The sequence below is a fragment of the Polypterus senegalus genome, chromosome 12 (assembly GCF_016835505.1).
Source record: "Polypterus senegalus isolate Bchr_013 chromosome 12, ASM1683550v1, whole genome shotgun sequence".
NCBI lineage: Eukaryota > Metazoa > Chordata > Cladistia > Polypteriformes > Polypteridae > Polypterus > Polypterus senegalus.
Genome location: NC_053165.1, coordinates 32,759,877 through 32,831,965, shown reverse-complemented (window position 1 = coordinate 32,831,965; position 72,089 = coordinate 32,759,877). Strand labels below are relative to the sequence as shown.

The 72,089-nt window shown below is 39.8% G+C and overlaps 1 protein-coding gene across 1 annotated transcript; it reads right to left on the bottom strand.

The window, feature by feature from the left end:
* Positions 1–17,649: 17,649 nt before the first annotated feature.
* zgc:101731 (SNARE_SNAP25N and SNARE_SNAP23C domain-containing protein) lies at positions 17,650–63,086 on the bottom strand. Its single transcript, XM_039772876.1, has 8 exons — positions 62,900–63,086; positions 42,509–42,623; positions 39,285–39,326; positions 37,683–37,731; positions 34,116–34,233; positions 25,182–25,310; positions 24,749–24,893; positions 17,650–18,524 (listed from the first exon to the last, which is right to left on the bottom strand). The coding sequence occupies exons 2-8, from the start codon at positions 42,578–42,580 to the stop codon at positions 18,459–18,461; spliced, it is 621 nt and encodes a 206-aa protein (XP_039628810.1). The 5' UTR covers positions 42,581–42,623; positions 62,900–63,086; the 3' UTR covers positions 17,650–18,458.
* Between the last annotated feature and the right edge of the window lie 9,003 nt (positions 63,087–72,089).

Here is a 72,089-nt window from a genome sequence, read left to right as displayed (position 1 = left end):
AGTGCTTTTTCTTCCTTAATTTTAAATGTTAATGCTGGATCTGTGAGTAGTCAGCATTGCAGTGTTTTACCATAAACACCATACATTAATCTAATAGAACATTAGAATACTTGTGAAGAGAGCAGGCCATTCAACCCAACAAACTCATCCATCCTATTCACCTAGATTGACTAAAATGACATCAAGATGACATCTGAAGGTTCCTACAGGCCTACTGCCCAACACACTACTTGCTAATTATTCCATGTGTCTAGTGTTCTTTGCGTGGAGAAAAACTTTATAACATTTGTAATCTAAATAATGTAATCTAATGTTTGCGTGACGGCTGCCCTTAAAAAGTTTCCAAATGTGTCCTCATAATCTTGATGAAGAATTTATTTTAAAGTAAAAGCTGGGATCAGTTGTACTCATTCCTTTCATAATTTTAAGCACTTCATTCCTGTTACCTCTTAATCTCTGTTTGCTTATACTGAAAAAGATCAACTCCTTCAGTCTCCATTCATAGCACATACCTACCAATCTCAGAAACAGCATATTTGCTCTTCTCAAGACTTTCTCTAGTGCAAAACTGCATGCTGTACTCCAGGAGAAACCTCACTAGTGTGTTAAATGATCTAAGCCTAACCTGCCTTGACTTGTAAAGCCTAATGTTCAATTAGCCTTTTTGACTGCTTTTGAACCTCTCCTTGATGTAGATAGTAATGAGTTCACTTTGCCTCCTAGATGCTTGTCATGAGATGTACTTCCAACGCTAAGACCTCCCTTTGTGTATTCCAGTTCAGTCCTGCAGCATATCTTCTAGGTGATCTGATAATCTCCTTGATTCAGCAGTCTAGTTTGTAATTGACGTCATAATGGTTCTGCAAACATTCAATTAATTCTGCATTTTCCATCTGACAGGACTTCCATGATGCTACTTGACATCTGAGCATGGATTATTCAGCACATGCTCAAAAGATCAGTGTAACCCCCTCTGCTAAAGTCTCAGGGTCTTTAGCCATAAAAAGCATCTAAGTCTAAATATTTTAGCTGTGAGCTTCCTTTATTTTCTACAAGTATTCACCTAAAAGTCGCCTTTATATTACAAAATTATCTCTGTTAATCTAAGACTTTAATTACTGAAGAATCCTTCACTACAAAGGTATTGTTTAAGTCATGTCAGTCAGTCATTGTCCAACGCGCTATATCCTAACACAGGGTCACAGGGGTCTGCTGGAGCCCATCCCAGCCAGCACAGGGCACAAGGCAGGAACAAACTGCAGGCAGGGCGCCAGTCCACCGCAGGGCGCACACACACACACACACACCAAGCACATTTTATTCTCCAAATTCCCCAGTTTCCCATTTATTTTGCCTCTTCACTGGTATTATATATTAAGAAACAAATATCATAAGGAAACTGGTGTGTTTTGTTTTACTGATGACAAAACCTGAAACAGGTTACAGGCCCACCTTTTCCTCATTCCCTTGTGTTGAAGTCTGGTCTGATCTGGTAAGGAGTGGAGAAACCCCCACATACTGACACTGTATACTTACATTAGGCTGGTTCTGTAAATGTATAGATAACAAAATACAGAAACACTAATGGTATTGTTTTGCTCTTTTATTTCCGAGGGGTATGTGAAGACAATAAGGTATTAAAAGTTCAGTATTATTCTAGTCAAAGTTATTTTTTCACAGTCTTGGCATATATTAATAGCCACATAAAATGTATTCTAAAGTATTTTAAAAATATTTTGTCTGTTCTTGCAGCTTACAAAGAGGCTCCCTGGAATCCCATGTTCATACATAATGGAAAAAGCCTTACTAAATTTTTCAATATTTGTCAATATTAAAAATGATCAAATGTGTCACTATTTCAAGTCAAAAACGTTACTGAGTATTGATCTGTGGTATTGAGATTATACACATATTGGAAAACAGTGTAACTATGTCGTTTTAAAGATAAAAGCAAAAAGCAAACCACTTTTGTAAAATCAGCTTTTGTTAAAAAGAGACTGAGTCTCGTGGCTCAGTCTTAGTTTGTTTAGGAGAAAGCTGATGCAGTGTATCGGTGTGTGATGTCTTACTTCAAGCCCTGTATACATGCATCCTTCCATTTTCCTAACCCTCTCATCCAGGGCAGGGGTAGGTAGCTGGAGCCTATGCCAGCAAGCATTGGATGCAAGGAAGGAACATAGGGTGCCAATCCATCGTAGAGCAAACACACACACACGGGCCAATCTACCTTAAGCATAATCAGGCTGAAGTTTGCGAAGTTCAGTACAGTTGTAGTACATCTCACTTTACGGCCTATAAAATAACCACACAGATTGTAATGTGGGGCCAGATTTGTTTTGTGTTGAAATAATTTCATGGCCGCTACAAGCACTCAAACGAGTAAGAAACATATGTGATGATGTCATTATTTCTAGTTTTCTTTCATTTTTCAGAATGATTCTTTAAACGCGGAAGGCGTGTTTTTTTAATTGGAAACATTTGCTGCTTCAAATTGGATGTATTTGTTAAGATTTAAGGCTTTTTCTATTGCCTGTGGGTGTGTCGTTACATAGCACCCATCTGTAGGCTGCAAGAATAGAACATTTTTTTTTTAATTTATTAGAAACACTTCACTTTAGAAGTCAATTTTATGTGGCATATATATGATATGCTACCGTGGCTGTTGGTTTGTCTGTCCAGGATTTTAAATCGCCTGTAGCTCACAAACCGTTTGTACTATTGACCTGAAATTTGGTACACATATACTACTCTACTACCCGCTTTTGGGGTGATGATTGACCTATAAGGTTATTCCTCATTTTATTTTATTGTAGAATCAACTCTTGGCAGCGGCCATGCGGCATATGTGTAAGGGTGCTGTTCTCATCCCTACCACCTTCACCATCACCTCCCCTACCTCTTCAAATCGTAAATCATTCTTGAAGCAGATTGAAGACTTAAGTGCCAGCTTAAGTGAAAAATTAAAAAAAAAAAAAAAACATAGTAAGTAATTGCAACACAAAAACTGACTTAATCACATACAAGAAAAGATCCCGACGAAAGATGAGAAGAAGCGGGCCGCTAGGGTGGAGAAAAGAAGAGCTGCTCAGGAAGCAGCAAGCACATCAACCTCTGAGCAAACGAATGTTAAACTACAGAGAAAGAGCATGAAAACTAGGAATGCTCAAGTCAAGTGTATTTGCTGCATGTTATCATGCAGTGCGCCATTACTGGTATACCGTAATTGTGAAGCAATATGTTGGCTTGAAAAATAAAGAACTTAATTCTTTAAGTACTTTTCAGAATTAACCCATATCTAAACATTTTATAAAAATTAAATGAAACTGAAGCCTTCTGTCCCTATAAACATTCTCAGTCTTCCAGGGAGGTACAAGATGAAGAGTTAAGTTACTCTGGTCACCAGGACATCTGTTTCTCTTTTAAAAAAACATTTCTCTGCTTATCTTATTTCACTACCAGTATTCACATTTGCTCTCTGCAGCCCTTTTTAGAAAAAAAAGCAAAATGATTTGAGAAAACGCTTGGATGTCTTTTTGTAGGAAAGCAGAAGGCGTACAGATCAGGAGTCAGGTTATTCTGGTGACTTAGACAACAACTTCTGTTTTGAAAAATGTTTGGCCACTTATCTAAGTGGCTTCCATAGTGGAAATGGCTTCTCCCCAAGTATTTACACTGCTAATGATGAATCAAGTCCAAGATCAGTATCACATAATGGATGAAACTTATTCATGGTGAAATTCCTGGGGAAGCCCAGAGATAATGGTATTGTAAACTGGGGACAGATGGTTCTTAATCTGCTTCTTTTGTTTAATGATGGCTGTTCTTTCTTCACTTAAATTACCTCTTTCACACATCTCACGATTCAAAAGCTGTATTCTTATCTTCAAAGGAGTGGTCTGCTGCCCTTACGTGAGTGAAGACTGCCAAGTCCTGTCCTGATGTGTTCACTAGGCTGTGTTGCGCCATGCATTTAGTCAGTGGCTTCTTTGTTTCCCCAGTGTACACTTCACTTTAATTCTATCAATATTATACTGTGTTATTTGCCTGTCACATAGTACTGGGCCCTTGGGGTGAACAAGGTTTTGCTTTATTACGTTGTAAGTCTTAAAGACAACTGGCATGTGGTGATGTGAAAAAATCTCCTTAACTTTTTCTGACACACAACTCACATAAGCCACTGTGATGTTCCCTCCAATTCAAAAGTTCCCTTTCCCCATGCTTTTGAGTGTCTCAGTAACTGCCTTGCTTCTTTTTTTGCTGTTTTTTATAAAAAAATATTTTTTGGATAGGCACAATTTAAGTGAAGAAAGAACAGCCATCACTAAATAAAGGAGGTGGATTAAGACAGCATATGTTCCCAGTTTACAAAAGCACCATCTCTGGGCTGTTCCAGGTATTCCATTACAAATATGTTTCATCCATTATGTGATTAATCAATTACGAGCCTGATCATGGACTTGACTGATCATTAACACCTTAAATAGTCAAGAAGAAGACATTTCCAACAAGAACCGAGTAAACCCCTTAGATTAGCAGCAAAACGTTTTTTGAATGAGAAGTTGTTGTCCAGGTGACCAGAATAAATTTACTCTTGATCTGAAAGCCTTCTGCTTTTCCTACATACATACTTCCATTCGTTTTCTCACATCAGCTTTTTTCTTTTCCTGAAACAGGGCAGCAGAGAGCAGAAGTGAATGCCAGCAGCATTGTGATCTTCACATGAAGGAACACTAGAATCAGAAAAACAGTAAGGACTAACATAACAGGAGTTGAGACACTTACAGTTAAAAAAAAAAAATGTGGAGGAAACGCTGGAACAGTATTTGTGTTATTAATAGGATATATGATAACCAGGTGAGCTTGATGGCTTAAATTGGCTGCTCTGATATGAACAAAGTTTATGTTCTTATTTCTGAAGGCTTTTTATAGTAAAGCATTAAGACAGAGGATAAACAGCATCTGCTACCTGACGTTTAGGTGCCTTGTGCTTCTTTGTCAAGATTTTTATGAGGGGGTAATTATAATTGTGTAGCGTCAGATCATAGCTAGTGCATGTTTTATTATATAGAGTTACAGGAGCATGAACTCGCCTGGCAAAGTACTGTTCATGTATTAGTGCCACATTTATAATTAACTGAATGTTAATTTTTATAAAGCCTATTTGCTAATATTGATGTGATATATGTTTTGTGTGTGGGTGTCCCGTGAAGTAAAACAGCAAAAATATGAACTCTAGGTAGGTAAGTAGGAAAGGTGGGTAGGTACAGTAAGAAACGTTGAGGCTGGACTGAATAGATTGTGTGACAAACTCAATCACCCTCATCTCTGTAACAAGACATACTATCACATTTGAGCAGAAGCAAAAAGAATGTAATAGGGACTTAAAACACGCAGCTGAATCCTCAAGGACAGCTTAGGGTGCTGACTTGTCATAAATATTTGGGGAGGTGCTCCAAAAATCATAGGCTACATAATAATTCTGATTCTGATTAATTGTTAAACTGGCATTGTTATGCAGTTGCTTAACTTCATGTGCATATTATGTTTTAGTTAAATTCACTTGATTATTTTCCATGTGATTGCTGTTGGTTTTGTTTCTTATTCTGAAATTGTGTAATGTCACTTTAAATGTAAGTGTTTTCCTTGTATTCTGTGGGTGGTAACCAAAGAGTTGGGGCTACCCTGACATCACCACTCCACATCCAGGAAGTAGTACATTAAAGTTGTTTAGAGTTTGTAAGTATTTTTCATTTGAAAATTGAGTTTTTTTGATTATTTTGGCGCTGGTCTTTGGATTATTCTATTGGATTGTGAATTGTGACTTGGTTACCTTTTAGGCAACTCCCTTTTTGCGCTTTTATGAGCCCTTTTAATGATTTTTCTAATTTTGTCAATAAATATATTCATTTATAAAGATTTATCATTTTGGTTTGTCCTTACAGGTCAGGTCAGGTTGGGGAGCATGCACTAGTGCAGTGTTTTATACCGCAACCACCACACAACAAAACAGTAGTTCAGTATTCCCATTGGTCAGTACCCAGAGATAAAAAAGAATAAGTCAAGAATAAGCCAGCAGAGAGTAGTTGTGGGACTAGTTGGATTGGGGCAAACCTCTTCTGGCCTGGCCTGCTTTATGGCTATTTCTGAAAGCCTTAACACACTTTTACTATGCTTGTGACTCCAAAACATGTCATGTGTAGACACAAATGTGTCAAAATAAAATTAAAGGATTAACAGGCCAACAGGACTGCAACTCTATGCCTTAAATGCATCACTAAAGGCTGATTTAATTTAAATTATAAGCATCTCTCAAATAGACTTACATTAAAACTCTACAAGTATCATCTGTTGTTCACCATTACCTGTGATTTGACTGATCTCACTTTTCAAATTCTTATCTGTCATACTGGCCTCTCCCTGCATGGTGATTTAGGGGTGATATTGCGTTTTTTACATAGTTAGACTAGGATACAGTAAAGTGAAGTTATCATTAAATGTTTGAAAATAGCAATTACACTTCAATTTCATTGAATTTTTTGATTATGTTAGGCTAGTAATTTTATTTGAAAAGCCAAAATTTAAATTATATATTTATGGGGGCAAATTGTAAGATTATGATGATATTGTCGTAAACACTAAAATCTACCTGTTAGGCTGGCAGGTTAAATAGAAAGCTTCCCTTTGAAACACTTGTTTACAATGCTGTTAAATAGTAATTTCTTTTTCACTGTGGCAAAGAAGCAGTCTTAATCTTTTGAGAAGAAATGTTAAATGCACAAATGAAAGAAAGCTTTCCAATACAGCCCAAATGATACATGTGTTCTCAAATGTATGATTTATTTTGAGATGGCCTTGCCAGCTGGCTGTCTTGTTGTGTTCACACATTTCTACATTAAGATCGGCTGTGATGAATCCACTCCATTGTGAGCTGGCAAATCTGCATGTCCTGCACTGTAAATCTGACTGGTATTTATTTGTGTTATTCTTGGATGAGTGGAACTCATCTGCTTCATGTTTCAGTTGGCCTTCTCTCTGATCCTAAACTTCACACACACACTCACTATGAACACAAGCACTGATTATGAGTGATGCTTGCACAGCTTATCACCCTTCAGAACTTTACATAAAGACTGGCTACTGTGTGAACAACACATCTGTGTCATTGTATATAACCTAGACTTAAGGCTACCTTGGTCTCGAGAATAACCTAGACACACAGAGGCTAACGCATCTTCACTATGTTCCCGAATATAACCTAACCCTAAGACTGTCACAGCTCGATCTCCAAGAATAACCTAGACACATAAATGTCTTTAGTAGCCTTATTTGTAGGGTATATGTAATGTCCTTCAGTATAACCTAGACTGGCGGTTCTCAACCTGTGGGATGTGCCTCCCTAGGGGAAGTAACAAAAAAAGGTGTGTGAAGATGTGAAAAAAAGGAAATAAGAATCGAAAGTATGAAAATACATCTATTGAAACCAAAACAAATCAACTTAAACTACATTCTGATACTAGAAAAATAAATATAGAATTAGATAAATGTCGATAAAAGTCAAGTAGGTATAATCAAAAGTGCAGCAGTGTATCGGCAGAAAAAAAAAATAGGAATACATTTTATTAGGGTTTCAAAAAAACATTAGGGGGGTGTGATTAAAAATGTTATGAAAACTCTGCAAATACTTAAAGGTTGAGAAACGCTGACCTAGACACAAAAGGACTGACACACTTTCATAAGTGTCCATGGATATAACCTAGATTGAAAGCTGACGCACCCTGACCCCTGAGAATAATCTAGACACACTTTGTTAAAACCACTTACCAATGAATAACAGTAAGATTCACTCTTCTTGGGGTGTTTCCTTTAGTCTGCTAAGCCCTGTGCGAGAAAAAATGTCAAGTCCTTCACACTAGGTGTCCTGTATTTATTTACTTTACTACTTCAAGCACTGTAGATAGAAAGACAAAGTGTTGAAACTTAAAGGAGAGTATAGAACAGTAGCACTAGAAGAAAATATATCAAAATCTGTGTGTGTGTATCCATTGATAATTAGCAGAAATGTCAAAAGAGTGGTGGCTTTGTTTATATTGTTTATATCAAAAATACACATAACATTCTGGACCATGTGATTTTACACACATACAGTAGGGTTAGCTATCCTGAAGTAGGTTGACTCTGCCCAGAAGCTTTGATCCTCTTATTTATCTTTACAATTTCTTCCTGTCTCCAGTTCTTTAACTATTAAGTTATAAATTGCCTGACTATTTTAAACTAAGATTACCATCAATTACTTAGATAACAAGACATATGCGTTATAGTTATAAACTATTGGTAAACTATTGGTCCCAAGAGACACAATGTACAATTCTTGATCAAAAGAAAGAAAGAATGCAGATGTAGTTAATTAAATTTCCTTCAAGTGCCCTGTAAATTTCTTTGTAATGTAGTAAGGTCCTTTATAGTTCGTCATAGTTAGAGAAAAATTAATAGACTTATATAAGAGAGGCAGCCTACAGTTTTAAAATGGCAATTTCACCCTCCAGGACACATTGTAATTTATTATATCACCTCTATCTGATTAAATGATTTTTATTATTTATGTCAATTCAGGATACATATTGGTACACAATCATATTGGATTTGAATTGCATGCAATATTATTTTGAACAGCCAAACCAAAAGCTGGGTATGAGCCAAAATTTTTTGTTTTGTTCTTTATTTCACCTTATACAATTTCTTGTATTAGGAATTTGTTAGTTTTCGCATACCACTTAGGGTCAGAGCGCAGGGTCAGCCATTGTACAGCGCCACTGGAGCAATTGAAGGTTAAGGGCCTTGCACAAGGGCCCAGCAAAGTAGGATCTCTTTTGGCAGTGATGGGGATTCGAACCGGCAACCTTCGGGATACCAGTGCAGATCCTTAGCCTTAGAATTAAGTCATTTTTTCTTGCAGTCTGAATTCAGCTTTAGTAGCCTGCAGCAATGTATGGACTTAAACTAAGCTGGTGTGGACTTTTTGTTTCATTTTCACAATCATGACTTTTTTGTAGCTTTGCTCCAAGATGATGAGAAGCTTGTCCTATTGCTTTAGTATTCTTAATAGATTTTAATCTTAACTCAGAACTTCTTCAGGTGCAACAAAAATGCAATGTAATAATGAACAAATAATACATTTGCCAGATTCAGATTTTTGAGATGAATTCAGTGCCTTGATTTTTTCACAGTTTCTACTAAATTAGTGTTTGAATCTACCTGCGAGACACAAATCATTCTTTTTGGTGACAGAATGGACTCAGGTTCACATTCAGCCTGCTTGTTTTCTTTATGATGAAATCAAGTATCTGACTTAGTGTTTTTATTGCCAGAGTAAAAAGAAATTACAAAACATAATCTGATCATAAATAAGACCCATCTTGCCTGTCATAAATTAAAACACTTAGCTATTTAAAGGGTAATATTTTTATGGTCAATGCCAAAAGTGAATAGTACATGAGTGCCCTCTAGGGAACATCTCTTTTTCTAAAGCTAATTTAATTCCTGATAATTCATTATTCACTACATAATTCTTTTGAGTCAGAGTTAACTTCTGAGAATTAAAAGTGCAAGAATGCATTTCTTGAGGCCGGAAAATGCTGGAAAAGAACTAATCCTTATTCCAACTTTTGACACTTTGTGTGTAAATTCTAGGGAACAGGCAGGATGTTACAAAACAGCAGCAGATCTGAAAGGATTTTGCAGTTGAATAAATGCTCATTGAGTTTTAGGTGACTAAACAAAAGGTTTATTAGTCTGCTTAATCTCTGAATGTCATATTGAGGCGATGGGTGTGACAGAGCAAGATGCAGAGGACAGACAGATATGGAAGAAGATGATCCACGGTGGCAACCCCTAATGGGAGCAGCCGAAATAATAAGAAGAATTTGACTTTCAACATTCATATCAATGAACCAGTTTTTAACACTGCAAATGGTAGACATCATTGGGCTCTTAGTCTACTTCTTTATCATAAGATGACACACAGATTATCCAATGCATCTTTTTGGTTCTGAACAATTTCTTCCAAGACTAGATAAGGATCTACTGTACATTTTGGTTTTCTAATAAAATTCTTCATCCAATATACCGAAGTTGCACTACCACATATTTTATTATTTACTTATTTGTCACTCTTCATTATTCTTAGTATTCTGTGCTTTCTAAAGTGTGAAATCTGATAATCCAATTAAAAAGGAATGCACCAGCAAGCATCAACTAAATATAAATGTCTTTTAAAAAATGTGTGAAATTCTCTTAGAAAATGAGTAGAGCAAGAGATCTAAAAAGTCTAAAAAGGCAAAGTTTATAACACCTCAAAATTAAAACTGAGCCAGTCAGCAGACCCCAAAAACATTTAGCCAAAAAAAAAGTCAACGTACAAACCACAAAGATTAAGAATTTTACTAGGTATCTTTTAGTAAATAAATCACACAAAACAGACTCTTTAGAGAAATTATCCATAACTTTGAGCAAATTGAATGGCACACTAAAATGTCTAATCGGACAGAAAGAATTGACATAAAATATAATTTATTTCCTTATCACATGACCAGCAGTGGGTACAGCAATCATAAAAAAAACATGACACAAGAGTAACAATAAACAAAATAGGACTGCTATGATGTCAAAATGTAAAGCTAAAAACTTATAATAATCAGAAATAACTAAGCAATGAAACTGAGCAAAATAATTTAGAATGAATTAAAATATAGGAAACATAAAATTCACAACAATGTGAGAGCTCTGTAATTGTGGGCATGTTAGGATTAGTTCCTTTTCCTGATTTTTTTTTTTGTTTTTGTTTTTCTGGCTTGATTCTGTTATCTTAAAGGTTAAGAAGTTCTTGGACAATTTCATCTGCCATTTTGGAGTTCCCATCATTAGGGTTAATGTTTTCATTGTTCCAGGCATACCGTCTGAGGTTGTGACATGACGTGATGAAATAAAAGGCCCTCCAGATAATCACTTCCTCATCTGAATTATGGATTCAAAACCCTTTCTCAAATCACTTCTTTCAGACTCTTTTTGCTAAATGATCTTTGGTAGTGACTTCTTTGCGTTTCCTTTTTACTATAATTTTTGTCTCTCATGTTGGCCTTGACACTTATTCTTTTTTATCTCTGGGTACTGACCATTTTTACGAGGGCTGATAACTTTAGATTCGTCAAAAATTTTTATCTCCTTTTTTTGATGGATCTCAATGAGTCCCCTGTTACCAAAAATACAGATATGTCGATGATGGGTGTGTGCCTGTCTGTCTGTCTGTGTGTCACAGTTGCCTGAGGGTGGTCTAGAACTAAAATGGCTGGATGGAAAAATATCAAACTCAAAACTTAAGCCTGTTATGAGATGATGATATGCTGATTAGGTTTTGAGCCAAATTGTGCAAGAGAAAGAGGCCTACTAGGGGAACCCTCAGATACCGTAATTCTGCAATTAATTATGAATTCTTCTTGTCAATTACTATCATAATGACCTATTTTATATCAGAAAGATCAGCATCAGAGCAATAAATAATTACTGAAATATTTTCTCCTAACTAACTCTCAAAGTCAGCCTGCTTGCAGATATTATAGTGGAAGTCATAATAACAGTGGTTAGTTTGAACCAGAAAGAGAAGGAGAGAAGATTGAGGGTTTGTCATGACCATTAATCAAAGCAACCTTATTTCTTAAGAAGGAGATTTTAAATGTAACAAGGCTTGCATTATTCTCAGGAGATTTGTGTCATTACCTTGTAGGGCCTTGTCTCCAGAGTTACAGTTTCGAATACAAGCAAATACATTAATCTAACTAATGGAGCAGAGATGTCACCCTTTTTGAGATAATATGTGTACTCATCCATATTCTGTTTTTTTGTTTTTTTTTGTCAGCTTGTTCAATTTACAACCAAGTTAATGACTGGTTTCTTATTATGGAATTTCAATAGGACAGTGTGGGAAGATGGTTTTTATTATAGTCAAGGTGAGAGCTGCATCATCCAAATGAATAGAAAATGGGCAGATGTAGGACCAGAAAATTGAAAATAAACCTTACGGGGATTTTAGGCAAAGTTCAGCCCTAGTAAGACATTTAGAAAAGCTAGCAACTAAATGAAAAAATCAATAAAAATGTACCAAAATAGTCCAAATCATTACTAAAAGGCATTTTCCTAACTTAATCAAGATTTTGCAAATTCTTTGGCTTTTTCTAGTACAGGGTGGGCAAAGTCAGTCCTGGAAGGCTGCAGATTTTTGCTCCAACCCAGTTGCTTAATTAGAAAGCAATTCTTGCCTATAATTTAATTTCATGGCTTGTTAGTGCTTTAACTCTGCCAGATCAGGCCATTCTCATATCCTAGATGTTCTTCCCCTTTGTAAGGATATCATCCAAATGATTTGAAGGATAAAATAAATGAGTGATTGTCAGTCCTTCACTTTTTTCTCTTCACTTTTCTTCCAAGTATTTAATTAAACCCAATAGTGCAGATAAACACAAGCAGGTGTAAATGGTAACAAGCTAAATGGAGAAAAGCTGCTTTCTTTTGTCATTTGAATCTTACTGCTAATAAAAAGCCATTAAACCAAGAGAACAGCTGTTTAAGACTAAAATAAGCAATAGGGGTTCAGAATCGTAATGAGCAAGACAACTAAAGAGAAGCACAAGTTTTACTTGAGCAATAAGTGCTTCTTATTAAGCAACTGACTTGGAACAAAAACCTGCAGCCACTGCGGCCCTCCAGGAATGACTTTGCCCACCCCTGTTCCAGTAGGACATCAAAAGTGTGTCTTATATAGGTTAGATAGATAGATAGATACTTTATTAATCCCAAGGGAAATTCACATAATCCAGCAGCAGTATACTGATACAAAGAAACAATATTAAATTAAATAGTAATAAAAATGAAAAAATTAAAATAAAATTAATGTTAGCATTTACTCCCGGGTGGAATTGAAGAGTCGCATAGTGTGGGGAGGAACGATCTCCTCAGTCTGTCAGTGGAGCAGGACAGTGACAAAAGTCTGTCACTGAAGCTACTCCTCTGCCTGGAGATGACACTGTTAAGTGGATGCAGTGGATTCTTCATGATTGACAGGAGTTTGCTTAGTGCCCGTCGCTCTGCCACAGATGTTAAACTGTCCAACTTTAATCCTACAATGGAGCCTGCCTTCTTAACAAGTTTGTCCAGGCGTGAGGCGTCTTTCATCTTTATGCTGCCACCCCAGCACACCACGCGTAGAAGAGGGCACTCGCCACAACCGTCTGGTAGAACATCTGCAGCATCTTACTGCAGATGTTGAAGGATGCCAACCTTCTCAGAAAGTATAGTCTGCTCTGACCTTTCTTACATAGAGCATCAGTATTGGCAGTCCAGTCCAATTTGTCATCCAGCTGCACTCCCAGATATTTATAGGTCTGCACCCTCTGCACACAGTCACCTCTGATGATCACAGGGTCCATGAGGGGCCTGGGCCTCCTAAAATCCACCACCAGCTCCTTGGTCTTGCTGGTGTTAAGGTGTAAGTGGTTTGAGTCGCACCATTTAACAAAGTCTTTGATTAACTTTCTGTACTCCTCCTCCTGCCCACTCCTGATGCAGCCCACAATAGCAGTGTCATCAGCGAACTTTTGCACGTGGCAGGACTCGAGTCATATTGGAAGTCTGATGTATATAGATTGAACAGGACCGGAGAAAGTACAGTCCCCTGCGGCGCCCCTGTATTGCTGCACACAATGTCAGACCTGCAGTTCCCAAGACGCACATATTGAGGTCTGTCTGTAAGATAGTCCACAATCCATGCCACCAGGTGTGAATCTACTCCCATCTCAGTCAGCTTGTCTCTAAGGAGCAGAGGTTGGATGGTGTTGAAGGCGCTAGAGAAGTCCAAAACATAATTCTTACAGCACCACTGCCTCTGTCCAGGTGGGAGAGGGATCGATGAAGCATATAGATGATGGCATCCTCCGCTCCCACCTTCTCCTGGTATGCGAACTGCAGAGGGTCGAGGGCGTGGCGGACCTGTGGCCTCAGGTGGTGAAGCAGCAGCCGCTCCATGGTCTTCATCAGATGTGACGTCAGAGCAACAGGCCGGAAGTCATTCAGCTCACTAGGACGTGATACCTTTGGGACAGGAGTGATACAAGATGTTTTCCAAAGCCTTGGGACTCTCCCTGTTCCAGGCTCAGGTTGAAGATGCGCTGTAGAGGACTCCCCAGTTCCAACGCACAGGCCTTCAGCAGTCGTGGCGATACACCATCTGGACCCGCTGCTTTGCTGGCACAAAGTCTTTTCAGCTCTCTGCTCACCTGGGCTGCTGTAATTGTGGGTGGGGATGTCTCACCTATGCTGGTATCAGCAGAAGGATGGTTGGAGGATGCAGTACTCGAGGTGAGAGTGGGTTACTGTGATCAAACCTATTAAAGAAGTTGTTCATTTGGTTTGCTCTCTCCACGTCTGTCTCGATGGCGGCACCCGCTTGAGCTGCAGCCAGTGATAATCTTCATCCCATCCCACACTTCCTTCATGCTGTTGTTCTGCAACTTCTGCTCCAGCTTTCTCCTGTACTGCTCTTTCGCGCCCTGAGCTGGACTCGAGTTCCTTCTGCACGCACTTCAGCTCATGCTTATCACCACCTTTAAAAGCCCTTTTCTTCTGGTTCAAAAGGCCCTTGATGTCACTTGTAATCCATGGCTTGTTGTTAGCATAGCAGCATACTGTTCTTACTGGAACTACAATGTCCATACAGAAGTTGATGTAATCAGTTGTGCATTCAACAGCCTCTTCAATGTTCTCACTATGTGACCCAGCAATATATCCCAGTCTGTAGTTCCAAAGCAGTCTCTCAGAGCCTGCTCTGCCTCAGGGACCACTTCCTGAATGAGCGTGTGGTTGTAGGTAGCGCCCTCACTCTTGGTTTGTATTGAGGCTGAAGCAGAACCAGGTTATGATCTGCTTTCCCAAGCGCAGGCAGTGGGGTGGCGCTGTATGCGTCTTTAACGTTTGCATATAGTAGGTCAATAGTCCTGTTTCCCCGAGTGTTACAATCCACATACTGGGAGAAGGCAGGTAATGTTTTGTCCAGCGTTACATGGTTAAAGTCTCCAGCGATTAGCACAAGTGCCTCAGGGTGCTGCGTTTGTAACTTAGCAACTGCGGAATGGATGATGTCACTCGCCATCTCGCGTTCGCTTGAGGGGATGTAAACAATAACAGCAATCACGTGTCCAAACTCTCTGGGCAAGTAATAGGGCGCAGACTTACGGCCAACAGTTCGATGTCCCTGCAGCAAGTGGAGATTTTAACGTTTACATGTCCTGAGTTGCACCACTTTGTATTGACATAGAGAGCGAGTCCTCCTCCTTTCTTCTTTCCACAGGTACTTGCGTCTCTGTCCGCTCTAACTGTGCTAAACCGGGTAGCTCCACGTTAGCATCTGGGATGATAGGCGTTAGCCACGTTTCACTAAAACACAGCAAGCTGCATTCTCTGTAGGTTCTGACATTTTCACCAGCACAGCCAGTTCGTCGATCTTATTTGGTAGTGAGTTTACATTTCCCAGGATCACAGAAGGCACCGACGGTTTATAACGCCATTTTCTCTCAAGTTGTCTCGATTTAATCTTATTTTTATCTTTGCGCGCTCGGCTGCCCGATATCGTCTTCTTACCTCGTCAGGTAAATAAGGAACCACACCGGCATAAGCATTTCTTCTCAGTGCTTTAAGCTGACTACTTGAATAGGCGATTCTCGGAGTGTAAAATCCATGTCAAATAGTAAAATAGTAAAAGTGTAAAAGTGGGAGCAATTCCACATAAAAGAAAGTGGTAGAAGTGATCAGTGAAATAGAGAAATAGAGATAAATAAAGATAAAAAGGTAAAAAGATAAAGTCATATACGGAGCTGCTGGAAAGGCTGCCACTCGGATGTGTGTACACTTGTTTTTTTAAATTTTAAGATGGAAGTTGTTACCTTTAGATTTAATGCCATCCTAAATGGTAGCCTAACATGACACAGGGAGGATTAAAGTGCTCATTTTTCTAAACACTAAACTTTAGTTCCTCCCAGCTATAAAGATGCTGACAAAAAATGTGAAATGTGCAAATTTGCACTCTAACTCAATAATTGTTTAAAAATTTAAAAGAAAAAGCAAAGTTCACACAGTAACCATGCCAGGAGCTGTGTGGCAGCAACATTAAACATCATGTCACCTATTGCATTACATCCTGTCTTAATATGTATCTTAATTCGCACTCATTTTTGTTTAAATATTTTAAAAATACCATAAGATATGTGGTATATCATCATCCAGCTGATGATGCAGTATAATCTACTCTTCATCTGGTCCTGTCCCTTCTGTATAAAATATATACTTATGTTAGAATGCTGTTCAGGGACTTAACTTCACCATTCAATTCATCATCCCTGAGAAGCTCATAAGAAAGCTGATTCTGCTAGGCTGTAACATTTCCCTATGCAATTGGATCCTGGACAGTCTGCTTTGGAAACACCATCACCAGCTCCAAAACTGTGAGCACTTGAGCCCCCCTGGAATGTGTACACTTCTGTTTACTTTGCTAGCCCATAATTGTATGGCTGCGTATCTCTTAACACCATCAATAAGTTTACTGATGACACAATGGTGGGAGGGCCTCTTCAGCAGTTGGAACGAGTCATTTTAAAGAATTGAGTTCTGAAGACTGGTGGAAGCACAAAAATCTGTGTTAATGTGGGCAACATTAACAAGATGATTATTGATTTCTGAAAGGCCAATGCTGTTCACACCCCACTGCACATCGAGAGTTCTGTGGTGTGATTAGTCAGGAGCACCAAATTCCTTTGTGTGTACTTGGCAGTTGACCTTATCTGGTCAATTAACACCACCTCCATAGCCAAATAGGCGCAGCAGTATCTCTATATGTACTGTAGATCTCCCCATTCTCACCACATTCTTCAGGTTCTGACTATCAGCATCACCATCTTGTTTGCGAATTACAGTGTCTCTGGCCTCAAGGTCCTGCAACTTTATTGTACACACTGCAGAAAAGATCATTAGGACCTCTCTACACCCACCTCCCCAAAAGAAGACATCGTTATTAAGTGATGCATCTGCAAGGCATGAAATTTTGTGGAGGTTCACTTCAACCTTCCCACGATCTTTTTGTTCCATTCCTATCTGGCATAAGGTACCACAGCCTCTGAACCATTTCAGCTTCTACGCCTCTTGGATGTTCAGACTTTAAACTTTGTGCTGCCCCCTTTCCACTCAGACTTCCTTCTAGTAGTTTATTTATATGCAGTACATTTGTTACAACTGTTGTTTTATGATTAGTTGGTATTATTTATTTATTGCTATCAATTTCAATTTATTACTATCCATTTATCTTATTTATTTATTTATTCATTCATAGTATAGAATAGTACAGTTCTCTGCTTGTCCTGTTTTTATGTATATGTTGCATTCCTGAGGAGTGTTATATCATAGCACTGCATGCTGAAATACTGTTTATGGATGGTATGACAATAAACCACTTCACTTTAATTATATGCTGTAGGATCACTAAAGTTCCTTATGTCATGACAAAAAAGGTTATTATGAATTAAATGAATCTCCACTGTAGTATTTCATATTGCCACATCTTTATTAAATATTAAATTTACAAGGCATACCAGACAGCAATGTGATGTGCTGACTATTACAGACACTGGAAATAAGGCCTGGGTTGAAGAAGGAATCTAACAGTACTTTTAAATCCTGAATCACTAAGTGGTAAGACACCCACATGTAAACAGAGGAAACTTACAGAACTGAAAAACAAATGTAAGACCAGGAAAGCAGGGTTTCATATACAGTATCTTCACACTCACTGTTTTTTGTGGGAAGAGAAGGTTCTTGAGGCTGTGTAGTTGGTGGTGGTGATGGCCATAGATATGTGTGGGATTCTGAGTATATGTGAAGGGCATGTCTTCTTCAGTGGGTGCTTATGGGTGCACATGAGTGAAAGGACAAATATTTCCACTTGTCATCCTAGTCATTCTCCACTTCTTGTTCTTGTGAGTTTTACTCATTCCATCAGATCTTCATGTCAATAAGATGACAATTTTAAATTACAGCTCTGCCCACTTTGAACTTGCCAGTTAAGCAGCCTGCTCACACAGCATGGTGCGCTCAGTAGTCCAGGGCTATGGTGGTAAATCTTGTTAGGGCAGACATATTGGCCATCCACATGAGTGCTGATCATTTCTTGAGTAGAACTGATGCTGTACCAACCAGGTCATTCACGTGACTGCCTTCACCTATTGTGGTAGGGAGGAATCCCATATATAGAAGGGCACTTAAATTGGTCATAAGGGCACTTTCACCAAAATATTCAAACAGCAGAGAACTCTGAGCTGTAGACCCTGCAGGCCCTAAGGCAGGTGTCCAGTCTGGGAAGTCTTGCAGCTCTACCTGGATATCAGCTTATTGGCCCTCTGATTTGCCTCACTGATGCGGCTGTTGTTGACAGCTGCCTGAAACAAAAAATGAATAAATATTAACTAAGGACATTACTGCTTGCTTTAACCTCAGTAAGATTTTCACTCATTGTCACATTCACTTCATCTTTAGGTGGTGTGGAATGATTTTCCTTTGATTTTTTTGTATTGTGTTTTGCCATTTTGTTCACCTCTTTTATTTGCTTTATTTTATTGGGCTGCTCTACCTTGGCAGTGGGTACACATGTATACACGTGAAATGTATCCATTTGGATCTGTCCATAAAATTTATTTTTCTAATACTGTGAATGTAGAATTAGGATATTTAAGAGTGTTAAACACGCATGGTCTACAGTGTCCTGAAATGAAGCTTGCTTTTTAATAAAATAACTGTCATAACATGACATGTCAATATGTGGACACACACACCCCTAGAAATTGTTCTAACAAAGGGATAGAAAATGGCTGGCCACAAGAGCAGAATAATGACAAGTCAGGAGATACTGCAAAAATGAAAAGTAGCCAAAACAAGAAAATGAATCCTAACAGAATAACCCAAAATGTAATTAAAGTTGGAGTTAGATAGATAGATACTTTATTGATCCAATTTAAGCACCAGTAACCAAGAATTATACCAAGTTGGATACAAACATTAAGTGCACATTATACCGATAACATTAAGTAAGTACGGGCTGTCAAATGCAATCTCAGTACACTTGGGTTGGAATCTTCCAGTCCAATCAGGTAATATAGATAGATGGTGCATACAATAACACCAGTGCAAATAATACTAACCAGATGGCACATAATATTAAAGTGAAAGATGCTAAAGTGACATAATCCATCAATTTTCCAACCTGCTGAATCCGAACACAGGGTCACGGGGGTCTGCTGGAGCCAATCCCAGCCAACACAGGGCACAAGGCAGGAACCAATCCTGGGCAGGGTGCCAACCCACCACAGGACACACACAAACACACCAAGGCCAATTTAGAATCACCAATCCACCTAACCGGCATGTCTTTGGACTGTGGGAGGAAACCGGAGCGCCCGGAGGAAACCCACACAGACACGGGGAGAACATGCAAACTCCACGCAGGGAGGACCCGGAAGCGAACCCGGGTCTCCTAACTGCGAGGCAGCAGCGCTACCACTGCGCCTTGCGCCGCCCCAAGTGACATAATATTAAAATAAAATAAAGTGACATGGCTTGTACAAATAGGGTAACATGTCTAAAATGACACATTATGAAAAAGGTTATACCGAGATGACTAAGTAATGAGATAATCAGATGTAGTGCACAGCTAATATAGCTTATAAATAATCCTACAAGAGCAGAGAAGGAGCGTCAGGACCAGAACTCGGCCACCCTGGCCCTGTTGGGAACAGTTAAAGAGTCTAATGGTTCTCGCTCTTTTGCATCTCTCTGTATGGCAGTTCTGTGATAGCAGCCTACCCCTAAACAGACTTCTCTGCTTCATCACGGTTGTGTATTGTGGGTGATGTTCCTTGTCCATAAAACTCAGTCTTAAGTTTGTTGCCTTGAATCTGTAACCTGAAGCTCTTTAAATCATCAATAAGAATTTGTGAGACCTGAGATATGAATGTACTGCATCACTAGCTTATAAGCAATATTGTCAATGACATCACTCTTGTGACTTCCAGGAGCCGTCATCTAACAAGCCAAGGCAGCATTTGTGGAGAAAATGGCTACCCTGTAACTAAAACAAATGCATAGCAATACATTTTTAAAAAAGCAATAACCAACTTTTCTTGTGCTTCATAACAAAAATGTAATATTTTAAATCTTTTTGTTCTAAAATGTGGAAAATAGTACAAACAAAACCTGTGGTGCCAGAAAATTTGTTTTTATCAAGAATGGAATTCACAACAGAAATGATGTCACATCACTAGAAGCAAAAAAGCTGGCATGAGAAAATTACATTAATCATTTCCAGCACCTGATTCCATGCCGTTGTAATTTATGTTTACATTTACTTTTTATTGAGCATTCCTGAATTTTTAAAAATTACTTACACATTATTTTTGGGATTTTCTGACCCAGAGCACATATCTGGTTTTCATTTGGAAAAGTTTATAGTTTTTTAATGTTATTCTCAATGCCTCCAACAAATGCCACCATTTTGAGGATTTTGTGCTGCTCATAATCCCACAATGCACTAGGACGGTGTGATGATGTCATCACCGGTGTGACTATATAAAAGTCACATCTCACAGCACTAGTGTATTTATTAATGCTATGAGTGGCCCATCCACCATAACCTATCGCCTATGGGGGGAAGAGTGAAAACTTTAGATTCGTCAAAAATGTAGATCTCCGGTTTTTGACGAATCTCATGTGTGTGTGTGCGTCTGTGTGTCACAGTTTCTTGATGACAGTCTAGAGCTAAAATGGTTACACAGAAAAATACAAACCTTGAAACTTAAGCCTGTTATGAGATGATGATGTGCTGATTAATTTTTGAGTCAAATTGTGCAAGAAAAGGAACCCTCAAAGACCATAATTTTACAATTAATTATGAATTCTTCTTGTCAATTGCTATCGTAATGACCCATTTTATGATCAGAAAGTTCAGCATCAGAGCGGTAAATAATTATTTAAATGTTCTAGAGTAGTTTGGGTAACTTGGTTCACAGTGTACAAATCCTACTAACGCTCAAGTCCAATTTTTTTTTTGTTGTGAATTGTAGGTTAAGACTTTTGTTATATACAGGGTGCAGCAGAAATAACTCCCACATTTCAAAAAATCACTGTGGGGTCTCCAAAGCAGGTAGAGGGGTGCGGTTTGTTCCATAAGGTATGGTACATAATAAAGATTTCAGTCGTCACCATTCCGTGCGTGGTCGGGTGAGCATCGAGGCTTTGTAGTGGAGGCTTTTTCCAAAAATGGTGAATCTGTAGCTGCAATGCAGAGGGTGTTTCGCACGCGGTTTGGTTTACGTGCTAATGAAAGTGTTCCAGACCGGAAAACGATTTTGCTTTGGGCTCAAAGAGTAAGGGCAACAGGAGGTTTTCAAACATCATCCTCAGTCCTTTGACCAACTAAAGGAGTCTATTCAAAAAGAAATTGAAGGAATTTCACCCGACATGCTAGTTAGAGTGATGGAAAACTTCCAAGAACGGCCAAGAATGGCTGAAGATGTACTGTTCCTCAAAATGAAAACATTCAAGAAAAAAATATCGTAGTGTCAAAGTCATGATATTTATAGAGAAATAAAATTGCTGGTCATGAAGGCTGTGCACGTGTGATGTCACGGACACCATCTTATTAAAGATCAAGTTGGGTGTCAGAAGGCATCCAAACTCTTTTAAAAAAAATCTAATTCTTGAGCTAAATGATTTTTATCATTTTTAATAACTATTGAAACAAGAAGTACACTGAAATAAATCAATGATAACATGTTGAAAAGATGCTCACCTTCACCAGCTTTACCCAACCCTCCTCCCATTTCTTATCCCATTCTGGAAAACCAGACAGAGGATCAAAATTCATTAATAGAAAAAACAAGATGTAAGAAAGATCCATGCATCCATTATCCAACCCGCAATATCCTAACTACAGGGTCATGGGGGTCTGCTAGAGTCAATCCCAGCCAACACAGGGCGCAAGGCAGGAAACAAGCCCCGGGCAGGGTGCCAGCCCACCGCAGATGTAAGAAGATGCACAAGTGAAATATATGAATGTTACAATCTGTTTAGGATGTCTCTAACAGATCGGCATACTGTATATTTCGAGTTTTTATAAAAATGTCATCAAATCTGGCAGTGCAGAGTTCTAAAGTGGGCACAGCCATAGAGTCTATTACACCCATGCCCAAGTATTAAATGTTCTGGAGACTTCCAACTCAGCGTACTCAGTAACTTTGTAACCAAATTGTTAAGCAGGTACAATCATTTTCAAAGGGTTAAGAGAGAATTTGGAAGAGTCTAAAAGAAGATGGAACCTAACAACACTTGATGTGTTAGAGTGACATTTGAATTCAAAAGAAGTAAACTCCAAGAGAACAATCAAGATATAATTTGAGGTGCCTGTGAGAAACAGATCTGCAGCCACTCTGCCCAAAGAAATCTCACTACGGCATGTTGTTCAACGATGGTGCAATCCCGTAGTTGAGTGTCCCTGTTCATTTGACCTTGGTTTCAACTAGACTAATGGCAGACTGCCACGCTCTGCACGTTCAAACTACCCATAAGCCATTGCATATACACTCACCTAAAGGATAAAGAACACCATACTAATACGGTGTTTGACCCCCTTTCGCCTTCAGAACTGCCTTAATTCTACGTGGCATTGATTCAACAAGGTGCTGAAAGCATTCTTTAGAAATGTTGGCCCATATTGATAGGATAGCATCTTGCAGTTGATGGAGATTTGTGGGATGCACATCCAGGGCACGAATCTCCCGTTCCACCACATCCCAAAGATGCTCTATTGGGTTGAGATCTGGTGACTGTGGGGGCCATTTTAGTACAGTGAACTCATTGTCATGTTCAAGAAACCAATTTGAAATGATTCGAGTTTTGTGACATGGTGCATTATCCTGCTGGAAGTAGCCATCAGAGGATGGGTACATGGTGGTCATGAAGGGATGGACATGGTCAGAAACAATGCTCAGGTAGTCCGTGGCATTTAAACGATGCCCAATTGGCACTAAGGGGCCTAAAGTGTGCCAAGAAAACATCCCCCACACCATTACACCACCACCAGCAGCCTGCACAGTGCTAACAAGGCATGATGGATCCATGTTCTCATTCTGTTTACGCCAAATTCTGACTCTACCATTTGAATGTCTCAACAGAAATCGAGACTCATCAGACCAGGAAACATTTTTCCAGTCTTCAACTGTCCAATTTTGGTGAGCTTGTGCAAATTGTAGCCTCTTTTTCCTATTTGTAGTGGAGATGAGTGGTACCCGGTGGGGTCTTCTGCTGTTGTAGCCCATCCGCCTCAAGGTTGTGCGTGTCAAAGTTGCTCTTCTACAGTATCAGCTTGAATCAGTCGGCCTATTCTCCTCTGACCTCTAGCATCAACAAGGCATTTTCACCCACAGGACTGCCGCATACTGGATGTTTTTCCCTTTTCACACCATTCTTTGTAAACCCTAGAAATGGTTGTGCATGAAAATCCCAGTAACTGAGCAGATTGTGAAATACTCAGACCGGCCCGTCTGGCACCAACAACCATGCCACACTCAAAATTGCTTAAATCACCTTTCTTTCCCATTCTGACATTCAGTGTGGAGTTCAGGAGATTGTCTTGACCAGGACCACACCCCTAAATGCATTGAAGCAACTGCCATGTGATTGGTTGATTAGATAATTGCATTAATGAGAAATTGAACAGGTGTTCCTAATAATTCTTTAGGTGAGTGTATGTTATGTTACATCAACTTCTATCCATTGAGGTTACCATGTCATTTTCAAATACCTTTACTTTTTGAATACCCTCTGTGGTCCCCGGCCGGGACGCCCAGGAGGACCGGAGGAGGACTTGAGCCTCCTCCAGACCGCGAGGGGTCGTCCGCCCTGGTTATGTTGGGGGCCTCGGGTGAAGGGCTTGGAAGCCCAGCCCTGTAGGGACCCGTGGCCACCGCCAGGCGGCGCCCCAGTGCCTAAATATCCCGGGAAGACGACAGGGTACACCCGGACGGCTTCCGGGTGCGCAGCCGGCACTTCCGCCACACTGGGGTGTGGCTATAAATGAATGCTGGGAAGCAGCTGGAGCCCATCCGGGTTCCCATTTAAGGGGCCGCCTCCCTCTAGTCATTGGCAGAAGTCGGGTGGAAGAGGACAGAGCTGGAGGGAGGACTAGAGGCGGTCAGGAGAAAGGCACTGGAAGAGTGTGGCCTGGACATTGGGGGAATCGGTGCTGGAGGCACTGGGGTGTGTGAGTGCACGAAAAACTGTAAATATTGACTTGTAAATAAACAGGGTGTTGGGAGTAACAACGATGTCCATCTGTGTGTGTCCGGGCCAGCGTTCACACCTCATATTTATCACAATGGCATAAAGGTCGCCATCATACACTTCCTATCTTTTCATTGAATTGCCATTAAAATATGTGTCATACTATTTCACTTTCATCCCAATCTGTGTATGGGAAGATTGAGGCATCAAAATGTTATAATATTTAAGAACTGAAATCATAATACCCAAGCATGGGGATGAATTGTCCTTACTAGTTAGCACTCCCGCCAGCCCCCTATAAGTGGTGGTAGATTCCACAACAGAGCCTCACCTTCTCCATAATGCGATCAATCTGCACATTCTGTGTATCGATTTCATTGCTCATGTCCAGTGCCATGCTACGCAAGTTTCCTATAATACTGCCAACTTGCTCCAAGTTCTCATCCATTTCATTTTCACGATCATCATTGGTCACTCTGCAAAGCAAAATGTCAAGGAATGTCAGTTTAGTTCACTAATCTGTAATGCACTTGCTCTTGTTGATCTAATCCGTGTGACTATGCATCTTCACAGCTTTCACAACGTGGATCAGTACCCCCACTCGAGAAGACACTGGCATTTTACATTAACTGTTAAAAAAACTCTTAGAAACAGGGTGGATGCTCATATGTAAGAGAAATTCCCTTGTAAACCTTGAACGCCTGCTTTCTGTGTCAGGCACTGAGTTAATGGGATAAGAACTTCCCAGTACAAATTGTGTTTACCTTCGGATATAGCCGCCACTCATGGTCATCCTCTCTCTCTCATCCATCACTCGTGAAGATGGCTGACCAGACACCACACCATCCTGGCTGTTTCCCCACACTTTCTTTGAAGCATCAAAGTCTTTCAGTCTACAATGGAAGACATCAAGTGTTTTAACTTGGGGTCCGAGAGTGCCAGGGAAAGAATTGCACCTACTGATGAATTGCACCTTAACAGCACATATCAAATATAGTTTTAACATCTTATAGCTAAGATGACAAACCTGGAAGGTGATCAAGACATCCACTTATTATTTTAACGTACTGCTTTATAGCCTTCAGTTTTCTCAAACTGAAGTCGCTTGCTAACTTATTATCAGAGTGGATGGCCAGCTTATGACTTAGTGACCCAAACACAGGTAGATAAACAGTCTTTAGCACAGACTGACAGTTTCACACATTCTTACTGCTTGGCTATTTCTGTGTTCGCTCATTTTCAGACTCTATTTGTTTTGTTAGAATAGTAAGGGCAGTCTGTCCAATAGCATTGGATGGATGGCAGGACCCAGCCCTGGATGGAACACCAGTCTGTTGCATTTATTCTTTTATTCAGTAACTCATCTTCCAACTCTGATTATGCTAATAAAGACAGCAATGAATGCAAAATGGAAACCAAATGAGGGTGGGGCGCCAGCCCATCTCAGGACACAGACACAATACAGACAGGGACACATACATTCAGGTCAAGTTAGGGTTGCCAATTCATTTAAGATACATGTCTTTCAGATATGAATCGAAGCCAAAAACACAATGAAAACCCATGAAAAAATGTGAGAATAATGTGAAAACTCCAACTGCCTGTTTATAGCAGGGTGAAATAATAAAAAGAAATTAGCATTAATGTTTCCAGTGTAGTGTGTCTGTATGGTTGCCATGTCTCTGTTACATTAGAACATCAGAACACTCTAGACGATAATAGGCAATTCAGCCCAACAAAGTTCACAAGTTCTATCCACTTATCTCTTCCAAAAAAACATCAAGTTGAGTTTTGAAAGTCCCTAAAGTCTTACTGTCTACCACACTACTTGGTAGCTTACAATACAACACAATACAATATCATTTGGAATAGGATTCATAAAAGCAGTGCTAATGTTTGTGGTGCGCCATCTGTTGGATTGCAGAGACATAGCATCCGTGATTTATTGATTAACTAACATTTCCTAAATATACTCAAAAACTAGCAAATGAACGTGCCAACATTTTGCCAATACAATATGGAAACGTAGCAGTTTGTCTTCTTGGGTGTTTAAACATCAAATGTGCTTACACTACCAGGTGACTTTTTGCCTTAGTATGATGATTGGTTTCTGGTCTGGCTTGGGCTCTGATCCACCATGGCCTCTGAATGGATCGAAATCCAGAGACACTAGACTTCTTTGTTAGCCTGAATTTATTATGGTCTTTTGCTTCCTTGACACACCTCTTGGAACATTTGAGGTTTGTTGTGTATTTACCACCGAGTTTGTGTTTTCACTTCAGTCCCTGGCTAGGGCAAACTTGTTTTTAACAGGTCTTTCCTAAGATCTTACCTATATTATTTCTGACCTAAAGCTTGCATATTCACAAAATGAGGCTCAAAATGTGCCTACTGAAATTCCCATGCAAATGCCAACAACAACAACAACAACAACAGCAGCAGCAGCAGCAGCATTTATTTCTATAGCACATTTTCATACAAGCAATGTAGCTCAAAGTGTTTTACAAGATGACAAAAGAATGAATGAAATCCAAATACGATTAGGCATAAAATTAAAGAATAAGTAACAAAAGCATAAAGGTAAGGTTAGATGGCTGCGAGGACCAAAACAAAATATCAACAGTTTGGCTGGAGAAGAAAATTCAATCTGCAGGGGTTCCAAGGCCAAAAAGACTACCCAGCCTCCACTGTGCATTCTACCTAACATAAATGTTTGTAAATCAGTCCTCTTTGTTTTCAGGCTTCATATGATAGTAATTGATGATGTTGATCTTGTGGACAGCTGAGACCCCCACCTTCAGTATATCAACACAGGGTGCTGCATGGTGCCTCGATCAGGTGGTGGTGGCATAGATTGCCACCACAGAAGAACCAGAATAAACAGAAAACTTGATGTGACAGCTTGCATATATTTGAGGAAACTCTGACCCACACATACGTGACATTTCTGATGAACTGGGAAATGACAACACCTTTGATCAAACAGAGAAATGTAGCCAGACCAGCTAAATGACATATCCTGCATAAAATAATTTATATCACCAAGTCGTTGTTACAATGTGCATTAATGTGATGAACATATTAAACCACAAAAGTGTTGAATTTGACATACAGATTCTATTTTAGTTCCCTTTTAACTGAAAAACTTTTTTTTTTGTCAGTTTATATAGCTTACCTGTTGTCACTTCTCATGACATGAATATCTTTGCCAAGCTTCACTCTATAATGCTTGCCGTGCTGGAAGCCATTAGCTGACTGAGGGGGCGCTCCATCCAAGCGTACATATATAAAACTTAAAATATTTTTGCCAAAATAAAATGGCAATTTGTAGCAGTGCCCAGTTCTCCATATGTAATCCGATCACGTTACTGCATTCATATTGTGATAAGGGCCTCTGGTGAGAATAAGCTGCTTTTGTTAACCATAAGCTGTTAACATCCCATTAATGCGCAAGTCATGATGCTAAGGTGAGAAATTAAAAGATCGTGACCGTGCAGGACATTTTTCAGGATGAATGTACAGGAACTCGCAAGACACCCTTTGAGGGGGGGATTTGTTGACCGAGTCATTTTTCTGCAAGAGCAGATTTCAAGATTGTCCTCTATTGCTGTGGAACATCAGCAGGAGGTACAAAAACATAATTAGGACAAGAAAAGTAAACTCCACAGGTTTAAGAAAAGGGATTGCGTGCTGGTGTTGATCCCATCTGATCCACATACATTTCAGGCAAGGGCCGGCAGTGATAGAACAGTGTATGTCTCAGTGAATTATAAAGTCAGAATTCCCGGGTGGAGGAAACCTGTACAAATTTTGCATCTTTTAAAGGAGTGGCATGAATGTCACAAATTCCTGGTCACAGCCGCAGCAGTCCCCCAGACTGAAGTCGCTATTGGGGGTGATTTAACTGACACCCAAGAAAGCGGATGTCTTTTCAGCAACGCTTGGCTGGATGACGATTGTAGAACACAAGATTGTTACTCAGCCAGATGTTAAAGTACAGGTGCCTCAATATCGCCTACCAGAGGCAACAAGGAAAGTGATACACGAGGAAGTCCAACAGATTCTCCAATTAGGCGTTATTTGGCCAAGTAAAAGTGAACTGTATTTGTCTCAAAGTCTGACGGTTTGGTTCAGTGTTGTATTGACTTTAGTTGTTTGAATAAGATTTCCAAGTTTAATGTGTACCTGATGCTGCGTGTTGATGAGCTGTTGGAAAAGCTCGTGCAGGCTTCATATATCTCCACCCTTGACCTCACAAAGGGTTATTGGCAAGTCCTCTTGGAAGAGTCTAGTTGTGAGAAGACCGTGTTCACCACTCCGGATGGTTTGTTTAAATTTACAGCACTCCCTTGGTGAACTGCGGACCTTTCAGCAAATAATAGAACAGATCATGCATTCCCATTCTACATACGCAGATGCCTATCTTAACAATGTGGTCATTTTCAGTAATGACTGGGAATCTCATCTTGTCCACCTTCGGGCGGTGCTTACCAATTTATGGCTGGCAGGGTTGATGACCAACCCTAAGAAGTGCAAGCTAGGTATAGCAGAAACCCAGTATCTGGGATATTCCATGGGGAAGGGTTTACTCAAGCCTCAAGTGGACAAGGTGAGGGAGGAGCTTGCATATCCCCGTTCCGAAACACAGAGGCAGATGTGCCTACCTCGGGCTTGTGGGATATTACAGACGGTTCTTTCCCAATTTTGCACATCGGCCCACCCCCCTCACTGTCTTGACAAAGGGCAGAAAGAATCAAAGTGTAGTCTGGACCGACGCCTGTAAGAGAGCTTTCACAGACCTAAAAGCCACTTTATCATCATTCCCTGTTCTGCACAATCCTGACTTTTCAAAGGAATTTATTATGCAAACAGATGCTAGCAGTTTTGGTTTAGGAGCGGTGTTCTCACAATGTTTTGAGGGGGAAGAACACCCCTTCACGTTTCTCAGCAGAAAGCTGCTACACAGGGAGCATAATTATTCAACTACTGAAAAGGAGTGCTTAGTGATTAAGTGGGCGGTGGAAGCCCTCCGTTACTATCTCTGGGGACGACTGTTTACCCTGGTGACTGACCATGCCCCGCTACAATGGCTGAACAAACAGAAGGATATGAATGCCTGGCTCACTCGGAGGTCTATCAGTTTGCAGGATTTTGTTTTTGATATTCACCACTGTCCCGGGTCCGCACACACCAATGCTGATGTTCTCTCCCGACTAGCCGAGCCTGGCTTGGATGGTCACTTTGCCCACACTGGTGTGGACAAAGCTGAGGGAGGAGATATAAGGTTTTTAAACCCTTTTGGGACTCTCCCCAACAGGACGACACGCCGAAGAGCATCTCGAAGCACGATTGCTGCGTGTGTGGAAGACAGCTTATCTGTCGCCAGGGCAACTGCAGGCTCCCAGTACCGCAGTGGCTCATCGTGAAAGCAAATCCGCGCCGACCGTGGTCATGCTATAAGTACCATCATCAGTGGGTGATGCAAGAAACATTATAAATCCAGGACATAGGATTACTTGGACACTAACCTGGCCACGATCCTGCCTGATAGCTGTGTCTGTGTGTATAGGAGAATGGTAGATCCCGCTACAATAAGTAACCGTGCTGTTCCTGTTTCAAGTTGAATAAAGCTGGTTTTGCTAAAGTACTGAGACTCATCCTCGTCTTTTGGGGTGCAAGACAAGGGACTCAAATGTCACAATGCGTTTTCTGTAAAATATTTTTTTCAATTATACGGATTTGGCCGCAAGGTGCCCCAAAGCACTTAATTTGCCTGGCTTTCTCTTTACAGTACATTCTGTAGAACTTTCCACAGTAAAAGATTTCAGTTACCTCTTGCTAAAGAAATCATGGAAGGTTAACTGTTGAGCACCATTTGACTAATGTAATTAAGTATGGTCCTGCATCCACATACTATCAGTTTTCGGAGCACCGACTTGTGACATTTCACTTTCCCCCCTTCAGTGCATTCATGTAGATTTCTGGTTGGACTTTTAAGAGAAACGTGTTATCACTGTTCATTTGTTAGTTGGTCTGCAAAAAAGCAATTAAAGATAACCTGTACTTTTTGTGAAAATGGAGACAAAATTAAATATATTAAACCTGCACCATTTTGCTCCAAATGCAATTTCACCACAAAAATGGCATCTCCGGCTGACCAGGTTATGTTTTTTATGTTATACAACTGACTAAGGTGAAAAGTCAACAACTTGTCACAACTCGAAGAATCTGGGTAGCTTTGTTTTCTCAGAATTGTAGGGTATATGCGTGGATTTCTGAATCAGAAACTTGTATTTATTACATTAGATCACTTAACCCAGTGGTTCTCAACCTGTGGGGTGGGCCTGCCTAGGGGAGGCGTGAAGTAACAAAAAGGGGGGTGCGAAGATGTGAATAAAAGAAAACAAGAATCAAAAATATGAAAAAAACTTCTGTTGAAACCAAAGCAAATTAACTTAAACTACATTCTGATACTAAAACAATAAATATAGAGTTACATAAATGTCGATAAAATTTAAGTAGGTATAATAAAATATCTATCTACATTTCAAAAAAATGTTAGGGGGAGCGCGATTAAAACTGTCATGAAAACTCAGGTCGCAAATACTTTAAGTTTGAGAAACGCTGACTTAACCTAATCTGCACGTCTTTAGGAATGTGGGAAGAAAAATGTAGTACCCTGAAGCTAATCTATGCAGACACAACTAGATGTGTGTTATTTTATTGATTAATATCCTTAATTCAGAGTCTTTAAGTGGCAATCAATTTTTAACTCCATTGTTAAAAGAACTCCTTTTCAACCTTACCAGTTGCTGCCATACGTATTTCAATCAATGACTGCACTGTGCCACAGAGCTTAGTGTTATCGTCTCATGGATCCAGCATCCTGTGTTTAAATCTCATGCCTGGTTTCTGTCTACATTGACTTTGCATGTCCTCTTTGTATCTGCAAGGGTTTTTCTCAGGTGACTTGTTTTCAAAATTATGTTTTAAGATGAGTGATGACTCTAAACTGACCCCATGTAAAAAGCTAACTGATGACTCTAAACTGACCCCATCTGAGTGAGTAATCCCTGCAATGTCCTGCAAATGCTATTGTAAACTTGCCATCTTGAATAAGATTAAGCAGATTCAAGAATGTTGTGTTCAAGTAACATGGAGGATTTTTATAAGAGTGTTCAAGGATTAATTGATAGAGATGTCATCTTCCCCATTAATGTTTGCAAATCTGTCCTGATGAATTTCTTTTGTGTTCTATTTATGATGCTTTATACACTGATCAGCCACAACCTTATATTTTGTAGGCCCTCCTCAAACCACCAAACCCATCGTTTTATGGACTCCACAAGACCTCTGAAGGTGTCCTTTGGTATCTGGCACAATGACGTCAGTAGCAGATCCTTTAAATCCTACAACTTACGAGGTTGTTTTTCCAGCACATTCCACAGATGCTTGATCAGACTAAGATCTGTGAGATTCGGAGGTCAAGTCAATACCTTGAACTTTTTGTCATGTTCCTCAAACCATTTTTTAACAATGTTTGCAGTGCAACAGAGCACATTATCCTAGGCAAATGCCATCAGGGAATACCGTTGTGAAGGTGAATATGCGGTCTGCAACACTTTTTAGGTAGATAATACTGTACATATCAAATTAATATCCACATAAATGCCAGGACCCAAGGTTTCCCAACAGAACATTGGCTAGAGTATCACACTGCCTCTACTGGCTTGCCTTCTTCCCATTGTGGATCCAGCTTCCATCTCTCCCCCTAATAAACGACATGTACAGACACCCAGCTGTAAACACCTTTCACCCTGATTCGACTCTTTGCAGGAAAGCCGATGTCACACTATGCGACTTCTTGTCAAGAGTGAACCAGTGAACTAATGTTGGTGAACCATGTTAGTTTAATTGACTGCAAATCACTGGTTATATCACATTTCATGATCACATGCTAACCTTTTAGCACAGTTGTGCTTACCCTTTTTTCTGACAGCCATTAGATGGATTAACTGGTACAGTGGGTTCAGCCACAATCTCAGCCATTTTTTTTTTCTATTCTGTTGTGGTACAAAAATATGACACATCAGACAAGATGAGCTTCTTTTCTGTTTGTGAGATTCAAAACACCCACTTTCCTTATTCCTTGTCACTGCATTCTATGTATTATACTTCCGGATGAGCGTTCATTGGTTGTCACGAAATGACAACTCTTTTTAAAGAGAAAACTGAAATCTTAGTGATTGGCAATAGCAGATACAATGAGGCTATTAGAAATAAACTGGATACATTAAGATTAAAAGTCAAGACGGAGGTAAAAAGCTCAGGGGTAATTGTTGACTGTAATCTGAATTTTAAATCGCATATTAATCAGATCACTAGGACAGCATTTTTTCGCTTAGGAAACATAGCAAAAGTTAGAGCTCTTATATCACTGAAAGATGCTGAGAAATTAGTTCACACATTTGTTTTCAGTTGACTAGATTACTGTAACGCACTCCTCTCAGGACTACCCAAAAAAGACATAAATCATTTGCAACTAGTGCAGAATGCAGCTGCTAGAATCCTAACCAGGAAAAGAAAATCTGAGTACATTTTTCCAGTTTTGATGTCACTACACTGGTTGCCTGTGTCATTCAGGATTGACTTTAGAATTCTGCTTATGGTTTATAAAGCCTTAAATAATCTCACCCCATCTTATATATCGGAATGCCTGACACCTTATATTCCAAATCGTAACCTTAGATTTTCAAATGAGTGTCTCCTTAGAATTCCAAGAACAAAACTTAAAAGAAGTGGTGAGGCGGCCTTCTGCTGTTATGCACCTAAAATCTGGAATAGCCTGCCAATAGGAATTCACCAGGCTGATACAGTAGAGCACTTTAAAACACTGCTGAAAACACATTACTTTAACATGGCCTTTTTATAACTTCACTGTAATTTAATCCTGATACTCTGTATATCCAATTCATTATAATAACAATTCATGGTGGCTCTAAAATCTGAACTAAACTCTGCTATCTCTTCTGTTTCTTTTTCCGGTGTCCTTTTGGTGGTGGCATCTACTCAAAGCACCGTGATGTTCCAACAGTGATGGATTAAAAGGCAGAAGTCTGCAGATTTTATTTTTTTCTCTAGCCATCTGGAGTTTTTTTTTGTTTTTTCTGTCCTCCCTGGTCATCAGACCTTACTCTTTTTCTGTGTTAACTAATGTCTTATTTTAATTTCTTATTTTGTCTTTTATTATTCTTCATTATGTAAAGCACTTTGAGCTACTTTTTTGTATGAAAATGCGCTATATAAATAAATGTTGTTGTTGTTGTTGTCACCTCTCATGCACACAGAGGCACCACTGCAACTGAAGGAAAAATCGAACCTATTTTTTATCGGAGCAAGTCGCAGACTAGTTGAAGTGGTTTACTGGGCATGTCATATTATGTGACCAGCTTCCTGAAAGTTCACTGATGAATCCCTTTAATTCTCTAAGATTATGTAAATGAATGCTATAACTGAAAAGCAATGGAAATGTTATCTAATGTGACATAGCCTTTACTCTCCGCTCATTCTACTCAACCGTGGCCACCTGATGGCCCACATACTACTTTCCATCTTATAGTTGTGGCCTCCAGAATCATCAGCAGTCACTCTGCTGCCCAGTTACATGCTATGCCACTGCACGATTGGCAGGTACTTACTTTTCACAAGGGCACACACACAGCCCACAGCATTTGGCCATATCTGTAAGATTCTTCTCAGCCTCCTTCATGTCTTGGTTGATCTGGTCCATGCCTTCTTCGATACGATCCAGTTGTTCTATGTGAAAAAGAAACTTATATAGCTTACTGGTTTTAAATTCTTGTCATGCCTTTAATGGAATTCCCACAGTGAAATTCAAACCTGTCAAAGGCTGAATTTCCAGACCCTGCAGTTTCTATTTTAATTTACTAAAACAGATGGGTTGTCTTCATTCAGTCAGTAATTGTAGAAATTAACAGGCATACATTCTCTTCAATTAATCAAATTTTGGGGCTCCTAGAGTCTATCCCAATAGTATGAACTAAATATGAAGGGGGCACTAGTCCATCTCTGGGTACACTCATACCAGGACACTTAGAAATCTTACACATTTTTAAGAAGAACATAAAAACTGTACACACATCATTGTTAATTAGTTGCTAAAAAATAAGTGGATTAAAACTTCTGAAGCTAATGATTTAAAATGATAACTGTAAATAGTGCATTTCAAAGGCAAAACAAACTACTTTATAAGATTAAGGAGACACAATGGCCTCTAAGCAAAGTGAGCAGCCATATTGTTACCACATGGATTTTGGGTTTTCATTACCTATACCTTTTGTAGCCCACTGTTAGAATGATGTATGGCGTTTACTGTTCCTTCTGAAAGTATTCAGACCCTTATCTCTTTTTTCACATTTTGCTATGTTGCGCCCTTGTGCTAAAAGAGCTTAAATTCAGTTTTTCGTCACATCAAGCAACACTCATTACCTCACAATGACAAAGCAAAAACAGGACTTTAGAAATTTTCATGAATATATTAAAAATAAAAGGCTGAAATATCTCACTGACACAAGTATCCTGACCCTTTACTCAGTACTTCATTGGAGCACCTTTGGCAGGAATTATAGCCTGTATTCGTCTCGGGTATGACGTGACACACCTGGATTTTCTGCTATTTTACTTGTAGATTCTCAAAAGCTCTTTCGGGTTGGATGCAGTCTGTTGGTTGACAGCTATTTTCATGTCTCTCCTTAAATTGTTCAATTAGGTTTAAGGACATTCCCAGAGTGGTCCCTAGACCACTCCTGTAATGTCTTGGGTTTCTGCTTAGGATCATTGTCCTTGTGGAAGGTGAACTTTCAGCCCAGTTTGTAGTCCACAGCACTCTGAAGTGAGGTTTTATTAAAGATACTTCTGAACTTTGCTCTGTTCAGCTTTCCCAAAACTCTGACTCATCTCCCAGTCTGCAACCACACCCCATGATGCTGCCAACACCATGCTTCACCGTTGGAGTGGTATTGCACAAGTGATGAGCAGTGGCCCAGCTTACTTAACACATGACACTAATCTTGATTTCATTAGCCCAGAGAATCTTGTTTCTCAAAGTATTAAAGTCTTTTAAGTGCCTTTTCATAAACTTCAAGTGGAGAGGCTTTTATTTCTGTCATAAAGCCCTGATCCATGGAGTGTCATTGTAATGGCTGTGCTTCTGGAATCTTGTCTTCATTTTGAAAGTATATGATTTAGGAGTTGTAGTGGACTCATTACCATTAACTTCCCGACCGTTCAGAAGCCATTAAGAAGGCTAACAGAATGTCAGGTTATATAGCGCCGTGACCTGTGGAGTACAAGTCCAAGGAGGTTCTATTTAAGCTTTATAACACACTGGTGAGGCCTCATCTGGAGTACTGTGTGCAGTTTTGGTCTCCAGGTTACAAAAAAGACATAGCAGAGCTAGAAAAGGTCCAGAGAAGAGCAACTAGGCTGATTCCAGGACTACAGGGGTTGAATTATGAGGAAAGATTAAAAGAGCTGAGCCTTTCTACTTTAAGCAAGAAGAGAGCAAGTGGAGACATGACTGAAGTGTTTAAAATTATGAAGGGTATTAGTCCAGTGGATCGAGACTGTTATTTTAAAATGAGTTCATCAAGAACACGGGGGCACAGTTGGAGCCTTGTTAAGGGTATATTTTGCACAAACCTTAGTAAGTTTTTCTTCACACAGAGAAGCAGAGAGACATAGAATAAGTTACCAAGTAGTGTAATAGACATTAAGTCTTTAGGAACTTTCAAAACTAGACTTGATGTTCTTTTTGGAAGAATTAAGTGGCTGGGACTGGCGAGCTTTGTTGGACTAAATGGCCCATGTTTGGCTAGGTTGGTCTAATATTTCTCCCATCACCTTACAGGTTCTCTGGGACTCAGCCAGAGTGTCCATCGGGTTTTTGGCCACCTCTCTTACCACAGCCCTTCTTCCCATATCACTCAGTTTGGCCAGGTGGCCAGCTCTAGGAGAAGTTGTGGTTGTTCCAAACGTCTTCCATTTAACAACTATGGAGGTCACTGTGCTCTTGGGAGCCTTCAATGCTGCAGAAAGTTTTCTGTGGCCTTCCCCAGATCGATACAATACTGCATCAAAGCTCTGCAGACAATCCTTCAACGTAATTTCTTAGTTTTCAAGGTGATACTCATTGTCAATGGTGGGACCTTCTACAAGACACGTGTGTGCCTTTCCTAATCTTTCCCAGTCAATTGAATTGACCACAGGTGGACTCTAATCCATTTGCAGAAACATCTCAGTGAAGATCAGTAGAATAGAATGCCCCTAAGCCAGATTTTAAGTGTCTTAGCAAAGGATGTGAATACTTGTGTCAGTGTAATATTTCATTTTTTTCTTTTAAATAAATGTGACAAAAATACTAAAATACTCATTTTGCTTTGTCATTGTGGGGAACTGCGTGTTGTTTGGTGAGGGGAAAAAATGAATTTAAATCATTTTAGCATAAGACTAATATGAAAGATGGCCAGGAGTCAGGCCCAGCCGGGACACCCTTAAGTTGTAAGGACAGGTGGAGACAGCTTATTCAGGACTTTGTCTACCCCAGGATGTTAGATGGCAACAGGCCGGGGCTCGGATCCCTGGGTGGGTGCCCACAAGGCATGTTAGATATTGTAGTCTCAGGGGACAGCCTAGCAGGGGCTGCCAGGGGGAGCTGCAGGATTTGGAAGTCCCTATGCTGTAGGGCTCCAGCCTCATCCAGAAGTGCTTCAGAGATGTACCATCATTACACCAGAAGCACTCCTGGGGATTGGATTAAAGGAGCTGCCAGCCTAACATCAGGGAGCCAGAGTTGGGAGGAAGAGGGATGAAGCGTGTGTGAAGGAGTGGAGGAGGTAGTGGAAAACAAAGAAAGATAAAAGGTTATTATGTGCAACACTGCCTGTGTTGTACTTGTGGCTGTGGTGGTGAGGAACACTTAAAAACAAGAGTTTTCCCACAAATAAAGACCCTTTGAACTTTTAACTTGTGTCTGTGCCTGCTCATGTTGGATATTTGGGGAGCTAGAGCACCCCCTGGTTTCAACACTATGTAATATAATAAACTGTGAAAATGAAGGGGTCCAAACACTTTCTAAATTTACTGTATATGCAGTGGCCATCATTCGTCATTATCAGAATAAGAAGCAAGAACTTCATCTGCCTCATAAAGAAAGTAGAAAGACTTGGGTGAAATGTGTCTCTTACCCCCTTGCTCATCCAGCATGACCAATGCACGGATTCCAGCATCTTTACTCTGGGGAAGAAAATTAGACAAATTTGACCAAAGTGGGAATGTAACTTAAAGTGTTGCCATAGGATATACAGGGCCAGCAATTCAAATAAAGAGAACCAGTCTACTGCCCGCTGAGCTTCAAGACCAAGGTAAGGCATTGAGGCTCTAAGCCCTAATCTTTGGAGAGGAGTTGTAAGTGTATTATTATTATTATTATTATTATTATTATTATTATTATTATTATTATTATATTAAAAAATCCTTTTACGCGACAAGACTTTTTGGAAGAGATTTTCTCAAGTCCCACGAGCTGAGACTTTTGCCTTGAGCTTTTTTCAAGTTACGCCGTCCTCTCTACCATTTTTAACCATGCACATGGTAATCTCACCTCTCATTCATGTGAAAGCTTTTGTCAGACACACTTCCTGTACTCTCAGCTCTTATACATTTTAATGTTTTCCTCACTTAAAGTTGTTAAAGAAGGTTTATTATGTCTAAATCTTATTGAATAATTTCATCACAAAGGGCTATCAACATAAAAACAGTACATGCAAAATTCTATTACAGAGAATCAAGGAAGTCAAACAAAGTAACGCCTAAAATGTCGATTGGTTACACATCAAATTGGTTAAATGCGTCCAAAAATGAACAGTTACACGGCATATTGGTTGAATACGGTATCAATAAACTATGCTGAAACAGCTGGTAGTGATCATGCGGAAGATGAAAACAACAACTTACAATATCCCAAAGAATGTCTACAACCGTTAACAACGTCCGGTCTTACAATATATTTATAACTATAGAAAGAAGGATGTATCCAAGAAAAGTAATGTATTACATATTCCGCGGATAACATTAGACAAAAAAGGAGATCTTGATATGCCATATATATTAGAAAGTTAACAGTTTCCGGTTAGAATAGCTTTTGCAAAGACAACAAATCTCAGAGCCAAACATTGGAAAAAGTCTTATTATTTAAGTTGTTTTATTTAAAAGAGAGAAAGAAACAAAATTCAATCATGGGCAGTTATACATTGCATTGATGCATATGTAACAATTCCCATAAAAATAAAAATCTGTTTAAATTGTACATCCGCATCCCCATACGCGAGCGACAGAACCGCAAAGATGCTAGCGCGTAGCACAGGCAGGGTTGTTGGTGAATGAAGTGAGCAGGGGGCAAGGCCCCCTAGTTATTATTATTATTATTATTATTATTGTTGTTGTTGTTGTATATTTGGCTGATGCCTTTCTCCAAGGCAGTGTACAAGGTCCCAGTACACAGCATCTGTTTACAGATTGTGTCACTTTCTCAGGATCATACAGGCAGAGACAGGAACTGAGCCAACAATTGAGATTTAAAGTCCACTGTCTTAGCTGCTACATCTGTTTTAAAATGAAGACATGCTCATATATACAAACACATCCACAGAACAGCACATCCACAAACCACATTCTCAGTACATAAAATCAAAACAAACAAAAGACTAAAACAGTATAACAAAGAGCTGTGGATATATGCTGTGTGTCCACCAAAGGGCAGAGCTGTGTGCATTTCAGGGTCTTCTCACCTCTTCCACAAGCTGAAGCATACGGCGTGTGCTCTCCAGAGACTGAAAATACAAAAAGTGACACAAATCCATCAACATGGGTCTTAGTATCGAGAGTTAAATCTATCCATCCATCCATGCATGTATTTTCTAAGCCGCTGTTTTAGGTCAGGGTCCTCAAAACTGGAGCCAGCTGGTATTACTGGGTATAAGGCAGGATCTATCTGACAATGACTACAGGGGGCTATTTAAAATTTGCATTCATATCCAATAAAAACACTCCAATGTTAAAATGAGATAAGATTTCCAATCTATACATGTCTAAAATTAAACTGTAAATTCATAATTGGCCTGTCAAACTTTGAAAGTAATTAATCATAAGCCATCATGCTGTGATTCTGCTGCCTCACATCATGGTCATTGTCTGTGTGAATATTTTAAGTTCTGCTCACATTTGTTTTGGGTATTTTGGCTTGTATCCCATAAGCTGTGCTTATTCCATAGTTCAGCAGTTTAATGAGTAAGGACTGGCTCTGTTACTAGTGAGGGACCGGGACCTCTTCCACAGCTGCTTTTGTTTTCCATTTGGTTTTGCTGGAAACATGGATGGGTGAATGGATGTTAAATTAGTCCATGGTTATTTTGCGTAGGGACATTCACAGCATGCACCATCATAAACAAATGTGTAGTGAAACCAAGAGGAAAGTATCAAATATACCAGCTGATCTGTACAAATACAAATAAGAGTGATAAATAAACACTAGTAACAGGTACAAGAAGGAGCTTGGATGTCTCTCTTTCCTGCCATCCATTTGTCTCTGATGATCATCTTAAACTTTGGCAGGTTTAATGGAAATTATTTAGAGGTCTTTGCAGAGATGTTTCACTGGATTCACTTCTAAGCTCTGGCTGGGCAATTCAAAGACATTCCCAAAGTTGTCCCTAAGCCACTCCTAAGTTATAAAGTCCACATCAGCGGAGTGTTGCAGTGACTTTTTGGAACCATCTCTACAGAGGTTCTCTAGAGTTCAGACCTAGTGACCATTGGGTGCTTGGTCACCTCACTTACCATGGCCCTTCTCCCCCAGTTGCTCAGTTTGGCCAGGTAGCCACCCCTAGAAACTTCCATTTAAGGACTATAGAGGTCAATATGCTCTTGGGAGCACAATCTTGTCTTTAATCTCCTTAACGTTAGACCTGAGCAACACTTGAGCTGTGAAAACAGTGCTAAAAGCATTAGTCCTGAGCGTCACTCAGGCAACTGTATAGGCAGTTCTTGTGTAAGCGTTAGACCCAAGGGTTACTCAGGCTATAAAAGTGCCAACAGCGTTAGTGCCGAGCGTTGCTCAGGAAACGTTATTGGAGTGTCTTACATATGCAGCAGGCCTGAGTGTTACCTGGGCAGCGGTGCAGACAGGTCTACTCCTAGCCTCATAATTGTGTCTTGTAAGAAATGTGAAAAGGTGTTGCACGCTCTTTACAGTGATATGAAGTCAATCTGTCTTCAGGTAATGAAACTGAAACAGACAGTGAAATCGAAAGTGATTCTGATGAATCCAAAAGTGACGCTCGTATCAATTGCACATGTGCAGTGATCAGTTTGGGAAAAAAATCCACATGGAATCACAGCACTATTGTCATGAATATGGCTTTGGATTGTGTATTTCACTGTGCTTCAAGATATACCACACAAACAACATGTTTTGACAGTATATACGGTATAATTATTTTTATTATTATTCATTATTGCTATTATTTGTATCATTATTATGCTTTGTACACTTCTGACTTTGTACTTTTAGTTTTTTTGCACATTTGACAATAGAAAGATGCAACACTGTTTACATGTTTTTTCAAGAAAACGCTAAGGAGGCTACTCTCTGCAGGCAATTTCTTTGTTCTCATGGTTTGTTTTTTGCTCTGATACACATTATCAACTGTAAGCCCTTCTATAGACAAGTGTAGACAGTCTAATCAACTGAATTTACCACAGCTGGACTCCAGACATCTCGGTGATAATCAATATGATGGGATGCATCTGAGCCAGATTTTAAAGGTCATAGCAAAGGGTCTGAATACTTGTCTCGCTGTGATATTTCAGTTATTTTTAATAAATAAACTGTTTTTGCTTTGTATTGAGTGTTGCTGGTTGTGGTACGACAAAGTTAACTTTAGAATAAGGCTTTAACATAGCAAAATGTGAAAAAAGTGAAGGGGTCTGAAAATGTTCTCAGTGCACCATCTGTGAAATCCGTAACAAAAATCACAGACGCCCAGACAAACAACAAGATACATAACAGGACATAAAATAGTAGATCTTGAGGCTGCCTTTAAAAAGAAAGAGAGACTGTTAAAAATGTGATTGCTGTCTGTTTGCACTACATCAGTTGGAGCAGCTGTTATGTTACAGTCGATGTTATGTTTATTTTCCATTTAATTGTTATTTTTGTCAGTTTTGAATTAATTTTCATTTGTTTTTTGTTTTTATGTAATTTGTGTTACTATTGTTATGTTTTAGAATGCATGTACTGTGTATTAAAGTGGTTTGAATCTATTCGATTGTGTTTTGTGATGGACCACCATGAGGCAGGGCCAACATGATTTCACTCTTTGAGACCACCCTCAGCCTTTATATTGAGGTGGAGTGCCATTGAAGTTTTGCATTTTGCTACTGGTTTATGGTTTTGAATTTGTTTGTTTTGCTATTTTGGGTATCCCTTTTCCTACTTTTCTTGACTTTTTCTAGTTTTTCATTTATTTTTTGATTTTTCATAAAAACAAAATCTTAATTTATAAAGGGACTTTATTGGACTTATCCTTGAGCTAAGGGTTTTACAGTTTCCTTGAAGAGCATTTTTGTTTTTTGGGATGTTTAAAGGTTTTTTTAAACCTTTAAATCCAGTGCCCCGTTTTTGGTCTATACAGGCCTGAAAGCCTACCTCTTGAGCTTGGGGTCTGCCTGCCTGGGCTGAGGCCTGTTTCTAGGTTCCTCGTCTTGCTTTTTTGGAATTTTGAGGCCTATGCCCAACACCACCACAACAGTGACCCAGTTCTGTCATCACTAGCTACCTTCCATTATTGTGTCCTATTGGCCTAAACTGATAGGCTGCCCTCATTTCAGACTATAGATACTGTAAGTCCTCTTGACTTCTGTTTCTCCCCTCATTACTAGAATGGCAACCTGTGATTCTTCTGGCTCTTCAATTGTCACTGGACAGTGCTAAGAATAATGCTTGGTCACCAACCTCATCGGTTACTTGGTTGGCCCGACTCTGCAGCTCATCCATCTCGGTATATGGTGCGTTGTCCATTGTCATTAGGCGTCTGCGTTCACAGCTAGGCAGCTGCTACAAAACAGATCTGTAAGAAATAAAAACAGAGGGTAAGGAAAGACAAAACTGGAGACAGATGTAGAAATAAACAACTTAGAGCTCAATTCAGTGAAAGAAAATTGAGGGAGGCAATGTAGAGGAACATTTATTTCAGTTTGATTCATTTAATTTGTGCCCAGCCCTCTTCACTGAGCGCAGACTTGGAGCGCTATTAACAAGTGAAGAGGTAAAATGCAATTACAACTTTACAAATCACTAAGTACATAATACATACACACAGAAATATGTGTTTAAGCACTTTAGCAAAACAAAGCAATTCCAAACTGATTAACATCAATGGAATGTAAAATTACAGGAGAAGAAAATAAAAAGTCCAGTCAGCAGAATCTCTGGAGAAAATAAACCTCTGAGGCATCCACAGTCAGTTGCAACACAAAGTCAAAAGACAAGTCAGTGTGATGCTCAATACGCCCCATGGGCCTTGCAACGGTTCAACTATTGTATTGAGGATAAACTAGTAAAAGTTAAAGAGACACAGGCAAGGTGTTACAAAATAAACCGTACTTTAATAAAAACAGGTGATATGAAAATATCAGTTCTTTCCAAAAGCTAAAGTTATTCATTGATATGAAAAAGCACACCAATAAGTCTTAGTTCGTATATGTGAAAAAGTATGAAACACAAATAAAAAGAAAAAAATCCATACAAATTACAAACACATAATGACCCAAGTCCTGTCCCCTTCTCTCTTCAGGCTACACGAAAGGAGCACCAAGGACTTTAGGAGTCCAAAAAAATAAAAAATAAATAAAAACATCAAAAATCTCAGTCATTTGCCATTTCCCCCTTCCAAGTTATGCAATGGATCCGAGGACTTCTTAAAATTGTGGTCTATGGCCAGCTTGTCATCCCGGCCAATACCCCCAGGCCGTCAGATGGAGCCCACACTGCAGTATGGAGGAGCCCCGAAGACCAGCAGGGAATTATACACAATGGAGTTTTCATCCACAGCCCTGCTGGATACCCCAGGGGCCGCAAGAGGGAGCTGCAGGGAGGAGCAAAGAGTCATATGTGCCCTATAACCCGGAAGTGCGACGGCAGAAATGACGTACTTCCGGGGTGAAGAAAAGGACTTTTGATCTGACCCAGAAGTGATAGAAGATCACATGGACTGGAGATTGGAACACTTCCGGGTCAGAGACTATAAAAGGATGGTGGGAGCTCCCAGACGGCGAGTTGAGCTGGGTGGTAGGAGAGCAACGCGTCAGGGAGTGGTGGAGAGTTTATTAGTGTGATTATTGTGTGTTTAATGAGTATTGTGGAAGAGAGGGTGGTTTGTGCACTGTGCTGTATGAATAAAGTCAACATTTGGACTTTTACTTGGTGTCTGGAGTCTTGGACAGGGGTTCAAGGGAGCGATACTGCCCCCTATCTGTCACAAAATCTAAAAAAAAAAAAAACCTCATAGCAATGCCTAGCTCAGCATATTATCTGAACTTCACAATATTCTAGGGCCGATGTATTCAAATGGCAGCCTAGAAGACCCAGAAGCAACCTCCCATTCCTGTGGTCCCACCAGAAACGCAAAGAAAAACCAAGAAAAACACATTTTGCAAACCTTCAGAAATTCCTACAGTAGTACAGACCATGAGTACAATACCCGACGTAGCTTAGCAACATTCAAGCCACAGTGCAGCATGTTGTTGTGTGACTACAAGTGGTGGTATAAGTCTATGACACTGAGACGACCTATCAAAGGAGCCACTTCTCCGGAGGAATCTCCTCCTGCTCTTTTACCATTCACTCCCCTCTCACCCTGACCCTGTCACTCAGCTCTCTCTAGGGTACTGCCCTGAGCCTTCACAAAGTGCTTTCCCCCAAGACATCCCCCCAAGGCCATGCAGTAGTGAGGCATGTCACATGAGGGCGGAGTGGTGGCTCTGAGGCTAAGGATCTGCGCTGGTATCCCATCACTGCCAAAAGAGATCCTACTCTGTTGGGCCCTTGAGCAAGGCCCTTAACCTTCAATTGCTCCAGGGGTGCTGTACAATGGCTGACCCTGTGCTCTGATCTCAAGGGGTATGCGAAAAGTAACAAATTCCTAATACGAGAAATCATATAAGAGCAAAATATAGAACAACAGAAAAAAAAATATCAACACACATGTGGTGATTTAAAATGAACCTATTTTTCCTAAGTGCACCATAGATATTGAATGATGTGCCTGTGTCAGATGTGACCAAATGTAAAAGGGAAACAATGTATAAGCATTACTTGTTTTTCAATACATTCATTTGTGTTGGTTTAACATTTGTCATTACCAGCTGCTTACCGGCCTCTGAAAATGTCTTGATTTGAAAATCCAACTCAATTGGTAATTCAACAGCCGTGCTCTATAGTATGCAGTCATGCATGCACCCCCTCCTATCGTTACTTCAGGCTGTGCAGTGGTACCATGGTGCATCCACCACTAGAGGCTGGCACTGCACTGTATGTGTGCCTTTCTGTGTGATGTTGCTGATAGATGTTTGAAGCACATGCACAAGAGCCACCTGAATCATCTGTCAATCAGTCTTGACTCATCTGATTTGTGAGTGAGTCATTACCCGCGTATCAGTGTAACGACTCTCGTTCCACAATTCTTATTCTCTTGTGATTCTATAATGAAACATCTTATGTATCTTAAAGCTCTTATGATTCTGTAATGAAACATTTTTTGTATCTTAAATGTATTATCATGCTAAGCCTAAAGTGTTGAATTAAGAAGACATAGTTAATGGTTCTAACCTGGCTTATAGTTAGGGTGACCAGAATTTACGAATTACCCACGACAGTCCCATATATCACAAATTTACCTCTCTTTGCTTATTCTTTCAAAATCTTAATTGGCACACCTGATGAAGACTATAGCTAAAATGTTGTTTCTTTAACCTTCTTTTATTCTCGTGTGGAACTAACCTTTAACCTTTTTTTTCTTTGCAGATGCATGATGACAAAACCTTACACTAACTGCACAATTGTACTAATACCTATGTATTGGACAACACTAGGTTGTCATTGCAGGAACTTATAACAGCTGCTCTATCTATCTATCTATCTATCTATCTATCTATCTATCTATCTATCTATCTATCTATCAGGTTATGAAAAGGATTTAGGAGTCGTAGTGGACTCTATGCTATAGACTTCCTGACAGTGTTCAGAAGCCATTAAGAAGGCAAACAGAATGTGAAGTTATATAGCACTCTGATGTGTGGAGTACAAGTCACAGGAGGTTATGCTCAGCCTTTAAAATACACTGGTGAGGCCTCATCTGGAATACTTTGTGCGGTTTTGGTCTCCAGGCTAAAAAAAGGACATAGCAGGGCTAGAAAAGGTCTAGAGAAGAGCGACTGGGCTGATTCCAGGGCTACAGGGGGTGAATTATGAGGAAAGATTAAAAGAGCTGAGCCTGTACAATGTAAGCAAAAGAAGATTAGGAGGAGACATGACTGAATTGTTTAAAATTATGAAGGAATTAGTACAGTGAGTTTATTAAGAACATGGGGACACAGTTGGAAACTTGATAAGGGTAAATTTCGCACAAACAGGAAGTTTTTCTTTACACAAAGAATGATAGACACTTGGAATAAGCTACCAAGTAGTGTGGTAGACAGTAAGACGTTAGGGACTTTCAATACTCAACTTGATGTTTTTTTGTAAGAAATAAGTGGATAGGACTGGCGAGCTTTGTTGGGTTGAATTGTCTGTTCTCATCTAGAGTGTTCTATCTATCTACAGTGCATACAGAAAGTATTCACAACGCATCACTTTTTCCACATTTTGTTATGTTACAGCCTTATTCCAAAATTGATTAAATTCATTTTTTTTCCTCAGAATTCTACACACAACACCCCATAATGACAACGTGAAAAAAATGTACTTGACGTTTATGCAAATTTATTCAAAATAAAAAAAACTGAGAAATCACATGTACATAACTATTCACAGCCTTTGCTCAATACTTTGTCGATGCACCTTTGGTAGCAATTACAGCCTCACGTCTTTCTGAATATGATGCCACAAGCTTGGCACACCTATCCTTGGCCAGTTTCACCCATTCCTCTTTGCAGCACCTCTCAAGCTCCATCAGGTTAGATGGGAAGCGTCGGTGCACAGCCATTTTAAGATCTCTCCAGAGATGTTCAATCAGATTCAAGTCTGGGCTCTGGCTGGACCACTCAAGGACATTCACAGAGTTGTCCTGAAGCCACTCCTTTGATATCGTGGCTGTGTGCTTAGGGTCGTTGTCCTGCTGAAAGATGAACCGTCACCCCTGTCTGAGGTCAAGAGCGCTCTGGAGCAGGTTTTCATCCAGGATGTCTCTGTACATTGCTGCAGTCATCTTTCCCTTTATCCTGACTAGTCTCCCAGTTCCTGCCGCTGAAAAACATCCCCACAGCATGATGCTGCCACCACCATGCTTCACTGTAGGGATGGTATTGGCCTGGTGATGAGCGGTGCCTGGTTTCCTCCAAACGTGACGCCTGGCATTCACACCAAAGATTTCAATCCTTGTCTCATCAGACCAGAGAACTTTGTTTCTCATGGTCTGAGAGTCCTTCAGGTGCCTTTTGGCAAATTCCAGACGGGCTGCCATGTGCCTTTTACTAAGGAGTGGCTTCCGTCTGGCCACTCTACCATACAGGCCTGATTGGTGGATTGCTGCAGAGATGGTCATCCTTCTGGAAGGTTCTCCTCTCTCCACAGAGGACCTCTGGAGCTCTGACAGAGTGACCATCGGGTTCTTGGTCACCTCCCTGACTAAAGCCCTTCTCCCTGATCGCTCAGTTTAGATGGCTGGCCAGCTCTAGGAAGAGTCCTGGTGGTTTTAAACTTCTTCCACTTATGGATGATGGAGGCCACTGTGCTCATTGGGACCTTCAAAGCAGCAGAAATTTTTCTGTAACCTTCCCCAGATTTGTGCCTCGAGACAATTCCTTTGACGTCATGCTTGGTTTGTGCTCTGACATGAACTGCCAACTGTGGGACCTTATATAGACAGGTGTGTGCCTTTCCAAATCATGTCCAATCAACTGAATTTACCACAGGTGGACTCCAGTTAAGCTGCAGAAACATCTCAAGGATGATCAGGGGAAACAGGATTTTGAGCTTCATGGCAAAGGCTGTGAATACTTATGTACATGTGCTTTCTCAATTTTTTTATTTTTAATAAATGTGCAAAAACCTCAAGTAAACTTTTTTTCATGTTGTCATTATGGGGTGTTGTGTGTAGAATTCTGAGGAAAACAAATGAATTTAATCCATTTTGGAATAAGGCTGTAACATAACAAAATGTGGAAAAAGTGATGTGCTGTGAATACTTTCCAGATGCACTGCATCTATCTATCTAGGCAAATTTATCCTTGGTAACGCTGTGTTTAATCACCAATCATAAACAGACATAGGAAATGACCAATCAAAGAAGCATTATGGGGGAAATTGTCTTTATGAATGACCTTTGGATTCACTTGATTTTTCTAAGCTGATAGCAAGTCAAACTTGAAGACCCTTAACTGCTCCTTTCCACCACACTACTTTGTAACGTATTCCATGTGCCTTTTCCAGTGATTGTGAAGCTCATTTTCTTTACCTGTTAATGAGCGTTTCAAAAGGTTCAAGTTTCTGTGAAACATGCAGCCCTCAAGGAGAGAACAACCAGCTTAGTACCATCAGCTAAGAAAGAACATTTAAACTTAGGTTTTGTAAATTATAGAGGAACTGTCAGTAATATCACTGATAATTATGAGGTTAACCTTTAATGGTTTGTGTCATATGAGGTGGTCTGCTTTCTTCTTTTGTTATTGTCGTTGGTCTGACATGCTAATGCATTTTCTATGCACCAATAACATCAAATTCATGACATTAGTGACTTTGCAGTGCCTCCTTCAGGTTTTGTGGAGCTGAGAAAAGTCTGAACAATAAAAACATAGAGAAGATACAAAGGTGTGCAATCTATTTTTGACATTAAATGGACACATTCAAAAATAGTACATGTAACTGAATACTGGAGGGGAGGTTACATTAGTTTATTGACAGAGTATATGTAGTGGAAGACATGGTGGTACTTTGATTAATGCTGTTGTCTCTCAGCTCTAGGAAAGCAAACTCAAATGCTGGCCCAGTCTCTGCAAGGGTGGAGTTTTCTCTCATTGTATGTATAGTGGATTCAGAAAGTTTTCAAACTCCTTCACTGTCTGCAAAATTTATTGTGTTTTAGATTTAATTTTAAATGTCTAAATTTGTATTTTTTGCCATTCTTTCTGCACTCAAAAACCCATAATGACAAAGTAAAAACATGTTCTCAGAAAGGTTTATAAAACCCTGGTAAGACATATATTAGGACAAGTTTGTAAAACCATTTGTAAAGCTTTGAGTGTTCCCATGGGTACAGTGACCTCAATAACTGTGAAGTGGAAGATGTTTGGAACCACTGGTATTCTTCCTAGAGTTGGCCGTCTGGCCAATATAAGTAACCAGGCAAGAAGGACCTTGGTCAGGGAGTTGGCCAAGAACCTAATGGTCACACTAACAGAGCCTGAAATGGACAAGCCTGTCAGAAGGATGTCCAACTCATCCACACGCCACCAAACAGGTTTTCATGGTAGAGAGAGAGGCTAGACGGAAGCCCACTTGGACTCTGAGAGCATGAGGTCAAGGATTCTCTGGTCTGATGAGACAAAAATGTAACTCTTCTGGCAGAACTCCAAGTGCTATGATTTGTGAAAATCAGGCACTGCTCATCACCTGCCTGATATTATCCTTATTGTGAAGGGTGGTGGTTGGCGTAGCATCATGCTATGGATGTGCTTCTCAGCAGCAAGGGCAGGAAGACTAATCAGAACTGAGAGGAGGATGAATCCAGCTAAATATAGAAAGACCCTTAAAGAAAACCTGCTCCAGAGTGTACGTGACATCAGACGGAGTGATGGTTCAACTTTCAGATTGACAATCATCTGAAACATACAGCCAAGGCAATTCTAGAGTGGCTTTGGGACAGGTCTCTTATTCTCCTAATGTGGCCCAGCCAAAGCCCCGACATAGCACACCTCCATAAAACATTTGTGGAGAAATTTGAAGGTGGCAGTTTATGGGTGTTTTCTATCCAATGTAAAAGTGCATGAGAGGACCTGTTAGAAAAAATGGAGTAGACCGTACAAATAGGAGTGTGCAAAGCTTGTAGAGACTTACCCAAGAAGCTTCAAAACTGGAATTGCTGCCAATGTGGCTTCTACTATGTTCTGAATAAAGGGTCAGAATGCTTATATGAGTAAAATATTTCAGTTTTTGACTTTTAATAATTTTTTTTAAACCTTTCTGAAAGCATGTTTTCACTTTGCCATTAGAGGTTATTGAGCGTAGATTGAAGGAAAAAAATCTACAACATAATCAAGTTTGCAGAAAATGAAGGGATCTGAATGTTTCCTTAATCCACTGCATTTGTTTTTCACATGCATCTCTAATATGTGCACGTGAGGTTAACTGCTCACTTTAAACAGGTCCGGTATAAGTGAGTGTAATTGTGGGTTTTGAATGTGCCCAGTGATAGTTCTGTTCATGCTTTGTACCTAATGTTGCTGAGTTAAGCACAGGCACGATGGAAATGGAGAAGCAGGTTCGAAAATCAAGATTTGTTCATTTGCCCTGTCAGTCTGTTTATAAGCTGTATACACATTTATTAACCCATAAACACATACAGAACAAACAATTTAAAGTGAATTAACCTTTACAATGGTGCTTTAAAATCTACTGCCCTGCCTTCAGTGATGACCATCTGTGTAGGGTTTGAATGTTCTCCTTGTGTCTCTGTGGAGGTTTGCTCAGGATGTTTTCTGGCCACATTCTAAAAATGTCCATCCATCCATTGTCCAACCTATATCCCAACACAGGGTCACAGGGGTCTGCTCGAGCCAATCCCAGGCAACACAGAGCACAAGGCAGGAACAAATCCCTGGGGCAGGGCGCCAGCCCACCGCAGAGTCTGAAAGTGTGTGTTTGGTAAATGGCACCACTAAAGTGGCCCTGTGTAGGTCAAACCAATAGATGTGTCTGCAAATGATGATAACAAGATAGTCTCTGAGTTTTAAAAAAGTAAATGACCAACTTTTATAAAATATTGCTGCGTTTTAAAAACTAAATTAGCATTACTGCTAATACTTTCATCACATACTGTTTAGTCTTGTTGGATTTTATAATTGTACTTTACTTTGTGAAACACATTGTGATGGTGTTTCCTGTAACAAGTTGCTATAAAGATGGATTGATGGAGTCAGTCCTTGGCAAGTCTACATGACAGGATTTAAATAAAGAGTAATCCCGATGCTCCTCCTGTCTTTGCTACTAGATAATGTTAGATTAAAAGGGGAGACGATGTGAGAGCATGATGGAATGTGATAAGCAATGAATGGAATTATCACAGGAAAAGTTTCTCCTATCGGATTAGATGGCCAGCACAGACTCCACTATGGAATGCCCAAGAGGGGGTGGGTGGCCAATTGGCTGAGGAGTCCAGGACTGTGTCCGAGTTTGTCTTTGACTTTCTCTCTTACAGTTGACCGTGGGCCCTAACCGAGGTTTATTTTCTCCAGGAATGTTGCTAAATGGAGATTTTTTCCTTATCTTTGTTGTCAGTTTTGTTCATCTGTTTCAAACAATTTTGTTTTCCCATGTGTTTAAAGAAATCTGTCCCTTCACCTGTACTATATTCTGTATTTAGTAATTTGTACAATTAATACTTGCATTTTACCTGAGAACTTGTAACAGCTCTCTGTGCCTGAACTCAGTGAGGAGTGACATACAAATATAAACTGAATTAAACTGAATGCCTGGAAAATCCAGGAGATCAGAGAAAAGGACGATTAAGTGGGCAGAAAGGTAAAAGAGCAAGTGTAGGCAAATGAGGGAGTGAGTGGGGATGTGAGCAGGCAGGAGGCCTGGCAAGCAGAGATGCAGCTGGCTCCTAGAGGTTTTATCTTGGTTCTTCCTCAGCACGTCTATTTCAGCTTCCTTTGTTTCTGCTATGTTATTAGCTCTCATGGAGATGGAGCACAGTCATACTTAGTAACACATTATATCCACACATGAAGATGAGAATATTCCCATTGGTTTCCTTGAGGGAAAGAAATTGTAAGTGGTCCAAGTTGCCCCCTACAGATACAAAAATTAGTAATTACTTGACAGCAGTAAAGGAAGGAAAACACCACAACATTTACTGAGGAACACAAATACCCCTTAGGCCTTCTGCAAAATCAGCTGGATTAAGAGAGTTTTGGTGATTGATGGGTGTAGAGAAGAAATCCTTTTCATCAACTTATTCTTGATTTGACTAGTGCAGCAATGCTTTGGACTGGACAATTATCATTTTGAAACTGCAGACGCTATAATAAAAGTGAGCTGCAATCTGTTTTTTGTTTAGACAGACTGTGATGACATGTAAATAAACTTGTTAATCACTACTGTCTTACACAGAACAGTACAGGGAAACCCTGTGAAGACCAGTGGTTTGGGACACTGATTTAGTCCTATGTAAGTTACTTTATGTTCCTTTCTTTGTTATCTAAGTATATAACTCCAGTGTCAGAAATGAGTCGTGGGAAGTGAAGACTACACAGATTAAGCACCCTTGACACAATAAAGTGTTTTTTATATATTTTCTTGCTCAAAGCTTTAGGCAGAGCTGTTCATCACCAAATTAGATGGCCAATTATCTGTGTGTAATATCTTGAGGTAAGAGAAAGAAACAAAAGAGACACCACAGAGAGAGAGACGGAGAGACCCCCACATACCTGAACATCAAAGGAGCTGTCCAAGTATCAGTCCGACTGCTAAGTCTAAAAGACACCCAACAACCGAACTATGCTCAGAGAAGGTATTGTTTAATAATTTCTTACTATTTTGTATAACTAAGGGGCTTGTGAAGATGGGGCCTGAACACACACCATGGTGATGCGGCCACTCCTACAAATTCCCTCTTAAACTTTGATATACTGGGAAACAAATACTTTTTTTTTGTTTACCTCCTCCTTGCTCAATCAGTTGCTGTTTCCTGCTGCAGCTACTGCCGTGTCGCGTGATCTACACTTTGTGCGGCGCTTCAAACATTCAAAGGCCTGTACAGCAGCTGTCCTTTTGTCTCACTGGCTTGTCTCTCTTCTCCCCGAGACATCCTCAAACACTATTTGATCTCTTATTACTGTTCTGTTATTCCACCTTTTGTTTGTGCTAATGCAATCTTTACTCTCATTTTCTTGAGACTTTCGAATTTTCCTGCTTCCATTATCTCTAACCTGCTCTGCATGTGGACCACAGGACTTGCCTCCAAAGGTTGTAAGTATGACATGACTTGTCCGTCTCGCGGGACGTGAAAGTGTCTCTCTGTCTCTCTTCAAAAGATCTCTCTTCCAAAGATCATATCCCGTCGTAGGAAAAAAGTCGTATCATCACAAGATTTTTTTTTAATAATCGAGAGATTTATTTCATTTTGTTCCTTTGCTGTTATTCTATTCTTAATAAGTAGGGACTAGGTTATAACAGGGGCCATAATGAAGGTGTGTCAGCCTTTAAGTGACTAGCTAACAGTGGTGAAGGTCTCTCCCTGAAAAAAGGCATTTACAATAAGACCAATACTTTATGTTCCCATATTTAGTAATTTCAAACATTTGTCATTTTTTGGAAGAACATTGCCTGAAGAAGTGTGAGTCTCTATGTGGAATACTGAGGAGTGACAGGTTGTGCAGGCATCACTCATAATCAGCGGATAAGTGGATAGTGTCTGTGAATGTGTGTGTTAATCTTAGGGTGCAAAAGCAGGCCAGCCCGTAATGAACATGGTAAGTTCCTTTATCTCCACATTAATACAGGTGGTTAACACTACTGCCCCGGTATCCTGGGTTCTAATCCCGTGCCCGAGTGTTATCGGCCAAAATGTGCACAATCTCGTCATGTCTGAGTGACTTTTCCTATCACATCCTAAAGAAGTGATGAATTGGAGACTTTCATTTGGCCCAGTCTGAATGTGTGTGTTTTCAGCAACTGATAGGAGTAGTAAAACATCAGATGTGTCCATTTGATGTGTTTTTTTCAGACTGAAAACTGTAGTTTTGATTTTTTGACTCCTTTGCATTACTCTCCATAATGTATATATCAGAAGCATATTTAGTTTTTTCAAGAGGGAAATATAATGGATCAGTTTTGTTCAAAAATCAGTAGTATCTAGTATTAGCTGTGACAACTTTCACGTGTCCATTTTCCTGAGCCCTTTTATTCACAGACTCCCATCCTGAGATAGAGCCATCATTCCAAAAGTTGTGGAGTTGTGTGCAAGAATGCCTAAAATTTTTAATTCCTTTGAAAGTTTTAAAGTTGAAATTTGGATCTTGTCATGATAGTTTGACGATATAGTACCATACTACTTGTAATATCATTACTGCAAAACCTGCAATATTTTTTCTCAAAATCAGTTGGATTACAGCATTTTACAGTACAGATTCAGACAGAGTAATTCATTTTTGAGTTATTATATCCATAGACTTGTACCCTTAGATATAGACAGATAGATAACACTTCAAAATAAATTGTATACATCCTGATTAAAGTCAAAATTGAGTCACTTCCAATACTTTCTCTATATTTATATGTACTATATCTACAAAAAAACAGATTATCATAGCAATTGCAATATTAATTGCATGTGAAAAAACAGTGAGACCTGAACGCTATCTCTAATGGTACAATCTATTGAGACGTAATATCAAGCAAATATTAAATCATTGTGACCATAAAACTGGACATCCACAGTTGTTCTCTTGAATGAGAGAAAATGTAAGAATTAATCTTATAAATGAAGGCCCCGAGCTATCCTAAAATGAAAACTCAGATTATGTATTGCATGTTCAGGCCTTGCTAGTACTTGGATGAGAGACCATCTAGAAAAATTTTTGTGTTGCTTCTGGAAGAGGTGTTGGCAAGGCCAAACGGGGTCACTTACCCTATGGTTTGAATGTACAGTAGATCCAGGGCAGTGACGGGGGCACTGTGCTGTCAAAATGGCGCTGTCCTTTGGATGAGACATAAAACTGATGTCTTGACACTTTGTGGTCGATAAAGATCTCTGGGTATCCTTCATAAAGAGTAAGGTGTATCCCAATGTCCTGGGTAGATTGCTCCCTATGGCGTAGTCATTCTGGCACCCTAATCATCCCCTGTATCTCCAGTTGGCTAACATTCTGTCTTCCCTTCACTACCTAAGAGCTAATGTGTGATGAGTCCACTGGTGCAAAAATGCCGACTGTCACATCCTCAGGTGAATGCTGCACATTGTGGCTCCTCACTCAGTATGTGAAGCACTTTGAATAGGAAGAAAAGTGCTATATAAATGTAAAGAACTATTTTTTTATTATTATTATTATTATTATTGTATAGCTTTGTAGTTTAAATCTCCTTTTTCTTTGTATTGCCAGAAGATGAATAATTAAAAACCCTGTGTACTTTTCTTACTGAGGTAACTTGAACAGATGCCAGACAAAATGTTTTCATTCCCTAGACACCTATCATAGCATTAGCATTGTTATTAATGTTTAAAATGCTACCGTGCCCAGTTAATTCAAGATTTACGCTAAAGATAAATAAATAAACCTGATGATTAAATCTTTAAACGCAGAAGAAGATTTAACCAATTCATGGTCATTAACCATTTATTTTGGTCACTTCTATAGAATCCAGTGAAATTCTTATTTACATGTGCTAATCAACCTGCAACACATTGCTGCCCTCCTGCGTCACAATTAGTGAGTAGTGATGAGCAAACACCACTCAGTTTGCTTTGCCACGAGATCAGTGAAGTCGCAGAAAAGTTTGGGAATTTCACAGAACTTGGTGAAATGCAGAGAAGTCAACAGCGAAGGAGGAACTGAATTAGTTTTGAGTTGATTATAATGGTGCAATGATCTTTTAAATAGAGAGCCACCAAATATGCTGGATCGTTTATTGTGGGCAATAATGTGACCTGAACTTGTGTATTGCTAACTACTGTGCCATTAATCCTCTCTGAGATGAAATTAGTAGAATTAAATATTAGAACAGTAAAAATTTTTGTAGACAGTGGGAACTTTAATCGTGAAGCATGAATTCAGTAAGGCTTGGCCTGCTACAGACAACTAAGACATCTAAGACAACAGTGATTGAATTTCATATCAGAACAGTAAAAGTTATTGCAAACCACAGGAGCAGGAAGCATTAATTCACTGAGGTTTATTCCCCATAAGCCCCAGTGCATGTAGGAGTTAGAGGGAGACCAATAGAGAGGGACAAACAAGGACCCATCTAGATCAGCAGAGGGGGTTGGAAATCTCCACTGATCCAGGACTCATTCATTTTTAAGAATGTCATATAAATGTCGGTGGACAGACATTTTCTGCTTGGAGTGCTGAAAGCCTGTTCAAACAGTAAGCAGTAAGCCAAACAATATAGCACTTCCAGCACATTTTGAGTGAACTTGTGGTGTAAATCCAGCCTCGTGACCCAGAACTCCACAGGGTCATCAGTGCGCAAGTTGTGTTCGCTTGTGTTCCTGTTGTGATAAATCTCAATATATTTGTAAAAGCTGCTCAAAATAACCATTATATACTGTATAACTAAATATGTGAATTGCCAAGGGAGGTGTCTGTCTGTCAGGTAATTACTTGTGAACCACTGAAGCTAAAACCTTGATCTTGGTCTTAATCAAATCCTTATGATGCCATATGCACTGGAGAAGCAAAAATTGTGACTATCAGCAACTTCCACAAAATTATTGGGGTTTGTATCTTTTTTTGGCTAACTGCATGGGGAAACTAATCGAGAAGGTGACATGGCAGAAGTAAAAAGAAAAGCAGTGGGAGCTGCTGAGTGTGAGGCAAATTGCAGAGGCTAGTTATGTGACTGAAGAAGAAGGTTCATGTCTCCAGCATCTACTAAGTGTCAAGCACATGTGGCAGAGCAACCTGCTGCTACTCCCAAACTACAGGAGTTGAAACTTTGATCTTGGTAGGAACACAAGTCCCCATGTTTCTAATACATATTGTAAAGCATGCACATGCTGCTGATTTTATTCAGGTACAGTATGTGGTACCACCCCGAAGAGAGGGGGGCGGGGGGGAGGTTGGCTGCTGCCATTAACTGTCTTGTTTTTTTCCTTCCTGTGAAGAAGACCCAGGAAACTTACTACATTTTTGTGGTATTTGGTATTCCATTGAATCTACCAGCCCTATTCCTTCTCGTTAAGAACATATAAAACCTGTTTTCCCCAGAAGGTCTCATTTGTGACACAAAATCTCTGCAGAATGGAATTATGAATTAGATCCCTCCTTTTCGCTACAAGAGATACTTTGTGTTTTGGCACAACCATGCCCCATTTATTTCTTTGATGCTTGAAAGTTTCAGTTATTTTGCAGTTAAACGGGATGGCCCAGCTGGCTCCCCAACTATCTTGGAAGTCTGCAAATCATACCATACCATTAGATATATACAGGGATGTGCCACTTAACATCCACAATACGTTCTGTGAAACAGGATGTTATGCACCATATTACGTTGTATATACAGTACACATCAAAGCAGTACGGGATAATGTAGTGTACCTGTTTTGACCAAATACAGAGAGATAACACTATAGCACCCCATGGATATTGATTTGCAAGAGTGGGTGCTGCTGCCTACAAGTCAAAGCACACACATACGCCTACTATGTCCTGTTCTCCAATCAGGATTACTGAACTCCATTATAATCTTATGGGACCTTGGACATATATGTGATTGGATGTTGCCTGAATGGACATTGTGCTGCATGTAGCTGTATATACTTGGTGGCCACTGTATTAGGTACATTACACCTATTCCTTAACATGAAGAGCATACTCCTCCCAGCAGCCAATCATGTGACTGTAAGTCAGTACATTCAACATGCAGCAATGACCAACCAGTTTAGCTGTTGTTTGATGAAACATTACAATGATGATCTAAGCGATTTTGATTGTGGTAAGTTTGTGGATGCCAGACATGGTGTTTCCAACATCTCAGAAACAACTGCCAGTCTCTCGTTTCTAGAATTTACAGAGGATCATGTGACAAATATTCAATTTAAGTAAACACACTATGTAAATACATACAATCAGAGGAGAACTGCTAGGCTTGTTCAAACTAAAAGAAAGGCCACACATTCCCAAATACGTGCTCTTATACTAAAGAGGCGAGTTAATGAATGGAAGATGAGGCATGTGATAAGCAAAACTGTACAACTGAAGTCTAAGAAAGTGTCATCAATTCTGATAAATCTTAACCACTGCTGCTTCACACAGACGGTAAGGTCAAAAAAGTACAAGTAGTGTGTAGGGTTTCGTACTGGGTTTGTTTGACTAAATTAACACTTGACTGATTAATGCCATTGCTTTGAAGTAAAAATCACTAATCAAGCTCATGACTCCAATCTGATCCAAGAGCGACAACCATACCTGACCAAATGGAGTCAGGTAACATATCGACATAACAAAGAACAGTTAAGGAAAGAACCTTTACAGCAACGTCCTCTTCACACTCGGTGTCTGGCTCACTTTGTGTAAATGCCGCCTTGCCTGAGATGCTAATGCTGGCTCCTGAAACCTCTCATTGTGTTTAAAAGATACTCGTGGACTCTGATTATAACCGAATACACTGGCTTCATCTTTGTTTAATTGTTTAAAATATTATCAACCTCTATTAGAACATTTTTTTAGTATCTTTCAGGATCAGGTGTTTAAAAAATTAGTCTTTCATGAATCATATTTTCACTTCCAAAAAATTAGACCACTCTTTAAAATAAACACAACCTTCACTAATCTTCAGAAATGTTTTAACTGATTTTCATTCCAAAGTCTATTCCAGCCATGACCTACAATTTTAGCTTCCAAATGGTATGATAAATGTGATCCATGAAAATGCTGCAAATTCATAACTTTCATCTACAGGCAGGCCTAAACTCTTTGCTCTGCACTGAGGTTACAGGTGGCTTTCTTTCTTATATGCGCTCAGTGCTCTACTTTTGTCCTTCACTTGAAACAGAAATCTTGAGTCTGAAAGGGTTAAACTTTTTGCATTATTTTTAAACGTGTTATACATTCAGCTATGTTTTTGTTTTTTAATGAAATTGTTACTGTCTGGGTGTTGTATCTTGCTCTAAGTGTTACCCCAAGCCGAGTGCACTTAAGTTTTAGTTGGGTCGCTAAACTGAGGAAGACAGGAAGGAGGGTGAAGTGTCGGACAAGCAGATGGCTGATTGACTAACAGGTGATGGGCACCACGACCCCTCTGTTCAGCTAACACCGTGGCGAACAGCTGGGGATTTCTAATTAACACTCACAAGAAGGTCATCATCATTGCAGCAAGCTTACCCCGCAGAGATAATTGCAGTATTGGGGAGGCATTGATAACAAACAAGAGCCAAGACAAGTTGCTGGGGCAACAGGGTTGAGGGTACAAGCAACAGACATGAAAAATAAATATAATAACTATGAAATTAAAATCCAGCCAGCAGCTGGCTGTGCTTAAATGATGTGGCCTGCCTCTCTGACGTGACACATATAACTGTTTATCACCTTGGATTACTCATATCAGTATATATCAGATGTCCAGGATCTTAATTTCCTGCCATGCAGTACAACTCCATTCTACCCATTACCTCAGCAAGGCATGTGTTCATTCACAGTGACAGGGGGACAGCCTGGCCTTGCAGCATCGAGTGTAAGACGGGAAGCAAAGGATGTAATTTTGTTGTATTGTGGTAACAGTTGTCATGTCATTGTCTAACTCAATCCACACAAGGCTCAAATTGTTGCTGGAGCCGACCCCAGCCAGCATAGGGTGCCAGGCAGGAGCAAACCCTGGACAGAGTGCCAGTCTATCGCAGAACATACACACACATACACACACCACTTAGCAAACCCAGGCAGACACGGGGAGACAATGCAAACTCCACGCTGGGAGGACCCAGGATGTGAACTCCGTATTGCAAGGCTGCAGTGCTACCACTGCGCCACCATGTCTCTTGGTAATAGGCAGTGTGGTGTAGTGAGTTGACTTCAAACCCTGAGGTTGTGGGTTCAAATCCTACTACTGACACTTTGTGACCCTGAGCAAGTCACTTGACCTGCCTGTATGCCAATTGAAAAACCAAAAGAAATGTAAGCAATTGTATCATAAATGTTGTAAGTCAACTTAGATAAAGGCTTCAACCCAATAATTAAACGTAAGTTGTAATTTTCTTAGATTAAATAGGGAGATAACTGAGTTGCGTCTTCCCATAAAGCTCCACTAAAAATGGAAAAACTAGAAATAAGTAAAAAGTGTGGGGTAAAAAAAATCTTGGGAGTTATTTTGATTCAGAACTTAAGGTAAATCTCATATTAATTATGTCAACAGAAGTGCATTGTTTCATTTAAAAATCATAGCACGTGTTTCGTTCGTTATGCTGATACATAACCTTTGTCTTTAGAAACAGTGCACTCCCAACAGGTATGCCAAAAAACAAAAATATTTCAATCAATTACAATTGATAACTGAGCTGCAGTCTGACCACATTACACCACATTAGTGCCTATACACTGGCCACTTGTGTCTTTCAGAGTCAATTTTAAAATACTGCTAAGTGTTTATAAGGCTTTGAATAATCTTGCACCTTCTTGGTGTGTCTCCTTATATTCCCATTCATAACCTTTGTGGCAGACGGCCAGGACCCATGCCCGGCCAGGACGCCACTTTGGTACTGGATCTGGGGGAGCAGCCATTGGATGCACATTACGTCCCCCGGAACACTTGGTCGCAGCCCCCCTGAGTTGCATCAGGGCCACAATTATGTTACACTGGAGTTCATCCCTGTTGGTCTCCATGGCCACCACCAGGGGGAGCTGCGAGACTTCCTGAGCCCATGTGGGCTGTAAGTGCAGCCTAATTAGACCAATTACCACCTGGAGCACTTCCGGGTGGGCTAAAAAAGAAGCCTGCAGCCACTAATCAAGGTGAGAGTCAGAAGGAGGAGGACGAAGCTTTAAGGAGGAGTGGTGGTGCCATAGAAGAGTGTGTTTTGGTGTACTGGGGGCTATGTTGTGCCTGTGGAGGTCACGGGGAAGATGTGCCCCGCAGGTGAAGAAAAATAAAAAGTCAGGTGCCTATATAGCTCCTTTTACACCATAGATCCAAAAAATCAGCTTTGCTTGCTATCCCAAGAGTAAAAGAAATGGCGAGATGGCTCCAAAAATATGGAGATGTGTCAGGCCAGCTTGGTAGAATTGTTAAAAATCGTCTTTAAGTCTGACTTTTTGTTAAATTTGTGACTAATCTCATTTGTTTTCTCTTCCTGATATCTGGTGGCAGCCCTGTGCCAACACCAAACTCCCTGAGGCTGGTGGAACGAACAACAAAACTGAGGTCCTGTCTCTTATGACGTCTACGCTGACTGACTTTCTTTTTTTGTACCTTAGATATATGACAGACTGCGTTGGACTGGCGCCCTGCCCAGGGATTGTTTCCTGCCTTGCGCCCTGTGTTGGCTGGGATTGGCTCCAGCAGACCCCTGTGACCGTGTAGTTAGGATTTAGCGGGTTGGATAATGGATGGATGGATATATGACAGAATGCCCAGCAGGGCCTGGGTGGGCTTTTGGTGGCAGAACCCCAGAGGATTTTGTTTTGACACCACTGACTATATTATAGTATAATTAAGTTGTTTAGTTATAGTTTTTCTTTTTTTTTTTATTTACTACCATTTGTAAAGCACCTTGAATATACTTTGTATTGGAAGGCACAATATAGATGATGCTGTTGCTGCACGAAAAGCAAAAGCTACGACAGAAATGCCCATGTTGAAAAGTACAGTCTCCATCCAGACACCACCATTAAAAGATGTCCCAACTTACATGGGCTTTGTAGCCCCTGCCTATCTAGTTGCACTCTGTACAGACACCTTCTGGTTAAACACAAACAAGGTAGTCAGTTTAATCAGTGGTCTTCTGTTAGTTGGTGATGACATCATATTTGTTGTTGTTCTAATTATAATTGCCTGCTCAAAGCCTCCCTTGAGTGTGAGCTTTAAAAGATGGCAACATAACCCTGGCAGCTTCGTCTTAGGTGCCCAGCATTCTAATATCAATAGTAAACTCTCCTTACCCTCATGTCACAATAAGCGCTACATTTAGTAAGATGACTTGACAAAAAGTCAGAGTACACAGCCCTCATGGCTGATTTGAGTTATTTTAACCCAATCTAAATGCAATTCATCTTAGAACTGGTTTGGGAACAGGGCATCAATGAAGTCCCAAGAGCAGTGTATTCATAACAGATAAAGATATAAATATAGCTCTGTACCATTTACTGTAGCATCACACCAGTTAAACCACTGCTGACATGAATTAGTGAATTTAGGACCACCCCCAGATGATCATTTTAGTGAGAAAAATGAGGATTTGGTGGTCTTCTCCCTCCACTTCAGTTTCAGGCACCTTTTGATAATTGAGTTGCTACAATCAGATACACCATTTAAAATTTTCATCAGGAAAAGTGACCTCTTCACACCAGAAGAAAAGTTCATCACAAGTATAAATGTATACATATTGATTTTGTATATTGTCATGGATAGCTATATCTACCAAGTAAAGCAAATAATAATAATAATAATAATAATAATAATAATAATAATAATAATAATAATAATAATTAGGCCCAAGTTCTGATTCTGCAGGCAGGGAGCGTCACATTAAACTTCAAGTGATGCACTTGTAAGCTGCTTGTAATCGGATTCCACCAACACTGTTAGTATTAAGTAGGAGTCCCATAACAGATTGAATTTTTTTAATCAGTCAGTCAGTCATTTTCCAACCTGCTATATCCTAACTACAGGGTCACAGGGGTCTGCTGAAGCCGATCCCAGCCAGCACAGGGCACAAGGTAGGAACAATATTTTTAGTTCTATTGTTTAAAAAAAGTAATATAAAATAGTTTATTCTAATGAAAGCATCCCAAACAGCGAAAGGAAAATAGTTTTTTTTTCCTCTAAGTTTGAAAATAAGAAACAAAATTCACTTCACAGTTATAGAAGAGGAGTTGAGGACAGGAGAAGTTAAAAAGAGGGTGAAAAAGCAGGTTAAGGAAGCAACAGATGGATGAAAATGGAATGGATATGGACAGAGAGTTTAAGAAAAAGTGAAGAGAGGAGGAAGAGGAGGAGGAGGAAGAATTCCCATTTTCAAGTAGCTCCATCACCTACCTTACTTGCTTCTTCTGGAACACGTTGTGGGCACTCGAGGACAATGCTCCAGATCCTTCATTCGCTCCCAATCCCATGACTCCGCTCTCTGGAGGAAAGGCGTTGCCACGGTATCCCATAGTTGCCAAGCAGCCACCTCAGGAGACAGCCTGCAGCTGTCGAATGATTGTAGAGCAGCATGCAGGGGGATGAGGGGGGCAGGACTGCGCCTGCTGTCTCTCTGACGCACTGTTCCTGTACACTTGACACTCTGTGACTCCTAACAACCATCCACGGTCTCACCTCCTCCCCAGCTTAAACCAATATTTTATCAGGATGATCGTCAAAGTAGTGCTTTAAGAAAGGATTACAAACTAACCTTTGCATCAGTCAAAATGCTAGCTTTCAGAAACGTTTCAGGTGAAGACGTATTTTAATAAATTTACGAGTAGAAGTCCTAACAGTAATCAGATTTTCTACATAAGAGATCCAGTGGAGGCCACCTTCAAAAAAAATACAGTGGGATGCAAAAGTTTGGGCAACCTTGTTAATAGGCATTATTTTCCTGTATAAATCATTGGTTGTTACGATAAAAAATGTCAGTTAAATATATCATATAGGAGACACACATGATATTTGAGAAGTGAAATGAAGTTTATTGGATCACTTCTCAAATATCACTGTGTGTGTCTCCTATATGATATATTTAACTGACATTTTTTATCGTAACAACCAACGATTTATACAGGAAAATAATGCCTATTAACAAGGTTGCCCAAACTTTTGCATCCCACTGTAAATCTTAGGTGTTCTGATCTTCAGAAAGACAAACTCCTGATGTTCTGGTTTTCAGGCAAAAACGAGTTTCAGAGTATCTGGGTGTTAGGTGGGAAGTTGACAATATTTAGATGATAATCTTCAAGATGTTTGTCTTCTTAGAGAGTCAAGGCTGGGGGCTGTCAAGAGGCAGGGCTTGTTAAAGCCCATTGCGGCCTTTCTTGTGTGATTTTGGGCTATACAAAAATAAATTGTATTATTTAATTAAAAATATATCCATCTACCTCTCTAATGAAGTTCTTGTCAGATCTGTGGTATCGTAAACCCTACTGTCATGTCATGTAATTTTCTAACGTGCTTAGTGCAGACCAGGTTTGCATGGTGAGCTGGAACCTATCCCAGCTAGCATAGGGTGCAAAGCAGGAACAACCCCTAGAAAGATCACCAGTCCATCGCAGAGTGAACACACTCACACACCCCACAGACACTCTACGGGTTATTTAGCGATGCCAATCCACCTAACCTGCATGTGTTTGGAGTATGGGAGGAAACCGGAACTCCCAGAGGAAACCCATACAGACACGAGGATCAGAAAAATGGGCAAGGCAGAAGCCTGACCGGAACAGGGTAGACTTCCATCCCACAATTGACACACACCAAGACAATTTAGAGACATCAGTCAAACTCATGTAATTTTTAAAATACAGAAGGAATCCTAAATCCTAGGATGAGTTCAAATGAATATTGTGTTATGGGTATGATTGACAGTCCTAGTTAGAATACACAGCAAGGAGCTGAAGGAATGTCTGGAAATGAGCCCATGAGAGACGAAGTGGGGAGTGACTGGAGACAAAGCTTCTACTTCCAAAATAGCCCAGCCAAATAATTTCTTGACTGAACTATACAAAAACTCTAAAACAATTTACCCTTTAGCTGTTGTCACCCTTTTTGACATAAAACATGAAAATGGAGGTCCTTTCTCTATACTTCCAGAATGGATTATGTCTTTTCCTTGTAGGACAGTTACATTTATATCTAAATTTCAGTGTTGTGAGGTAATAACATAGAAATACTGTGTTACTGTACTTGAATATGCTTTCAGAATATTTTTACTTCAGTATATAATTTTCTGGCTGTTTTCCTTTGAGTTCACTACATTTTCAAATGCAAAGGCCGAATTCCCAACTGGGGACAAAGAAAGTAATAACTAAGTAAGTACTGTACATACTGTAACTGTGTAAGTTTGTTTGATCGTTCGTTTGCTTGCTGTATATATCATCTTTTACTCCAATATATTTTGCAAGATGCTTTGGTTAATGCAAAATTAAACAAGCAAACAAATAGACTGAGCAAGAACCCACAATGCTTTATTCAGTCAATTAGATGAAATGCAGAGTTTTCCCCACTTCAGGAAGCACCGCTTTACTAAAGCCATTGATACTAACACCCAATCGTTGATGCAGTCGTTGGAAGTGCACCTCACAGCAGTCTGTAGAAGGAAGTGGGGTTGGATTTTGAGGGTGGTCCTGAATGTTACTGATGCACAGTCTCCAAAGTTATTTTTACAGCTGATGATGTGGCATTCAGACCCTGACTAGATGGGTCAGCGAGGTGTACTTGTGTAGTCGAGTGCTATGGTTCAGTCACCTTGTCTTCTCACATTGTTCTGGTCATCTCACATCCAAAACAGATTATGAAACAGTTGGAAAGGCCCAAGAAAAAACAAAATCCAGTCTTTTAAACGTGATAAAAGTGATAAAGTCTAGGTAAAGAGCTTTATTAAACACTGGCCGTGGTACCTGTTGAAAACAAGTAACAAATAAATTAAAAGTATTTTCTATGTCTTGCCCTTTGTGTACATTTAGTGCCCTTCCTCTGAATTTGTGTGTGTCTAAAACTCTTTTCACTGCTCCCCATGCGGAGTGGAGTGGTGGCTCTGAGGCTAGAGATCTGCACTGGCAATTGGAAGGTTGCTGGTTCGAATCCTGTAAACACCAAAGGTGACTCTACTTCGGTGGGCCCTTGAGCAAGGCCCTTAACCTGCAACTGCTCCGTACTGGGTACAACATTAATCTGCATGTAGGCCTTCCAATCTGCAGGGAAAACCTGGGGGCTGGTGGCAGAATTGACACTCTAGCCATAATAAAAAAATCTCACATTGGTTCCATTTCATCTGAACTAGTGTGGTGCTGAGGTGCCACCCATTGCATGGCTGCACTCAGGTCCTAATCTGGGATCCTGAGTTGGTTTGTCATATGGTGGGTGCAGCAATATGCTGTATCAGTGTGTGCTTCTAACCTCTCTACCTTTTGGATCATGTCATTATTTTAAAGGTGCCTTTTCTCACTTCTTCTTAATACTTACCGTCTTTACATATGCCTCTGTCAGCATGCTCCTTTAGTTCTCCTTGTGTCTCTCACACTCACACTTCCTATTTTGTTGCATCACAAAACAGAAACTGACCAATCACACCAAAGCCACACTGACCAATCAGATTACTCAGAGAGACTGGACACACAGACCTTACTGTTTTATTATATAGTAGATTATTAAATCAAATGTCGTATCTTACTAAGGTTTGTTTTAATGACCGATATTATTAAACTAACTCTGTCAATTTTCATGTAGTTTGTTGTTATTTGAACCAAAATGAGTCATTTTGTGGGGCCAGGGAACATTTAATAATGTTTTCTGTTTAAAATCTTTGAGTATATTTTGGGTTTAGATATCTTTTAGGCTTGCTTTCCTAGTTTTGAGTATGCTTGTTTCTTAACTTATGATCATCTTTTGACCAGTTTTTTTAAATTCCTCCCTTGATCTTCCATTTTTTTGTCAGATCACCACAATTGTTTTTAAAAAGGTAACCACTAAATCTCAGATTTTGACCAGTGTGCATAGGTGAAATATTTACTATTTATTGTAATAGTTATATGTTTTGTATATTTTAAGATTTTATATTATTCAAGTAAATACTGCAGTGTTAATGACTGCAAGCAGCTTAATATGCTTTCATTTTTACTTTCTCCTATACATAGTATAGACAAAGTATGGGAATCATGAAACAGTTTGAGCTTGAGATTTTGATGGAACTTGACATTTTAGACCTTCCTAAGTCCAAAAATACCATTTATGAAATGCTGTGTGTCTGTGTGTAAACACGATTACTCGAAAACACTTTGACCTCGGTCAATAAGATTTTGTACACCTGCTTTATATCACAAATAAGGAATCCTATCAACTTTTTGGGCCACTTCCAGCAATCAGAGGTGGTCCTTTAACCGAATACTGTACTTTTGTGAATTTTCAAGTAAACTATGGTTATAATTGCAGATAAATGTTGTATAGATTTTTATAATGATAAAAAATAAACAGATATGAAATTTGAAAAAAAATAAAAGTAGTATTTTATTTAAACAACCACCCCTAATTATTGTATCATCTGTATATATAAAACTGTACGGTGACTGACTGACTAATAGATCAATGCACAGCCTAAACCGCTGGTGCTAGAAACGTGAAATTTGGACAGTAGATACCTTTTGTGACGTAGGCGTTCACTAAGAAGGGATTTTTCAAAATTCAACTCCTGAATGGGTGAAAAAGGGAGTTTTTTTTTTAAAGTGACACCTGCATATCAGAAACTACTTAACTGAGAAAAAAAAATTGGCATACAGACACTTCAATAATGAAAAAAACACACGTATTTTTGGATTTTGAGGCGGCACGGTGGCGCAGTGGTAGCGCTGCTGCCTCGCAGTTAGGAGACCCGGGTTCGCTTCCAGGGTCCTCCCTGCGTGGAGTTTGCATGTTCTCCCGTGTCTGCGTGGGTTTCCTCCGGGCGCTCTGGTTTCCTCCCACAATCCAAAGACATGCAGGTTAGGTGGATTGGCGATTCTAAATTGGCCCTAGTGTGTGCTTGGTGTGTGGGTGTGTTTGTGTGTGTCCTGCGGTGGGTTGGCACCCTGCCCAGGATTGGTTCCTGCCTTGTGCCCTGTGTTGGCTGGGATTGGCTCCAGCAGACCCCCGTGACCCTGTGTTCGGATTCAGCGGGTTAGAAAATGGATAGATGGATGGATTTTTGGATTTTTCGAAATTCAACTCCTGCAGGAGTGATGCAGGGTGTGGAAATTTGTATGAAAAAAATGAAAATAGGCCTTTGGTCTTTGATAAATATGCTCTACAAAAGAAATAAATAAATACGCACTTCTGTGTTTTTCAAAATTGAAACCCTGAGGGGGTGAAAAGGAGAGTTTAATATTTTTAAACTCAAACCCGTATATCAGAAACTACTTGACTGAGATACGCAAGAATTAGCATACAGACTCTTCAATACATAAAAATAAACACGTATTTTAATACGTAAATAAATACGTGCTTCTATATTAAAAACATTTTAATTTTCGTCTTTTTAACATGCACACCAATTGTGTAATGATTGTGTAATTATTAGCTACTAAGAATTGTAACAAAATAATAGTCATAGCGTTCGTACAGCATGCGCACCCCTGCCGCGGAGTATATAAGCAGCAGCACAGCGCCGGCTGCTTCATTCTAAATGTGACATTTGTCTGTCTAGGCAGCACATCTGCACTTTCGATATTACTTTCGGTTCTATCTTCTAATTTGTAAAATTGTACTTTTCAGTGAAAGTCACAAAATCACTTTAGCTGTCGCATCCTCTGGAATTGCTGCTACACTTCTAGAAGGGGGCAAGACACATGCTGCTCTTAAGCTTCCTTCCAACTTGATACACAGAGACCCCTTTATGTAATATTTCCAAGCCAAGTAACATGGCAGAAGTGCTGCGACATACTAAGCCTAATGTTTGGGATGAAAGCACTATGGCACATAAAGCGGGTATTGAAACTCTGAATAGAAGCCTTCAAGATATCAGGGATAATAATAAGGTTTTGGGGTGGAGTTACAATGTTGTTAGCAGGAGAATTTCGTCAAACATTACCAATAGTGCCCAGAGGAACACAAGCAGATAAAGTCAATGCATGTTTTAAGAGATCTTATCTGTGGCCATCGGTGACCAAAAACTCAAACTCACCAAAAATATGAGAGTCCATCTAAGGGGTGATGGTTTCGCTGGTCAGTTTTCAGACCTATTGCTTAAAATAGGGTTGGATGATTTTCCAGAATTGTATGGTAAACTTACCATCCCTTCAGAACTGTGTTCTCTCGTGACCACTGTGAAAGACTTAATTTCCAAAAATATATCCTGATATTGCCTACATCCATAATAAGCCTATGGAATGGATATGCGCATGTGCTATGCTGAACCCCAAAAACGATCAAGCAAGCGTGATGAACGACGTCTTATCCAATTCTTTTGAAGGGGCTTTAATGGAATACAAATTGGTAGATTCGTTGCTAAATACAGATTTACAGATGTTGAATTTCTTAATTCGTTTAAAACCACTGGACCTCCCAATCCATAGGCTTATTTTGAAAGTAGGTGCTCCATTGATATCGCTGCGAAACCCAAGCCCGCCCAAACTCTGTAATGGAACCAGGCTGTAGGTAACATCATTAAAAAGCAATATTATAGAGGCGACAATATTGACCAGATGCGCTCGAGAGGAGTCAGTGCTCATACCGCATATATTTCCCTTTTGAATTTAATGGATTGCAGTTCCCCTTAAAGTCTGTTTTGCCATGACCATCAATGAATCACATGGTCAGACATTAAGTTTCGCTGGAGTGGACTTAAGGAAAGACTATTTCTCATATGGTCAATTTTATGTTGCATGTGTCGTGGTGAAAAATTCACCTAAATTTACCTAAAAATAAAGGCTATTAGGACTCGAGATAGACAGACAGAGTTTTAAGGCTTTATTGCAATAAATCAACCACACGGACTCAACCCAATTTGGCCGAATGAGATTGAGACCTGAACATTACAGCCATTGAAGTTTTTATAACAATTTCTTATCATTTTGGCTCATTCAATTAGCTCATTCTGCACCTGGTTTTACTATCCATTGTTCCTAATGGTGCCTGTTTGGCTTATTTTAATTGGTCTAAGACTGGGTGGATGGCTTCCTCCCAGTAACTCCTCTAACTACCCTCTACTCCTGTCCGGCTGGACCGTGAGTTTCCATGGGAACCCCTATCATCTCCTTACTATTCCTATTACTGGCCCCCTTATGGAATGTGTTATTTTTCCATGCTGTTCCCATTTTCTCTAACTGGCCAAGGCTTCAATTCCATATATGGGTTTCCTCTCTTAAGCCTTCCAAACTTTTTACAATAGTGACCTGAAGCTTAAGCTTTAATTAAAAAGAAGTATAGTATGTGCTTTCATTTGATCATTGCTTGGCATGCTTGATTTGTCTTAATTTCTACACTAAAGTTAATTGCTAATATATTTTTTATATTTTTGCTAATGCCTGTATTTACTAATATTTTCTCTTCATGCATTAGGTCAGCGTGACCCTGCCTATAGTAAAAACCTTTTGTTGCCTTTCTGCTGATTCATCAATCCAGCTGCTCTCAGAGGCCTCTTCTCTGTGTTATCTCTTCCTAGCCTTGAATCACAGGTGTTCTCAAACTCTTATCCTGTCCAAAACTGGTCTCGGTGTATCAATTAGCTGTTCTTTTCTTTACTTTGGAAATTTTAATGTAAGCCTATAAAATAATGCAATATAACTGATTTTTAGTTAAATATTTGCTAGACCTATCGTATTTGCTTCAATATTCTAATTTATGCTTAATCTAATGTTTTAGAAGCTTTTAATTACTTTTTATGGCTCTATATGTTAATTTTGCTATTCTCTTATACTAATAAAAAATTTTCCTTCTACACATGCTCGAGAGTTACCTCACACAGCAGTCTGGTCATTTTGGCATAAGAAAAAAAGACTAGAAACATTGTTTATAAGGAGGGCTCTAGCTGTAATATGTAAAGGTTTAAACTGTTTATTGATGATCTGCTGACCTTTATTGAATTTATATATATATAAAATAAAATATATAAATAATAATATATATATATATAAAAATAGATATATAAAACTAGCAAAATACCCATGCTTCACAGCGGAGAAGTAGTGTGTTAAAGAAGTTATGAAAAAGAAAAGGAAACATTTTAAAAATAACATAAGATGATTGTCAATGTAATTGTTTTGTCATTGATATGAGTGTTGCTGTCATATATATATTGTGGCAGTAGGGGGCGCTCCAGACTCCAGGTAAAAGTCCAAGACTTGTATTATTCTTCTCAGTGCACCAAGCACCTTCCACACTACTCATAGAAAATCACTTAGTCCAACACAGTACACTAATCACTCCTCCTCGCCCAGACACTTTGCTCCTCTCCCTCCCAGCACAGCTCAGCGTCTGGACTGAGCCTTCGTCCTTTTATAGACCCTGACCCGGAGGTGTTCCTGTCCCAGCAGTCCACAGTTCCTTACTCCTTCTGGGTCAGGACAATCAATCCATTACTTTAACCTGGGAGCACGACATTCCTTCCCATCACGTGACCGTGACGTACTCCCGGGTCATAAGGCATCACAGAGCCCATAAGTCCCCCCCACAGCGACTCCTGGTGGTCCCCAAGGTATCCAACAGGGCTGCGTATAAATACTATAAAGTCCATAAGGCCCTGCTGGACCTTGGGGCACGATCCTGCTGTCGGGAGAGCTCCTCCTGGCGGCCCGGGGGCGAGGACCGGCATGGGAAGCCGAAGTCCTCCACATATATATATATATATATATATATATATATATACATATACACACACACACATATATATAAACATATATACATATAAACATATCTACACATACACATATCTATATACATATACAGTATACATATATATACATATACATATATATACACATACACATATATATATACAGATAAATATACGTATATATACACATATACATATACAGTGTATATACATATATACATATATATACATATATAAACTGCTCAAAAAAATTACAGAGACCTGAATTCAAAGACGCCCCAGAAATCAGAGTGAAAAAATTATGTGGCAGGCTAGTCCATTTTGCCAAAATTTAATTGCAGCAACTCAAAATTGTACGCAGCACTTTGTATGGCCCTGTGTTCTTGTATACATGCCTGACAACATCGGTGCATGCTTCTAATGAGATGACAGATGGTTGTTGTGGGGGATCTCCTCCCAGATCTGGACCAGGGCATCACTGAGCTCCTGGACAGTCTGAGGTGCAACCTGGTGGCATTGGATGGACCAAAACAAATGTCCCAGAGGTGTTCTATTGGATTTAGGTCAGGAAAGTGTGGTGGCCAGTCAATGGTATCAATTCCTTCATCCTCCAGGAACTGCCTGCATACTCTCACCACATGAGGCCAGGAATTGTCGTGCACCAGGAGCCACTGTACCAGCATAGGGTCTGACAATGGGTCCAAGGATTTCATCCTGATACCTAATGGCAGC

Coding starts and splice junctions, on each gene's coding strand:
- zgc:101731 (XM_039772876.1), bottom strand. CDS start 42,580: ATGACAATGGACAACGCACCATATACCGAGATGGATGAGCTGCAGAGT. Junction 39,327..42,508: donor CCAACCAAGTAACCGATGAG/GTTGGTGACCAA, acceptor TTGTATTTTCAG/TCTCTGGAGAGCACACGCCG. Junction 37,732..39,284: donor TGCTTCAGCTTGTGGAAGAG/GTGAGAAGACCC, acceptor TTTCTTCCCCAG/AGTAAAGATGCTGGAATCCG.